The sequence below is a fragment of the Odocoileus virginianus genome, chromosome 5, assembly GCF_023699985.2.
Source record: "Odocoileus virginianus isolate 20LAN1187 ecotype Illinois chromosome 5, Ovbor_1.2, whole genome shotgun sequence".
NCBI classification, from domain to species: Eukaryota; Metazoa; Chordata; class Mammalia; order Artiodactyla; family Cervidae; genus Odocoileus; species Odocoileus virginianus.
Window position 1 is genome coordinate 5,230,255 of NC_069678.1, and position 71,546 is coordinate 5,301,800.

The window sequence follows — 71,546 nt, forward strand, 5'->3', positions numbered from 1 at the left end:
GCAGTAGAGCCAGAATATGAAATAGGCTGATCTATAAACAGTGTGCTCTTCACAACTACTCTAAATATATGCCCATATTCTCTGCTTTAAATAAAATGCTTTGTGTCTTCATTTTCTGGGGCTCTAATAAAGTCTTTTGCAGAACATGTTTTCTAGGTTCTCCTCCACCCCATGAAAGCAAGCTTCCTTCACTAACCTTTTATTCATTGTAAGCACATAATGCATTCAGGCTGAATTGGTAAGCTCAGCACTCTGCTTAGCAGGCTTTGGTTAGGGAATTCAGTTGCAAACTTCCTGCTGCCCACCCAAGTCCTCAGAGCAGAATTCAGCGGTGCAAGACCCCTTGGCTCTGCAGTTGCAATGACATCATGATACAGCCTCCCGGGATCCTGTCTCAGAGGCCTCTCCACCCCCTTGTTCTTGTGAATTCACTTCTCCCTTCTCACTCCAGTTATTGGGACAAAATGTCCTATGCATTCACCTTTACATGGCTCCAGATGTTAGATTTAATTTTAAAGAAATTCTGTGGCAGAAATGTGGTTGTGAGTCAGGGATGCGTACGTGCATGCTCGTGTGTGTGTGAAGCCAGTCTCTCGGCAGCAGCTAAAAATGTGAAGCAGCCAGTCTGTGCCGGGAATTGAGGACACCGTACGCTTGCATTTCTAGGTCTTCTCAAGAGTTACATAACTGCCCCCGAAGCCAGGGGGCAGGAGCAGGGCCAGCCGTGGGAGATGTTTCCAAAGAGGAATGCTGAGGAAGGACTGACCTTGAGAAGATGGGGAGCTGGCCAGGCCATGGAATGTTCCCAGCCTTGGGGCTTAAACAAAAACTGTATTCAGAGGGTGAGGGCTCTGTTGAGAACAAACCCTGTCTGTCTCCCCGCTTTGTCTTGGGGGCTTATCAAGGTGAACCTTTACCCTGTGGGGCACTGGTTATTGAATTTAGAGCCGGGCATAGCTGCCAAAACCGGGCCCTGGTAATCCTCCCAGCCATCTCTAATTAGCAGATTTTGGGGCATCCTGAGGGCCAGGCAGAGGTGAGATAAGAGCTCCAGCCTCATCTGCTCACAGTATCATTGGGGGAGGAGAGTTGTGGGAGGGGCCACAGCTAATCAGTGAAAGCTTATTAAGGGCTCACTCTGTGGTCATCCTTGGGGGAGGGAGGTATCTGATTGGCTCCTTCCCCTTGGGCACCTTGTAGAAGAAACTGTTTGCCACTCTCCCTGCCCACTGTCTTACTTGTGTGCGTGCTAAGTCGCTCAGTTGTGTCCGACTCTGTGATCCCATGGACTACAGCCTGCCCAGCTCCTCTGGAGGATTCTTCAGAATCCTCTCCAGGGGATCTTCCCAACTCAGGGACGGAACCTGCTTCTCTCAAGTCTCTTGCATTCGCAAGCAGGTTCTTTACCACTAGTACCACTTGGGAAGCCCCCTGTCTTACTTGACTAATGCTTATTTTGCCTTCACACCTTAACTTAGAGTACTGAGCCCTAGAGCAGCATTTTTCAAGCTGTAGGTCATGACCCATTAGTCGCTTGTCATGACACCATTCAATTTACTAGGTCATACCCAGCATTAAAAGAAAGGGACCATCCAAGTATATCTGATGTAATAAAGATACCTGTTGTTTCAGTTACCTGTCTGAAATGAATTTATATTGGTGATTGTCATGAAAAAGAAAGAAAGAAAATTGAAAGACTCTGGCTTAGAGGCTATATCTGGTTAAATCTAGTGTGGGCAAGAAGAATATTTCTTATTTCACTTAAGAAGAAATCCAGAAGTGGGGCAAGGCCCCAGGATACAGGCTTCACTTGGATTCAGGCTCCTCTTTGCCACCAGGGACACCAAGCCTTCACGAGGGCTTTATTCTCAGGCTGGTAGCAAGATGGCTACAGAAGCTCCGTGTCCTAGCCAGAGAACACCACAGAAAGGAGAGCCTGGCTCTTGTGACACAATGGGCACAGGTGCTTGTAATGTCGAAAACCGACATGGGACCAATTTCTAGACTGTACAAGAAATTCCTACAAACCAGGAAAAAAGAGAGCAACCCTAAGGGAAAAATGGGCAGAAGATATGAACATGCAATTTATAGAAGAGATAACACTAAAAGCTAAGAAACATGACAAAATACTCAAAATCATTAAAGAATATAATGATTAATTATATTCTAAGTATGTCATTAAAGAAATGTATTCAAGTGAGATTTGTGTGCTTGCATGCCCGGTTGCTTCAGTCGTGTCCGACTCTTTGTGACCCTGTGGACTGAAACCTGCTAGGCTCCTCTGTCCTTGGAATTTTCCAGGTAAGAATACTGGAGTGGGTGGCCATGCCGTCCTCCAGGGGATCTTCCCAACCCAGGGATTGAGTCGGTATCTCCTGCGTCTCCTGCATTGTAGGTGGATTCCTTATCCACTGAGCCAGCTGGGAAGCCTGAGATTTTTATATCCATTATGTTAACAGAAAACTGGGGAATTCCAGTTGCTGACAGGATGTGGGGACACGGGAGCCCACACATGCTGCCTGTAGGCGTGAGGACTACTGTAGCTTTCCTGGAGGGCAGGTCTTGGTCAGATTATGTAAACACAGCATTACACCATGTGACCAGCAATTCTGCTCCCAAGCAAGTTCTCACGAAGGCCACAAGAGACGGGTGAGGATGTTCACTGCAGCTTTACCTGTGCTGGAGGGGAGTTGCCCACAACCCCATGTCCATCACTGAGAGAAGGAAGAGGCCAAATGTGGGTGCACCAGAGGCCCTGACAGCAGTTAGAAGTGATGAAGAATCAGAGGTGCCCATGGCAACATGTGTGTATCTTAAAAACACTGTTTTTTGGGGAAAAAAAAATCTACTTGGTGATTGTGAGGTTTTTAAAAGATCACTTTCTGTTGGAGATACATAGTGAAGTATTAATATTTCTGGGTGAAATGATATGATGTCCAGAATTTGCCTTAAAATACTCCTGAAGGAAAAAGTGAGCATGGAAGGTGGAAGATAGAGGAAACAAAATTGGCAAAATATTGGTAGTTGTCGAAATTGGGTCATGGCTGTGTGGAGCTTTATTATATTATCTCTACTTTTGTGTACCTTAGAGATTTTTCATAATTGAAGTTTAAAGGAACACTCAAAAAACAATACCAGTGTTATGGGAACATGCTGAAATAAAATTACACAGTACCTATAAGGCAGAAGAAAGGAATGGAAGTTGGAGAATAAAAGGAAAAAGAAAATAGAGGAAATATTTAATGTTCCATCAGGAAGGCCCTGAAAACTCAGGATGTCCCAGTGGAGCCTGGGACACTGTAAGGATAGGGCAGGGAGGGGACACGGAATGAATGTTTGCAGGCGAACAGTAGGACCTGTATGGTGCCCACATTGATTGTCTTCAGGAGCCACCTTCCAACCCACCCCTTCTAAGGCTGGGTCAGGCTCCTCCTGTGAGTTTCTGCAGCACGGGAGTTGGGTGACAGGGGCGCGGGAGTGGGGAGAGTCCTATCCTGGCGCCTACTTCAGAACACATTAAGATCCGACTGCACAGTCTTTCTCCCGGACTAGGAGTTACAGGGCGTGGGGCTGTGTGTTGTGGTTTGCACAACAGTGCATTCCCAGCACGTGGCGCAGAGTCTGCCACACCAGGTGCAGTCTGTAAGCTCTGCTTATTAACAACAGTAGCCAAGACTAGTTGAATATTGTCTCATGCTATTCTCACAAACAACCCTGTGAAGTAGGAAATAGTACTTTCCCCATTTGGTCAAGGAAATGGAGGCTCAGAGAGGTTAAGAAATGTGTCAAAAGTCACACAGCTAAAGCTCAGCAGGGCAGGGTCCGGTCAGACCATCTGCCATTGGAACCTCGATCACTCGATCACTGTATCATACTGTCTTGAGGGAGAGGGCAAGGCCACTGGTGTTAGGAGAACTGAACATACCTGCAGCACTTTGAGAGCACCAGCTTGTTATTATTTAGTTGCTCAGTTGATCCCATGGGCTCTAGCCCGCCAGGCTCCTCTGTCCATGGCATTTCCCAGGCAAGAATACTGGAGTGGGTTGCCATTTCCTTCTCCTGGGGACCTCCCTGACCAAGGGATGGAACCTGCAGAGATACTCCTAAACCGAGAGCTAAAGGTGATGGTAAGACTTCAGGAATACAGGTATCGTTAAGAAAGAAAGGGCCTGATCAAGGAGATGGGAAACCAAGGGAGAGAGCTTGTTGAGGACAGTGGCAGGAGGCCAGCATGTGATTGCAACTGACTCCAGCAGCATCTTCTCAGAATTGCTCTGGGGCTGAGATGGTAGGCTGAGCGTGACATTCCTTGGCCTGTCTCTTCCCTTCTAGGTAGTTCTTAATCAGTGCTTCTGAACTGGGGGTGGCTTTGCCCTCCAGGAGACATTTGGCAGTACCTGACTAATGGCATCTAGTGGGAAGAGGCCAGGGATATTGCTAAACAAGCTAGAGTGCACAGGACAGCCCCCCAAACAAGAATGTGTTGACCCCAAATGTTGACAGTGCCAAGGTCGGGAAACTCTGCTCTGACCCTATCACTCACTCAATCTGTAAGAAAGTTTTGACCATTCATCCCCTCTGCTTCCTGCAGCCCCCTGTCTCTCAGCCTCCAGAAGCTCTAAATACAAGGACTTGGCCAAGACAGAGTTTGTCCGGAGAAGTCTGAGGGCTGGCTTGGTCCAGGGAGCCTCACACATTGGTGGGATTTCTTTTGATGCTTCATTACAGCTCAGCAGGGGTGCACCATGCTGCTGTCTCACACTGATACTTGGTCCTAACAATGTGCTGGTTAATGTTTAACAGCTGGCTCTCTGAGAAAACAAGCCATGGTTTGCAGCATTTGACATTTTCCATGGTGTTAATATCCTAGTCTCCTCCAGTGTCAAGCTACTGATGTGAAATCACCTGGCTTGAAAAATTTCCAAAAATGGATCAATGAAATGAGCTGATAGGAGCCAGCTCTCACACACCACTGCTTAGTCCCACCTTCAACTCTTCCCTATTCTCTCTTAAGCTCTGCAAACATTGACCTACCGGACCAGTGGCTTAACAAAATAAAAGCTTATTTCTCACTCATGCTCCAACATGGGTATTCCTGATACAGCAACTTGGGACCCAGGTTCCTGCTGTCTCGTGGCTTCCTGCCTCGAGGACAGTGGCTCTCAAACTTCAGTGTTCAGCAGAACCAGATGCAGAGCTGAAAACATGATTCCCCAGAGTTCTGACTCAGCAGGTCTAGGGTGAGGCTGGAGGATGTGCATTTTCTTACACATTCCCAGGTGATGCTGATGCTGTTGGACACGCACACATACTGAGAACCACCACTCTAGGGCAACACTTCTTCACCTTGGCTGCAAAGAGGAATCAGTAGGAGAACACTGACAACTCCCACTGACTGGGTTCCACTTCCTGTGCTCCTGATTTAACTGGCCTAGGAAGCAGCTTGGCTGTGGAGATCATTAAAGCTCTCGAGCTGATTTTGTTTTGCGACGAAGGATGAGAACCATCGCTTTAGGGCCTCACTATCTCTTCCTATGGCTTCCCAGGTGCCTCAGTGGTAAAGAAATCTGCCTGCCAATACAGGAGATGCAGGTTAGATCCCTGGGTTGGGAAGATCCCCTGGAGGAGGAAATGGCAATCCACTCCAGTATTCAGGCCTGGAGAAACCTGTGGAGCCTGATGGGCTCCAGTCTTGGGGTTCACAGAGTTGAACATGACTGAGCAAATAAGCACACGCACATCTTTTCCTGTGGCTTCCCAGGTGGCCTAGCGGTAAAGAATCTGCCTATCAGTGTAGGAGATGCGGATTTGACCCCTGGTCAGCAAGATCCTATGGAGAAGGAAATGGCAATTCACTCCAGTATTCTTGCCTGGGAAATCCCATGGACAGAGGATCCTGGAAGGCTACAACATCAGTCTCTTCCTGCATTCCACAGGTGGATGTGGAAAGAGACTGAGGGCCTTTTCCGTGGAAGGGTATATGGGCCAGGCCTGCAGGTGACCTGTAGAAGCGTAGCTGCAGCTTACAGGGCAGACTGGGAAGTGTGGTCTCACTGGGAGCTCAGGAGGAAAGCGGGCATCGTTTGCTGAAAAACTCGTGAGTTGCTGCCATAACTTGATGCTGCTTCTGGAACAAGGATACCTGCAGGGATGCCCACAAGTGTGGATTCAGGAGTCTCTGTGAGCCAGTGTGAGGGTGCAGGAGTTCAACTTTAGGGTGAATAAGTCCGGGTAAAAGCTACCAGTGGTAACCTGGGGCGCTTTTATGTCTCTGGAGGAAGGCATCTTGATATAGTTGAAAGATTCAAGGCTGATAGACCTGTGCTCCTTCCTCAACCACCTTTTATGAGCTACTAGTCTCTCCAGCCCTCAGTTTCCCTTTTCTGTAAAGTGGGAACAATATATACCTATTTGCTTCATAGGTAGCCCACCAGGCTCCTCTGTCCATGGGATTTCCCAGGCAAGAATACTGGAGTGGGTTGCCCTTTCCTTCTCCAGGGGAACTTCTCAACCCAGGGGTTGAACCTGTGATTTCTGCAACTGGCAAGCACTGACAGGCAGATTCTTTACTGCTGAGCCACCTGGGAAGCCCCTAGTCTCTCCAAACCTCAGTTCCCCTCCTCTGTAAAATGGGAACAGTATCTACCTATCTGCATCTGCTTCGGAGGATTAAGTGAAATAAACCTAAGGCCCAAAGAGTGCTGAAGGCACATAGTACATGTTCAGGGAATGTTAGTTCTCTTTCCTTTAGAAAACCGTGCCCAGCTGGCACCAGAGATCCTTCCTTAGTTGCTCAGTTGTGTCTGACTCTTTGTGACCCCGTGGACTGTAGCCCACCTAGGTCCTCTGTCCTGGGATTCTCCAGACACCAGAGATAAAGGAACTGAAACAGGTGACCTGCCAAGACTCTGGGCTTCTCCCCGCAGCTCACGCATATGCAATGAAACTCTGGCTGGGAGTAATTTGCTGTCTATTCTTTGGGAGAAAATACCCCACAGAACTCATTAATAGTAAAGGCTGAAACTCGATTTCTGGGACAATTTCTTTGGCAAGATATCCTTGTGTGTCTGTCATTTTGGGAAGAAATTAAAAACTTTCAACTCGTTTTGTGTGTGTTAGTCACCCAGCCATGTCCAACTCTTTTCGACCCCATGGACTGTAGCCTGCCAGGCTCCTCTGTCCATGGAATTCTCTAGGCAGGAACACTGGAATGGGTTGCCATTCCCTTCTCCAGGGGATCTTCCTGACCCAAAGATCGAACCTGGGTCTCCCAAATTGCAGGCAGATTCTTTACCATCTGATTCATCAGGGAAGCCCCTTGCAACTAGTTTTAAAGGGAGCAATTATTTATACTACAAAAAGATTCTTTGAGTTAATGAACAACCTCTTTAAGCAACGTTGCTTTCCTGTGCACAAATTAACTACACCGGGGCAGCCTGGAATACTAGAAGGGAAGGGATCACTGCTTTCTATAGAAGGCAGAGCTGGGAAAGGCAGTGTGAGCTTCTGACCACTGAGAAGCAATCATTAACACAGAACCTGAGAATGTAAGGGACCCGCCATCCTTCCACTCATAGTTCTACAACATTCTGGGAAGCAGATCCACCACTAGCTTCACAGGAGAGGCAGCACCAAGCTGGCTTGCGGTTACAACCACCCGCCTTCACGCTCACTGCCCAGTTACGCAAACTGCAGGTTTAGTCACCCAGCAGCTCCTGAGGGCAAATCCATTTCAGTAACTGTTGAACACCATGTGCTTAACTTCCAAGAAACATTCCATGATCTTACGTTTTAACACCAACTCTAACCTTTGTTTTTCATAGAAACGGCCCTTCTCCAGTTCTTGGACCCAGCACTAGCTTTCGGCCAGGATGCTGACATGTTCCTAGTGCTTGTTAAATATGGGCCAGGGACAAAGTCTTAGGAGTCTGGGCTTCGGGACAGACTCGCCCATCCCTGCCACTCCTAAGCTGTGTGACTTCAGGCAAGTTACTCCACTTCTCTGAGCCTCAGTTTCCTCATTTGTAAACTAGTTGTAGTATAGGCCACTGCCTGGCCCAAGTAGCTACTTCTCTTCTGGGAACACCACGTCTGCTCTCCTAGGTTTGTTTTCAGGGGGTACTTGGAGCCCAGTTACTGTGCAGATGTGCCGGTGGGCGAGTGTGGGAAGTGAGTTTCCCTTTAATGAACCCTGATGAAGAGTCAGGTATTCTTCATGTAATCTCCAGGTGCCTCCGTTTTGCAGACAGAAAGAGGTTTATTTGTTTGTCTTTAACTATTTATTTATTATTTTTGGCTATACTGAGCCATCGTTGCTACGGAGGCTTTTCTCTAGTTATGGTGAGGTGGGACTGACTTCTCTCTTGTTGCGGAGCACAGGCTCTCGGGCGCTCAGCCTTTAGTAGTTGTGGCCCATGGGCTCCGTAGTTGCACCTCCTGGGTTCTAGAGTGCAAGCTCAATAGCTGTGGCACACGGGCTTAGCTGCTCCATGGCACGTGGGATCTTCCTGTCCCAGGGATTGAATGCGTGTCTCCTGCATTGGCAGGCACATTCTTTACTGCTAAGTCACCAGGGAAGCCCAGAAGGAGGTTTAGAGAAAGTCCAGGTCTTCGTCCAGATCTCCTACTTCACAAACTGAGGAAACAGACCTCCCACACCACTGCTGAGACCATTCCTCTCTAGGCACACAAGCTGAGGACAAGGAATAAAAAGGAAACCCAGCACCTGAAACCATCTGAGCCCAGCCAGGAGGCTCTTTGTCGCTCTGCACGCCTGGGTCTGCCTCCAGGAGGACAGAGAGCAGGAGACCCACCAGCTAGGCCTTGCCTTTGCTTTCAGCTATGTGATGTTATGGACAAGTCTCTGCCTCTTTTAATTATAACGTGTCTTGGTATGAGTCACTTTGGTTCCATCTTATTTGAAACTCTCTGGGCTTCTAGCATCTAGAAGATGTGTTTTTTCTTTTTGGTCTGATTGGGTGGGTTCCACTGTCCTGTCTTTGAGTTCATAGATCCTTTTCTTCCTTCATCTTGTCCGCTATTGGACTCTTCTGGTGCTCTCTTGTTGTTTAGCTCAGTTACCGTATTCTTCAGCTCTGTGACTTCTTTTTGGTACTTTCATATATCTCTTACATCTTCTTACTGAAGTTTTCAGTGTTCTTATCCATTTTTCTCCCAATTAGGGTGTTATGATCGTTATTTTCAGTTCTTCAGATAAATCATTTATCTTTATGTACTTAAGGACCTTTTCTGGGATTTTGTCTTGTTCTTTCATTTGGAACATATTCCCCTATTTCATTTTCCTCGACTCTCTTTTGATTTTTATGCATTAGATAAAACTGCCACCTCTCCCAGTCATGAAACAGTGACATTATGTAAGAGATGAACTTTATTGTTCAACCTTGCCCTAGCTCTTGGTTGTCTCTCAAACCTTTGTGATTGTCTTAGCAGTCTATTTTTAGTAGTTAGGGCAATGCCAAAGAACGTTCAAATTACTGTACAGTTGCGCTCATTTCACATGCTAGCAAAGTAATCCTCAAAATCCTTCAAGCTAGGTTTCAGCAGTACATGAACCAAGAACTTCCAGATGTACAAGCTGGATTTAGAAAAGGGAGGGGAGCCAGAGATCAAATACCAACATCTGTTGGATCATAGAGAAAACAAGGGAATTCCAGGAAAAACATCTACTTCTGCTTCATTGACTAAGCTAAAGCCTTTTAGTGTGTGGATCACAACAAACTGTGAAAAATTCTTAAAGAGATGGGAAGACCAGACTACCTTACCTGTCTCCTGAGAAAACCTGAATGCAGGTCAAGAAGTAACCGTTAGAACTGGACATGGAACAACAGACTGGTTCCAAATCGGGAAAGGAGTACACTGAAGCTGTATATTGTCACCCTGCTTATTTAACTTATATGCAGAGTACATCATGCAAAATGCCGGGCTGGATGAATCACATGCTGAAATAAAGGTTGCCAGGAGCAATATCAATAATATCAGATATGCAGATGATACTATTTTAACGGCAGAAGTTAAGAGGAACTAAAGAGCCACTTGATAAGGGTGAAAGAAGAGAGTGAAAAATCTGGCTAAAACTCAGCATTCAACAAAGATCATGGCATCTGGTCCCATCACTTCATGGCCAATAGATGGGGAAAAAGTGGAAACAGTGACAGGCTTTATTTTCTTGAGCTCCAAGATCACTAAAGATGGTGGCTGTAGCCATGAAATTAAAAGACACTTGCTCCTTGAAAGAAAAGCTATGACAAACCTAGACAGTGTATTAAAAAGCAGAGACATCACTTTGTCGACATAAGTCCATATAGTTAAAGCAATGGTTTTTCCAGTAGTCATGTACAGATGTGAGAGTTGGACCATAAAGATGGCTGAGCACTGAAGAATTGATGTTTTTGAACTGTGGTGCCGGAGAAGACCCTTGAGTCTCTTGGATGCAAGGAGATCAGACCAGTCAATCTTAAAGGAAATTTACCCTGAATATTCATCAAAAGGACTGATGCTGAAGCTGAAGCTCCAATCCTTTGGCCACTTGATGCAAAGAGCCGACTCATTTGAAAAAATCCTGATGCTGGGTAAGACCAAAGGTAGAAGAAAAAGGGGACAACAGAGGATAAGGTGGTTGGATGGCATCACTGACTCAATGGATGTGAATCTGAGCAAACTCTGGGAGATGGTGAAGGACAGGGAAGCCTGGCGTGCTGCAGTCCATGGGGTGGCAAAGAATCGGACACAACTGAGCAACTGAACAACCACCACCACCCCATAGTTAAGGGTGTGCCAAGACCTGTCAGTGTCTCGGAGGAAAAGATTTCAGCACCTAGATTCAGACTGCCTGGACCCAGACCCTCAGCAATAGATTTTAAAGTATGCAAATAATAGACAGTCCAATGGGACTGCAAACATAAGTCCTACAGGCCATTAGAGCCAGGTAACGTGAATATGTCCTCTGGGTAGCTGTTGCAAAAAAAAAAAAATGGGGTTGCTAGATGGTGAAAGTTCCTTTTTGGAAACTTTAAGTGCCAGTTGCAGTTACCTGGAATGAGGCAGAAGGAGTGCACAGAGTTGGCTTCCATAATCCCTTGAGTGCACCTTTGGAGGTGCCTAGATGTGTGCCAGACCAGAAGGCTACCCCTCAGCCTAGAGCTTCAGGACAAGAAAGTAGGCCTCTTGCTCAGGAAGACTAGGGGTGTATTTCAATTGCTCTTTGTGTTTTGCCTTGGGGTGGGATGGTCCATCTGTCATAGGCCTGTGGGACTCAGGGATGCAAGCCCTCCTGGCCACTATAGCCAGGCAGTGTCTGCTAGGTGCCAGACTGAAAACCTGGGTCACCAGGCATGTGCAAAAAACTCCCCTTCAGGAGATGCTGATGCTCTCAAGTGCAGAGGGAGAGTACAAAGATAGCGCCCTCATTCCGAGTTCTCTGGAAAGGTTTCCATAGAACCTTAGATGTGTGTCTGATTGGAAACCTCAGGTTTCACCTATGAAGAAAGCCTCTTTCATAGAAAGACCAGGCTCCTTGGAAACCATTGCCTCATGCTGTATGCCTTGGGGGGTGGGGGTTGGCTATTTAAAAACTCTTTCTCCTTTGGTTACAGTTTTGTGACCCTTGAGCATAAAGCCTCGGTGGGCACTAGAGCCGGGTGATCTCAAGATGTCCCTTGAGTGACAGCGACAAAAATCAGGGTGTCAGAAGAGGGTACAAGCTCCTTCCTAGGAGGTCCTGACAAGCTGGGGGCAAGGGGGAGTGCTTGATGGTGTCTGACAGTAGGCTTCATCCCTGGAAAGAACCCTGCAGGCCCTAGATGTATGTTGAATTAGGTGTCTGCCCCCAGACTGATGCTATAAGATACGCAAGTAAGCCTGTTTCATGTAAGGTCTGGGCGCCTTTCAATTGGCTCCCTTTGTGTTGGTCTCTGGGATGAGCCCAAACACGGGAACCCTTTAAGAGCTGTTCCTCCGTTCACTGCAGCCTATGAGTCTTGTGGCCATGAGGTCCATTGGTTTTCAAAGCCAGAAGTCTTGGGGGGGGGGGGGGGGCGGCGTGCCTCTCAGGGGCAGGTCTTAAAGTAGGGGTGCCTTTGCTCCCCAGAGAGAAACTCTGGTTTTAGACACCCCCCTGATTGTGGGTCATCGCACAGTGGGTAAAGTCTTCCAAGTGCTTTGCCTGATGTGGAGGAGTTGCTCAGCTAGTTTTTCAGAAGTTTTCGTTTTTGGAGGAAAATGTTCCGTGTGTGGCTGTAGGTTTGGCACGTCCGTGGGAGGAGGTGAATTCAGGATCTTCCTACATTGTCATCCTGTGCCGGAACCCGCCCTTCTCTTTAAATAGAGTGTTGGCCACTGTGCTAAGTGCCAACTTCTCTTTTTAAGGCGATGAACTGAGCACCAGGGATAAAACAGAAAAGAACAGACCAGCTCCCAGACCTCATGGGGCTTATAGATTCGCAGGCAAAAATAGATGTTAGGTTCATTATTACATAATTGAGTAATACATAGTGAGAACAGTGAGTTCTAGGAAGAAGCAGAGTACTAATCAACTACCTAAAAGGAGATTCTAACCTAATCGGGGAGTGGGAAGAGTTTCTCGTGAGACTATTTGAGGCCCAAATTTGAAAGCTCTGGAACTGAGGCAGGCCTGTCTCAGTGTCTCCCTGTACATCTCCTCTCTATCTTCTTGTGTCACTTGCCATGGTCTCTCAGTTCATTTCTTGCCATCCTAATTCCATCCATGACTCATCTTTAATAATCCCTAATTTCCAGCCTGAGTTTTGAGAGATGGGGAGAGGCCCTAACTCATGGATTTCTGGCAAGCCTGAGCATGAATTTCCTATGGGGACTGTCAGTTCTGATCCAAAAACAGACCCAAGATGAGGGTGAAATGTGAAAAATATGGCTGTTTTAGGCAGCAGGAAAAACATCTGGTAACAAGCACATGTTCATTCATTCAACAAGCACTGATGTGTCAGATGTTAAGGAGGGTGTGACCTGGTTCACTGCTCTAGGGAACTCTAGTTCCCTGGTGAGGGAATAAACCAATAAACAGAGATCTGGGGACTACAGCAAGGTGTGAACAAGGGAAGGGCCACTGAACCTTTCAGAGAGCAAAGGCCTGAAAGGCACCTGGAAAGGTGAGTTGATTAGCCAGGAGCATGCAGGTTGATCCAAGGTTGGAAGGAGGATGCCAAGGGGAACTGCAGACTGACAGAAGCATGTAGAGCCCATTAGGACTGCCCAGGAATCTGGATGGCTGAGCAGAGATGGGTTTATGTGCTAAGGTCAAGGGTGAAGACAGGTCTGGTGAGAGGCAGCCAAGTAGAGCTTGGAAGATGGTGTAGAGCGATAGTTCTCAGATTTAGACAAGCATCAGAATCACCTGTAAGGCTTATAAAACAGACCGCTGTTCTCTTCCCTCTTTCTCCATCAGTTTCTGATTCAATAGCTTGAATTAGCATGCACTTTTCTAACAAGCTCCCAGGTGATGCTGGTCTAGGGATGACCCTTTTTGAGAGCCACTGAATTAGAAAAAGGCAGAAAGTAGAGACCAGCCAGGACATCCAGATGTGAAGGGCGGTGACAGCAGAGAAAAGGATTTACGCAGCAGCCACTGAGCTAATCTCTTTATGTGTAATCTCACATAATCCTTTTAACAACTCTGAAACACCACCCTTATTCTAGAGTAAATGAAGCGCAAAGAGACTAAATTCCATGCCCACGGTCAGTTAGTGACAGGACCACTGGCTCCAGGCTGTACAGACCCAAAGCCGCTGCTCGCAGCCACCACACGGGAACCAGCAGTGGGTGGTGACTGGTGGGGTGGCGGGGCCACGGCAAGATCAGGGGGAGAAGCCTCAGGTGACTTCTAGGGTTCTGAAGTGGCCACAGGCTGACAGATGTCTGCCCAGAGCATGTTCATTGTGAGGGACCTCACTCGGATTCAGGTTTGTCACAAGGGTTAAGACTCCACAGCGCACTGTGCTCTTTCTGAATAGATGTCCAGGATAAAAAATGGATTTATGGGTCTGGGGCTCAGGCTCCCCTGGTGGCTCAGGGGTAAAGAATCTGCCTGTGATGCGGGGTACCTGAGTGCAATCCCTGGGGCGGGAAGAACCCCTGGAGAAGGAAATGGCAACCCACTCCAGTATTCTTGCCTGGAGGATTCCATGGACAGAGGAGCCTGGTGGGCTACAGTCCATGGGGTCACAAAGAGTCGGACATGACTGAGCGACTTACACACAGGAAGAATACAGGTGGGAAAGGGGGTGGGGACCTCCCCGAGGAAATAACAACAGAGGGGGCAGGTGGAGATGAGGGCAGGAAGGTAAGGAGAGGAAGAGGTGATGTCAGAAAGACAAGGCGGCTGGTTTCAGGAGGCGTGCGATGGCGTCACAGATGCTGCAGAGAAGTCCCCAGGGGGGTTGACACTCAGGTCAGTGGCAGCCTCAACCAGAACAATTCTGGTGGGCCAGAGTTAATGGGAGGCAGTGGAAGGAGGCAGGGGGGTGATGGCAGATGAGCCAGTAGAGGGAAGAAGTGATAGGTACTCTCCTTAGAAGCCTGTCCATGAAAGGAAGGAGAGTGAGGGCTAAAGAGATAAGGAACAGTAATGACACCAAAAAATGACTGGCAAGAGCTCAGATATTGACGTGGCCAAAGGGGCATGTCGTCAGAAGTGTCAAGAGGGCATCACCCCAGGGATGTTTGGGAGGCATTGCAGGGCAGCGTGGCTGGGGGTCAGGAGGGCTCAGTTGCAGATTTGTAGGGGCAGACAGTAGCTGACGTCAGTGTTCAGGAGCCGTTTCTGTTTTCTGGAGCAAATTGTAGCTCTTACTGACAGGGCTAAAGTTAGTGGCCAAGTGTTGGGTAGGACGAGGCCTGGGCTGCCTATAGGGGGCTTGGGAAGATCTGGCCCTTTAGGAGGCCTGGCTTTGATGTCAGCTTTGCCCACCCCTGTATCTGAAGTCTCTAGATCAAATATTTGGTTATAAAACTTTTTATGCAAGGGACTGTCAAGCAGAACAAGGGCAGAGAGATTCTGGTGGAAAGAGGGCGGGAGGTTCCGGCCAGTCCTTGTGTTGCTCTGCCCCCTGCCTCCCCATGCTCCTGGAAGTCCAGGCCTGCATAGAACACGAGGAGCCCCGGCCAGAAAGCTGTCCGTGGTCACCTCCAAGTCTAGTCTCAGGCTGCTTCAAATGCCTCTAAGTCAGGGAATACCCATGACCTTTATCAGGGTATACCCATGACCATCAGGGTTATGTTCACCGGTCAGCTGTCCAGGGGTGCCAGGAAACAGATGTATGGGGATTAGAGACAGCAAGACTCTGGAAGTCTCTGCCGGTGTAAGCACGTGGGTAGCCTCATTCCTGCCCTCAAAGCTGTATATTCTCAGGGAGGACACAGTGATCACTTGTCTGCCAGCCCTGAGAGCTCTGTTAGTTCTTAGCTTTATCCTAAGTTTCCCTATGTTGGACTGAACAAGTGGCTCTTGAACAATGACTTGCCCACAGGTATAGAGATGATCCTGGAGAAAGAAGGGGAGAACTGATGTGTTGGTCTAGGAAGGCACAGATCACACTGCCTCCCAGTTTCCCAGTTGAGAGAGGCTGGGGACGATGCCCGGTTGGTACATGCGAGTCACTTATTCCTCTCCCATTGCATAGCTTAGAAGTGAGTAGCACAAGAGGCAGGAGCAATGAATCAAGCTTTTCAGAGAAAAACCACAAACTTGAACCCAGACTATCATCACCTGGCAGATAATGATCACTAGTGCCAGAGGTAAGGGCTCCCCACTTATTGCGTCTGCTTGAAGCAAGGATGGCCTTGAAGTACAGCTAGTAAACAGCACTCAGGATGGATTAAGAGTGATGGGACTTGAAGGGGTCTTTTTACACTAACTTTATGAAAGCAGAAGGTATACTTGAACTTGACCCTGCAGTATACAAATCTTTCCACTTTTTTTCTTAAGTACCTTCTGGCACATAACCACTCTCTGAAATGGAGCTCTTCGATGCTAAATTAGGAACGAGTTGTGTGGAAGGGAAGCACTTGGTGGTGTGCACATGTGTTCCGACCAGCTGTGTACAGGTAGCTTCCTACTTCTTAGATCTTGGTACAGAGACGCTTGAGGCTGGAGTGGTCCTGGCGCTTGGAGACCACAGCTGCGGCTGCGCCCAGGATGAGAAGGGGTGGAGGGCCTTCTCTGAGGGTCTGAAAATCTTTCTCCTGACAGGTATGTTCATCAAGAAACAGATGTGGAGGCAGCAGTGGAGGGTTTCAGCCATACCCCCTGTAGTACAGCCCACGGGGTGAGTTGTCTCCTCAGACTATAAACGCATGGGCAGGAAGTTTCCCTCAACCTGTGGTTCTGAAACTTGAATGTGAATCAGCATCACCTGGAGACTTATTACACAGATTGCTGGTTAGCGTCTTGTTCCACGGCCGTGGTTTCGCTGTGCTAACAAGTCCCCAGGTGACGCAGACGCGGCTGCCAGCCGGGGCGCATGCGCTGGGAAGCCGCGCTCCAGACCAATCTCGCATGGACGTCTGGACCACAGAACTGATGAGGGCGTGAGGCGGACTCCATTATAATAGCCATCTTTATTTGTAAAAATCCAGATATAAAATGTATTCTTTCAGTCTTTCCGAGTTTTCCATTTTACAAAAACAAAAAGGCACATAAAAACCTTCCCCACGGTCGTTTCCACAGACGGATGTTTCTCGGGCAGCCCTCCCCCCACCCCCACCCCCCCATAGAGCTACATGCTTCATTCCGGGACGGCTCGCTTCCCCACATGCTTCGGTGCTTTCCTACCAGGGTGGAATTCCGAATTCCAAGACTGAAGTACACAAAGGGGGTGGGTGGTGGGTGCAGAGTTTGTGGCATGATGCTCCACGGCGTGCAGGAGGGGGTCTAGTAGTAGGTCTCCTTCTCCACCCAACCTGCGGGCAGCAGAGACAGAGGTAAGCGACTGTGAGCCTCAGGAGAAGGTAGTCTATGGGGAGCGGAGGGAGTGGAGGGTCTTTACCCAAATTCAATACGGGACCCTCCCGATTTAATACGGGGCCCTCAACTGTATGTGTTTTTAAGAGTAGTGTTCTAATTGGAAAGATAGTTTAGACTTCTGACCAAGTTTCTACCACATCCTATTCAGGTTGTATTTGGTCAATTCTGAAACCTCAGTTGAGACCTCCATTCTTGAGGATGGGCTGTGACTGGAGTGAGTTAGAGGCTGTGGATGTAGCCAATCAGGCTGATTGTGGAGGAGCCCAGACGCTTCGAAAGAAACAGAGCAAAAGCCAGAACTAGGCACCCCTCCCCAGCCCCAATCCTAACTAAAAATGTCTGCACTTACCGCCAGGGCGTCGCCTGATGATGAGCTTTCGGACTTCGTCATACACGAAGATGAGGAGAGAGTAGGGGAAGGCACAGAACCACCAGGTAGGTCTGGAAGTAGAACCAGGTGACAAGTTATATGTGGACACCACTCAAAGGAAGGAAGAAATTGTACATCAACAAAGGGACAGTGAAACAAATCAGCCCCAAAGGAGAAGCCGAGCACAGTTCTGGGTAACAGCTGAGCATTCACACAGAACTCATGCTAAAAACACCCCAATTCTGCATGCTCAGAGCCTAGAGGCGCAGAAGAAAGCTGATTGCCACCTTCAGCTGGGTTTCCATGAGAACCGGTTGGTACGGTAGGTCAGCTTAGATTTTTTTTGTTGACAATTCCAGAGCCAACAGGATATTTCCTTTCTTCCTTTTCTCAAGTATTTAAGAAACTCAAGTACATTTGTCTCATGTCCTGGCATTTGAAGATAAAAGAACTGCCAGTGTGGGTCATGACTGGTTTAATCATCCCCTGAATCTGGTCTTTGACAGTTGAGTTTAGGAGAGGCAGGAGTGCGTCGAGTCCCGGACCTGGGGAGTAAGCAGCTGAGTCCTAGCAGAGATCCGAGGCCTTTGGGGACCCAGAGGCTGCTGCCACAGTCCCCAGCCTGGAGACAGGCACCCTGGGCAGCCTCTGGAGGAGGTTGACACTGACTCCCAACTTCCCAGGGCAACCACAGGAGGAAGGCTGTCCCAGCGCAGAGCTCCGCCATCCCCCCTCTTCCTGTCTGGTGTGACCTCCACAGCTGCTAAAAGATGACTTCGCTTGACTTGGGGACCTTTGTAACTAAGCCACCTTCCACACTGGGTAGAACCCACTGGGAACAAGTTCTCTCTCAAGTCACAGCAGAAGATGCTCAGAGGCATCAGTCTGTTGTGAGACTTTTCATTTTGGCCTTTTTAGAGAGCTCTGATCCTCTTACCCTCCTCTTCAACAATGGCCCAAGATGATGGAATTCAGCTTGGGCAAGGCTTGCCCCTGTCATGTGCCAACCCTGTGCAGGGGGCTGGGAATACAAAGCCAGAAAAAGACACTGTGGTCCTTGCTTTGAGGATTATAATCTATGGGGTGCACAAGTGACAATGCAAAGGAGGGGTGCAGCTGCACGGGCCCAAGAAGCCGAGGGCACATGGGGACAAGCCCCGAGGGAAGCAACCTGGAAGAACGATCAGGGCTGATGGAGTGGGAAGGGAACAGCCTCCCAAACATCAAGGCAGAGGAGGAGTGCTCAATTCACCTTAAGTAAGCCTGGATGGGTACAAGGCTAGGAAGACCGTCTGGCACAGTAAGGAGACCCTGGATGCCAGTCTACCCTTACACCACCGACAGGAAGACAGGGAGACCCACAAGGTCTGGTTACTTCTGGGATGAGAACAGGGAGAAGTGGTGAGGGCAACAGGCTACTTGAGAGAGAGAGTCCAGATGGGTTTGAACAAGGATGGGGAGACACATTCAGATCAAAAGTCCCACTCTCTGTGGCTTAGCATATTCTAATGAGGCTACAGCTGCCTAACCTGAACCAGTTGACAGATACCACAAACACACTCAATCCTTCAGAACACTCTTGGGAGTTTGCGGCAAATTCTGCATGTGAAAATTCAATCTATCAAAGGTGTTGTCATTCACCATGTTTAAGGCCAGTCGCGTTCTGACCAAAGACAAGTGGTTGGCCTCCTCCAAGTCTCTACCTATGCATGATCTCCTGACACTACCAGTGCTTGACTATAAAGACCTCAGATTTGCGGCTCCACCATCCTCCTCTGGGAGCAGAGCAGCCCCCAGAGATGAGGGGCTTGCGATGTGATGCACATCACTCACTGGGTGAGCAAATCAAGATTTGGACATGTGACCCCAAACTTCACAGCTGAGGATGCCCCCAGCTGGCCTCAAGACAGGCGCTCAGCTCAGTTGGCTGGTGAGCGAGCCCAAGGGTCAGAGCCTGGGTGGCCCTAGCAACGCCACCCTGGTTTGCATCACTGAATCAGCCTTTGTTTCCCAGTCCAGAGGAATTCTTGTACCTATCACCCAACAGCTCTGTAAAAAACAGCTACTAACATGTGCCATGGGAGGAACAAGCCATGCTGGTTATTTCCAACTTTTTGCACCTAAAAGAGGAGGGACTTACTTGAGGGGATACATCCTCAGGGCAACACCCATTCCAGGGCAGTAGGAAAGGAAAGCAGCAAGGGCTGTCTCTTCGAAGAGGCCAAATATTAAGATCTTGTTCCTAAAAACAAGGAGGGGAGAGAAGTTAAAAAACTGCAAATAAAAGTAAATCTTCTAACACTGTTTTTAAATTTTTTTTTAATCTGGACCATTTTTAAAGCCTTTATTAAAGGTTACAATATTGCTTCTGCTTCATGTTTTGGTTTTTTTTGGCCATGAGGCATGTAGCTCCCTGACCAGGGTTCGAACCCACGTCCCCTGAATTGGAAGGTGACATCTTAACCACTGGAGTGCCAGGGGAATCCCTACTATGCTTTACATGGCAGGTTGATGTCTTCATAGGTCTTTATGTATTTGTACTTAGGAACCTGAGGTCAGATGAAAAAACCTACAAAATGACATTTTGCTTCATGAATTAGCTCCCCAAACAAGCTTCTTGAACTTCTGTCAAATGTGTCAGGCGCTGGGCTTTTTATTTAGCACAGGGTTTAGACATCAATCACCAGACCCGTCTTTGAGTTGAGACCCCCCGACTGTGACCTACTCACTTCATCCCCTGCTGGAAGACGGAATTCCTCCTGGTCTTGCAGATGACCAAGTCAGCCCACTGCACCACCACGATACTGACAAAGAAGGCCGTGTGGCAGGTGAACTCCACAATCTTCCTCTGCTCATAGGTCTGAAATGCACAAGGCAGACCGATGAGCCTGGCCCTCGGCCCACGTGTGCAGAGGCCATGAGGCCCTGTCCTCTGGTGCTAGCGGAGCTCTGTCTGGCGTTGGCAGGCGGGCAGCCCTCACTCACCCACTGCTGCCCATAGCTGTCCTCCACGTCGTTGATCCAACGGTCATCCCAGGTCACTCGGATGCCCAGCAGGTGATTTGGGAGGAAGCCATTCTCAGCCATGATCACAAAGTAAGTGAAGAAGCCCCCCAGGGCCTGGATCATACCTGAGAAGTTGAAAAGAGGCCTGGTTGAATGCCAGGGCCTGGTACAAAGCATCTGAGGGCACACTCCTCGCCCACACCTGTTCCACTTTGAGTCACTTTTTAGAGCTTAAAAGAGGGACCTGGCCCTTGCTCTTAAAACACCCACCTCTATTCCTTGGTCATCTGCTTCTATCAGGACATGACCCTTAGGGGTAAAAACCCACATCTCCATTTTTTAATTCCTGAAAAAAAATTATGACTCCTGTCCCATCTCTCAAAACTTTTACACATGGCCTTTTTGCGAACCACTGTGGAAATCATAAATGTGGTGCTTTCTGACCTGATCCTCCACTTCCCCCACTTCCAGGATCCCTCTCTCCAACTATACTGCCCTCAACTCTTCGGGATGGGATTTCATCCTATACCCTGGACCATTTTCCTACTTCAAAATTAGGCCTTTCTAGCCATCAGCCAATTACTTTGTTGTCAGAAATGGTTAAATCAGTCTTTGCCATATTTCCATAAAGTACTTGATTGGTCTCATTTTTACCCAAGTGTTCACAGTGATGCAGTCTAGAAGAATGAGTTGCTGCTGGTAGCTTTATGAAGTTCTGTTAAAGGCATTTTCATTGTCCACCATCTAGACCACCTGTTAGCTGGTTCTGTTCCATGAGTGGAACAGAAATCAAGCACTGGGGGTGGGGAGAGTGGGGGTGCAGAATTGCCATGTGGTGTTGACCAGTCAGCCAAACCTCCAAACTCCATTGGGTGCAGAGTTAAGAGTTTGCTGAGTCTAATCAGTGGTAGTACTATATTTCCCCAGAAAAGCTGCCTTTGAGTTAATACTGCAGCTCTTAGGAGCAGTGCCTGGCATTCAAAAGGCTCCATGAGCAGGGGCATTTCTCTGTTCTAATGCAGATGAGCTAAGTTGCAACTGCCTGGTCTAAAGAACTAAGGTTTCTGGGAAGATGGCAAAAGATGTCTTCTCACATGGAAGGGAATCTAAAAAAACCCCCCAGCCTTACCCTAGATCCTGGTTCATCTTAGATTTGGAAGTTACCCAACTTCTCAAGCCTCAGAAACCCTGTCTGAGGCAGACACCACCCCTACAGATACTTGAAATCTGCTGGCTCACCAATCTGTCCGTAGGCCATGCTGATTAGCCGCTCATTCACGAGTTTGTCTGTCTGGGGGTTTCTGGGCTGTCTCTTCATGATGTCGCTCTCAGCCTGCTCGTAAGCCAGGGAGATGGCAGGGACCTGGAAGGAGGGGCAAGAAGGGATTTTAAGTCATCAGAAACCAGCAAGCTCATGTTGTGACTCTTTTCTTCATTCTCAAATTCTTGCTCACCCTTAAAAAAAATGTTTTTCATAACAAGATATTACAAGTCCCCCTTCTTTTTTAAAAAAAGGGCAAAATGATACAAAAGGGAAGAGTTCTATCGGATAAATAGGTATTGACAGCTGTCTTGAAGAATGATTAACACTGAATCTTTGATGCTGAGGCTGCCAAACACAGGCCAAGAAATTCTCGGGAGTGACATTTCCAAATGCTGGCCACAGGGAACCAGAGAGCATAGCGGTGAGCACTGCGATGTGTGGAAGGGGCGCCAGTCACTCACCATGTCCGTTCCCAAGTCGATGCAGAGGATGGTGACGGTCCCCAGAGGGAGTGGAATGTTTGCAATAATAAATATCAGGAAGGGGGTAATCTCAGGAATGTTACTAGTGAGGGTATAAGCAATGGATTTCTTCAAGTTATCAAAGATCAGACGACCTGTGAAAGCAAGATTGTTTTTAATGGAGAGCTTAATGAAAAGGCCCGGAAATCACACGCAGAAATGGATACTGCTCAGCAGCATTTGGACCAGGTTTCATGCAGCACTCTCACCTTCCTCTACTCCAGTCACAATTGAGGCAAAGTTGTCATCTAGGAGAATCATGTCAGCAGCTTGCTTAGACACATCTGAGCCCGCAATCCCCATGGCAACCCCAATGTCTGCCTTCTTCAAAGCCGGGGAGTCATTGACACCGTCTCCAGTTACAGCCACGATGGCACCCTGCCAGGAGGAGGCGGGATGTGGGTTAGGAATTGCGTGGTTGGGCCTAAGTGAGGTGCAGCCTCCATTCGCCTCTCGTTAGACACTGCTCCTTTCCCACTGAGACTCTAACTAGACTTAGAACTGTCTCAGCCAGGAATGCACACAGCTATTACCAAACAACAGACTCCAGGAGACACCCCACCTTGTTCACAAGGTCTACTTGAAGTCCTGACTCGGGTGAGTGACACTCAGGAAAGCCCCGTTCCCTTATGCACCATCACCCCAGGTGTCTCCCAGGTATGGGATGAACCTCCTGGGCATTCCCATCCCCAGTGTGGACATCAGGACCCTGCACTGCTCTTCTGGTGCTGAGTGCTGAAGCTCTGACTCTCGGCCACAGCGAAGACCAGCACAGTAGAGTGTGTGTCTTGGCTAAAGGACCATGATCCAGTCACCATCCTCTCTACGCCTGGAGCTTCTTACTGGCCCGTGTATACCGAGACAGAGAGGAGCTAGCTGGCTCAGATTTACAGCACTGTTGCCTTGTTTTTTTGTTTTTACTGGAACTGCAATCACTGAGGTCAGTGGCGCCTGAGAGAGCCCGACCCCGGCTGTGTGCCGACCTGTCTCTGGCAGCCTTCCACAATAATGAGCTTCTGCTGCGGAGAGGTCCTGGCGAACACAATCTCCGTGTGGTATTTCAAAATGTCATCCAGCTGCTCGGAAGTCATGTCCTTCAGATCGCTTCCGTGCACCACACAGGCCCGGGCATCCCTACAATCAGGACCAAAAAAAACAACAAAAAAAAATAAAGGCCACCTGTCCGTCCCTTCTTCACCAAGAACAAAAGTTCTCTCACTGTGCAGTAATGTGTTGGTTGCTCAGAGATATCCGGCTCTCTGCAACCCCATGGGCTGTAGCCCACCAAGCTCCTCTGTCCATGAGATTCTCCAGGCAAGAGTATTGGAGTGGGTTGCCATTTCCTCCTCCAGGGGATCTTCCCGACCCAGGGATCAAACCCAGGTCTCTGGCACTGCAGGTGAATTCTTTACAGTCAGCCACCAGGGCAGCATAACACCATAAAACCAGGGGGAACTGTTCCGTTAAGTAAAAGGTATTACCTGTGCAGTGTTTTACAGGTTACAAAGCATACTCATGTATTATCTCATTCAAGATTCACGACCACCATGAGGCAGGCCTGTCCCTCACCTTCCTTACCCCATGTTTACAGGATGAGTTGAAACAACATAACTAAGTTTTAGACAGTGGCAGAGCTGATGAAAGACCAAACCCCAAGTAGGGTTCAGTGGCGGTAACCCTAAGCCTTAACAAAACACTAAAAGAGCAAAACTAATTTGTCTCAAGTTATCTATTTCACTTGATTGCCAAAATTCTCTTTTCTGGCCTGAGTCATTGTGCCTTGCCCATTTAGTTAGTGTGGATCTGAAAATGACAAGGTGCTAGGTGCTGGGCAGTAAGGAGAAGGGGTTAACAGCATGAACTCAGAAGCCCGACTGCTGAGCGCACTGCGTGACTCGGCCTCAGCTTCCCTGCTCTGCAAGCTGGGAGCACCACCTACCTCTGTGGGTCTCTGCAGCAAATGCTTGGAACAGTAAGCACCATCTAAGTGTTGCTTACAATGATTGCTCTTACTGAAAACCCTCTCTGAGGTGTTCAGGGCTGATGCACTGGGATGACCTTGAGGGATGGGATGGGGAGGAAGGTGGGAGGGAGGGTCAGGATGGGGAACACATGTACACCCATGGTTGCTTCATGTGAATGTATGGCAAAAACCACCACAATACTGTAAAGTAATTAGCCTCCAATTAAAATAAATTTTTTAAAAAAAGGAAAAAAAAAGAAAACCCTCCCCGGGAACAAGGCTGCTTTCTGCCACTGAAGGGGCTTCCCTACCCAGAGTAACCCTAGAAGGAAACCAGGTAGAACCAAGCTGAAGATGCCCAGCTACCAGCATCACACATTCAAGGCAGCAATGCTCTGACCTTCCCACCTTACCTGGGGTTCACCTGGCTCACTGGGATGTTGAGGCGGGCAGCAATGTCTTCCACAGTCTCATTACCTTCTGAGATGATGCCCACACCTTTGGCAATGGCTTTGGCAGTGATGGGATGGTCTCCGGTGACCATGATGACCTGTGGCAAAAAAGAGGACAACCGGCTGAATGCAGCTGCCAGGCAAATGACCTTGAGAAGTCTTACAAGTGGGCAAGAATAAATATCAAGGATGACTCAGCTTGCAATATCAAAGGGAAAGAAACACAAATAGAAAACTGATAAACACGCACTAGCCCAAAACACAAACACAGTTCACAGAAGACACCTAGCAAAACCCAGATTTTGTCTTGGCACACAGTCACACAGGATAAACAATTATCTGTTTCTTTTTACACCATCAAACAAAGATACTCAAAGTTACTAAACCCAACAACAACAAGAAAGGATGAAAATCTCATGCTGGTGCGTAAGAGGGCCCACACATTGCTGGTCAGCATCCTGAAACTGGCCCAATTTGGAGGGAAAGCAGTAAGTAGCAAAAATTCAAATCAATTACTGTTCTTTTTGACCCTATGATTACATTAAGGATACAGTCAAAGTGGTAAGAGAAGAGTTTTTACAAAGCTTTCCAGAGCAGTATTACTCATGAGAATGAGAAATTGGAAATAAGCCTAACAGCCGGTAACAAGGCAGACTGTACAAACCACACTGCATCCTCGCACCTGAACTGTCTGCAACTTCAGACAGACCCAGAGTAGTACACCAAACGTTCCCTCCAAAACCAACCAAATGAGAACAAGACAGCCCATTCATTGCATGATGAGTATTAATTTAGAATAAGGCAAATATTTCAAAATGTAAAACCTTACCAAGTCTTCCGTGCTTTTTAATTTGCTTAGTTACATTTCTCTTAAAGGTGTTTTTTTTTTTTAACTTTTCGATTCTTCACCTGCAGCTTACACCAACATTTTAACACCATTTGGCCTTCTCTGGGGGTAATTAAAAAGCTTTGGAGATGAGAAATCGATACTCCAAGTGAGAAACACCAGCGATCACGTGGACCCTGAGAGGCACTAAGTCAGGCGCCCAGAGCTGCTAAGAGGGGATGCCAAGGTGGGGTGGGGGCAGTACCTTGATTCCAGCACTCCGGCATTTGCCCACAGCATCTGGGACAGCAGCCCGTGGCGGGTCAATCATGGAGATGAGCCCCACGAAGCAGAGATTATCAACAGGGAAGTTCACATCATCGGTGTCAAACTGGAAGCCTTCGGGAAACTGCTCATCTGGCAGCATCAAGTGGCAGAAACCTGCAGGAGGGCAGGGAGTCTGTGAGGACTTCCAGTGACAGAGGCAGCTGTAGGACACCAGCTTGTTGTGCCGCAGTTTAGTTTGGAAAGCTTTTTTAAAAATTCTACTTTTCTAACCAAATGAGTTTCACTGAACATTTATGAATGATACAGAGTCCCTGGAAACCACGCAACAGACAGAATCCAGCAGCAAGCCTCAGAGGACAAGGCTCTGCTTAATGTGGAGAAATGGGAGTCTGAGCACCACAGTTTCAGTTCCAAATTGGGAAAGGAGTACATCAAGGCTGTATATTGTCACCCTGCTTATTTAACTTATATTCAGAGTACATCATGAGAAATGCCAGGCTGGATGAAGCACAAACTGGAATTAAGATTGCCGGGAGAAATATCAATAACCTCAGATACACAGATGGCACCACCCTTATGGCAGAAAGTAAAGAGGAACTAAACAGCCTCTTGATGAGTGTAAGAGGAAAGTGAAAAAGCTGGCTTAAAACTCAATATTCAAAAACTAAGATCATGGCATCCGGTCCCATCACTTCATGACAAATAGATGGGAAAACAATGGAAAGAGTGACAGACTTTATTTTCTTGGGCGCCAAAATCACTACAGATGGTGACTGAAGCCATGAAATTAAAAAGACCCTTGCTCCTTGGAAGAAAAGCTATGACAAATCTAGACAGCATATTAAAAAGCAGAGACATTACTGACAAAGGTCCAGATAGTCAAGGCTAAGATTTTTCCATCATGCATGGATGTGAGAGTTGGACTATAAAGAAGGCTGAGTGCCAAAGAATTGATGCTTTTGAACTGTGGTGTTGGAGAAGACTCTTGAGGGTCCCCTGGACAGCGAGGAGATCAAACCAGTCAAACCTAAAGGAAATCAGTCCTGAATATTCATTGGAAGAACTGATGCTGAAGCTGAAGCTCTAATCCTCTGGCCACCTGATGCGAAGAACTGACTCACTGGAAAAGACCCTGATGCTGGGAAAGACTGAAGGTGGGAGAAGGGGACAACAGAGGATGAGATGATTGGATGGCATCACTGACTCGATGGACAGGAGTTTGAGCAAGCTTCAGGAGTTGGTGATGGGCAGGGAAGCCTGGAGTGCTGCAGTCCATGGGGTCTCAGAGTCAGACATGACTGAGCGATTGAACAGAAGTGAACTGAAACTTGCCCCCTCAGTTACTTGGACTTGGCACATCATGTGATTACTTGTCTCTGCTCTCCTCTCTGGGGAAAAAACCAAGGCCATGGCTTTCCTCACTGTTCATCTAACCAAAGTATATACTGTAAGCAGCTGTGTGGGCCATGGAGCCAAGCTTCTTTGAGGATAAATGCAGATCAGACATACACTGCCTAAAGGGTTCATCATCTAGTATTACTGTTGTTAATGTAAGAATCGTGATACTTAAGACATTTCTTTCGATGTTGTGTGGAGGGTAAAACATCCTTTAAAGTGTTATCAGATGCTTTGTGGATTCATAGGAGAGACTGCTTCTACTGTGGGGGTGGTGGAGGTGCAGAAACAGAAAAACAAAACAAAACAAAACAAAACACTTAAGAATGACCTTTCAGTTGAATAGAGACCTAAGACACGTCAAGTTAGGCTGAAGAGCAGGTAAGAAACAAGAGTATGGGACCAGGTAATCAGTTCTAAGTTACCCAACTGAACAGAGGAATTACATCATTAATGATGTAATCCATTTTTTTATCTGTACAAAAGATCACAAATGTCACTTCCCCTATGACAGTGGGTGTCATCTGGAACAGGTGGCATCTGAGGCTCCAAGTTCACCATTCACCTAATCTGTAAGCTGGTGACACAAGTGCCCAGGTAAATTCACAGCCATTCTGTGGCATCTGGGAAGCGGCTTTATTCTAGATGCTCTAGGAATGAATGAATTTTCATTTCATGAAGTTTACAGATCATGGACATAGCAACAAAAGCCAGACAACAACTCTTTCCCTCTCCTATTCTGGGCAAACAGAACTGACCAGCAGAGACCAAAGGTCTAAGTCAGAGTCAGAGGCAAACCAGCAGGATTTTGTCGCCCAGTGTCTTCAGCGCTTATTGTTTTCCAAACAAAGGGGGCAAATAAAGGAAAGTTAACAAGAAGCAGAGGTTAACACGGTAACTTGCGATTGTTTCTCGGACTATCAGCGTACCCAGTACCCGCTCTCCGAGGCCGCCCAGCTCCAGGTAGGCATTCTGAAAGGCGTCCTTCAGCTCCTCGTCCAGGGGCTGCTCCTTGCCATGGATGAGGATGGAGCTGCAGCGATCCAGGATCCTTTCCGGAGCACCTTTCATCACCAGTAGGTGCCGGGGCTCACCTGCATTGGCGTTCTTGTGGATGGACAACTGTGAAGAATGGTAAGGATGCAAACGTTAGACAGCTAGGCCTGACAGCCCAGGGAGGGAGATTTTTTTTTTTTTTTTTTGGCTGCAACATGTGGCTTGTGGGATCTTAGTTCCCTGACTAGGGATTGAACCCAGGCCCTTGGCAGTGAAAGCACATCCTAACCAGTGGAGCACTAGGTAAGTCCCTAGTAACTGTTTTGAAAGATACAAGATCCCCTATTTCTGAATTTAGTGTCTCACACCCTGTAGCACACTTTTGAATGCTACGGAAGAAATGAGCGTGGCAAGGTGCTCCTGCATCTCTGACACATGTTCATGTACACAATTTTCCCAAAGAAAATTCAGAACAGGGACTGGCAGACTCATGAGCACCTGCAGCTCTGCCCAGCCCTCTCCCCCATCCCCACCCACTCCAACCCACAAAGGAGAACTCGAAAGGGCCTGGACAACACGTTAGAAAGAGGGGGCTCCATTTATCCTGTTAAGGGTCAAATAAATTAGAATTTTCTACATGGACAGAGAGTAAGATGTCAAATTCAAGAACTCATAAAGAGTGTGACTAATTCGTTTTTAGAAAGCACTTAAACCTGGAAAATTCCAAAAGGGTGGATGGCTCTTTTTTCCAGCCTATGTCCTTCCTTTCCGTGCCCCCTGGCAATGAGACCCCAGAAACTCAGACCTGGTACTTGTTGGTGGAGTTGAACGGGATCTCGACGATCTTGGCATATCTCTCTCTCATCTCCTTCACAGAACCGCAGCAGACCTCAATGCACTTTAGGAGAGCAGACTCTGATGCATCACCTGCTACAGCCCGCTGTGAACAGATGTCTCCATTAGTCACCCTGAAAGCGCTTCACCCTGTAGCACTTCAGCACTACACCACTGAAACCCAGGAGAAAGCTTGGACTGTCTTTCCATCTGTCAGGAGGAGAGGGGAGGTGGGCAAGGAAGAGCACCATTCTGGGGTGTGACCACCCATCACAGTCCTTATTCTCAAATTCCAAACTCTTCCTGGCCGCCTGCCCTCCTCACCCTACCCAAACTGGTGCAAGGCGTCACTGACCCTTGGGAGAGGCATGACACACTCTTCTGACCCACTCCAGCCTTAAACCTTCCCTGGGCCTGCAGAGAAGTCTCAAAGACAGTATTATTCCCAACCACCTATTTCTAGTTATGAATCAGAAAATACAGAGTGAGAATGGAAATAGTTACAGTCCCCTTCACTGCCCTGCAATTTAAGAAGAAAATGCCCTGGGTTCTCAGGATGGAGGGCAAGTGGTCTATGTCAAGGACTAAGCAGGACTTTACATTCTAAACATAATTTAATTGTGCAGGATTATCTGGGCCTGAATGATGCAAACTGAAAGTTATTATTAGTTCCAACACTAACATCCATCAACTACCATTTTAGTTAAAGCCCACACTTCAGGTAACATTTTGTGTGCCATATACTGTGACACATTTTGACATACTAAAAAATATTTTCGGCTATACCCAACTTTCACACAGAAGAATATTTTACAACTTTGGCGCACCAGACCACAAGTGCAAATGAGCAAATTAATGCTCCCTTATAAATACAGGCGCTCTGTTTAAAAATGTGGCCAGGTTTCATAAGAAGCAGGAAGTAAGTAGGATCACTTTAATAAAGGACAATTATCAAAGCAGAATAGGGCTGTAGGCCTTTTTTTTTGGATAATGTCATTAATATAATATGGCCCCAGACCCCTGAAATAACTTAGAAATAACATCTCATGCTATCTTTCTGGAGCTTTGAAATGAGAAAAGGTGGGATATTTGTGAGTCCCTGTGCTCAAAGCCTAGAAAATTTCTACTTTGAGGTAAGGAAAACGATGAAGCAGACATCTCAAGCTTTATCCCAAGATGAACAACATCCCCAAATCAACATTGATTCAATGCCAAGAATCTCCTTTAAAGAATAAAGGAACCCCATCATCACAACAGAAGTCATCTCAGTTCCATTTGAGCCATATTCTCTTGAACAACACAGTTTCTACCCAGATACACCAGAGGCAGCTTCAGGGAGAGTAAGCCACTCCAAGGGCTCCACCCAGTTCCTCTCGGCCTCAGGGACCTTGTATAGCTCATGACCTTTCTGGGACCAAGTCTTTACTGGGCCACACAGTAATATCTTAGTCATTGCAAATTTCATGCGAATTCCAGGAGGCTGAGCTTAGCTTATTTTTGCATCATTAGTAAGCAAGCTAAGAACAAATAAGATAAGAGAAATAGCTGAGCTATTTTAAGAAATGGCTTAAGGGATTGACTGGAATCTGCTGTATCCTAATATGCAAATACGATTATCGAGTCACAAAAGTAGCCCTCACTGTCCACTAGGTGAGGTGATTAGGATATAAACTCAAGAGGAAGTCAAGCTGGATTTTATGAGTTAGGTGGATTGCCTGCCCCCCCTTCCACTTTAGTCAGTTTTTCCCATACAGTCCCCCTTTACTGATCTTTATTGACCACAGGGTACTGTTAGTACTTGGGGGTCTACAGGCAATACAACTCAGGTTACACACAGCCAAGAGTTACACGCCATTCCAAGTGTCTTACAACAAACGACGACTTTACAACCCCCAAAAGTCACGTGCTTTCTAAGGAGAACACTCAGGAGGTGGCTCCTGTGTGGCATGCGTACAACCTGAAGGCAATCTTAACAGAACTGCTGAGCATACCTTCAGGATAGGCAGGTTATCCTGGTTAGCCTGAAACACGGCCCTGTTACAAAGACCTGCAATTCTGGAGAGAGCAAGCCAGGTGGCCGAAGTCTTGTCAAATGAAACACCTGGTGGAGGCAAAAAGTGACAAGAACAATGTGCTTAGCTTTGTACTGAAGACCCATAAAGATGTGAAATGACACATCTCCTTTCCCCATTAACTAGTCAGGTTTCAGTCATTTTTCCAACCATGCTTGAGCTGACATGCAAAAAACAAAACAAAACCAAACCCCCAAACCAGAAACATCAAAAACCCATTGACGCTCTACCAAACAATACACTGCGAGCAGGGGAAGCTGAGCCGCGGGGGCAGGCCGGCCTTACCGCTCTGATTCTCTGTCGTGTCCGCCTCATGGATTTGGTTGTCGAACCACATGTGGGCCACTGTCATCCGGTTCTGGGTCAGAGTTCCAGTTTTGTCTGAGCAGATGGTGGACGTGGATCCCAAGGTCTCCACAGCCTCCAGGTTCTTCACTAAGCAGTTCTTCCTGGCCATGCGCTTGGCAGTCAGGGTCAGGCACACCTAAAGCATCGGGAACAGATTATTAATGCTTCAAATGGCCAGGCGGCCGCTCTACAGGAACTCTGGCTACCCCTGCCCCCACAGAAATCTTTCTTAAAACTAAATCTCTCTAACCTTCCTCTGAAGTCAGAAACTGAAATAATAACGGCCCATGTGTACAGGGGGCTTCCTCCACCCCCTCCAAAAAGGCTATTAAGCAAAGTGAAAATAGTCAGGATTTACCATACCCCGTTTTTCCCACTCAGCCCTAAGTTCTTCTCCTTTCTGGGCTACACTGTTCTGGATCATGTGATAATTCAAGGGGGGAAAAATGTATGCTTCTGGGTTACTATCTTCCACATAAAAATGTGCTGGGCTCTTCTCACTGTCTAGCCCTACCCAGGTGGTGCTGAAGAAAACCCACATATAACACATGCAAGAAAAAAACAAAAACACCAAGTTGGCAGCCCCCGAGGAGAGGGCAATGGATGAGCCTCCCACGGAGGCAGGCCTTCAGAGCGGGCAAGCATCACCTTCCCCCAGCCTCTTACCGTGACGGTGGCCAGCAGACCCTCCGGCACATTGGCTACAATGATGCCGATGAGGAAGATGACAGCCTCAAGCCAGGTGTACTCAAGGATCAGAGAAAGGATGAAGAAAGACACGCCCAGGAACACAGCCACACCCGTGATGATGTGGATAAAATGTTCAATTTCTGCAGCGATGGGAGTCTGGCCCCCTTCCAGCCCAGAAGCCAGAGTCGCAATCCTGCCCATCACGGTTCGGTCCCCAGTGTACACAACAATGCCACGTGCAGTGCCTTAAAAAAAAAAAAGAGAGTACGGGAAATCGTACCCGATTTTATCGGTGAAGCTGCAGAATTTGCACAGCTACACAGCAGGGTTGAAAAAAAGAGAAGAAACACCATAATTTTAAGGGCCACATCCTTGGTGGTATACGCTGTTTGTTTTAAACTATATGGACTCTGGCAAAGGGATTTCACTCCATTAGCAGGACCACAGCTCCAAACCTTACTTGAGCTTAGTGCTGCCAACACAAGAGGTACCTGTGAGGCAGAGGGAACAGGGAAGACAGCCACGAGGTTTACTGGGTCTTCCTGCCAGCCTGTCAACTGCTTCTGCTGTGTCTGACTGAGGTGGTCAGAAATGGGACCCATGAAACAAAGAAACTGTGGCCGTGGGGATTTTTTTTTTTTGGTGGTTGTCATTAAAACCTAAGATAAATGCCACACCATGCTGAAGAGTGCTTCAAAATGGTCCTACCTTCAACACAGTTGGTTGAAAAAAAGGCAATGTTCCGTGTCTCCAGGGGATTTTCATTGGTGAAATCCGGAGACCTGGTCTGTGGCTCTGACTCTCCCGTGAGTGAGGAGTTATCCACCTGCCCGTGAGAAAAATCAAACGTGTCACGTGAGCAACATGAGCCTCATCTGGGGCTGCGGGACCACTCCACTCCCTCCGCCCCAAGCACGGAGGCTCTGCTTAAACCTACCTTGCAGCCATTCGCAGAAATGATTCTGAGATCAGCAGGAATTCGATCCCCTCCTTTCACTTCCACCAGATCTCCGACGACCACCTCTTCTGCGTTTATGCTCATCTTTTCACCATTTCGAATCACGAGGGCTTGCTTTTGGAAGGGGAGAAGTTTACACCAGTTCATCAGGTAAAAATGGATACCACCGGGAAGGCAGTGGTATTACAAAATTACAATACCGTCTGTAATCTTAACTATCTGCATTACAACCAAGATTTAGCTTTTTATTTATATAAGTTAACAAAAGCTTGCTGAGGTTAACTAAGAAGCAGTCTTCATGCTGCCATTGTGTGGTACGCTCAGAGGGAAGACGCTCACTTTCTGGAGTATAAGAAAAACGGATCTGGTCTTGGGTGGGGGGAAAGGTGTCCCTCTCTCTCTGGTGGAGCCACTGAATACTTGGAAGGCCTTAACCTCACATCGGTGCACACTCTTGGTGCTGTCAAGTTACCAGATGGGGAAGGACAAAAAGCAGCAGGTACCTGAGGAACCATGTTTTTGAAGGACTCCATGATCTTGGAGCTTTTTGCTTCTTGATAGTAGGAGAAACAGCCGGTTATGATGACAACCGCGGACAGCACCACACCAAGATACAGCTGGGACAGAACGAACAAGTTAGGATTGGCACCGCTCTTAGTAAGGAACTGGGAACATTCAGTTAATTTTTGACCGAACAAAAGACACTTAAAGAAAAGAGAGAGAGATCAAGGCTTCAGAAATACAAAACTCATGCCTTCATGCTTCTTCCTAGAGACAATGTCCAAGAAAGTCAGAAATGGAGTCACACCAATACCTGGTCACTAGCTTGGGGACGAGTTTCTCCTGCTTTGTTAAAGGTATTTTCAAAACAACTTGTGACTTGAAGAATGGCTCCCCAACATTTCTGGATGTGTGCAATGTTAAAAACTATGCTCTGCCATTGAGTGGCAACAGGACCTGCATAGGGCCTGAACCGAGCTGCCCATTCATGGCAGCAGCGCGGGGCAGATGCCCAGCTTGGAAGAACATCTAAACACAGAGCAGGAGCCAGAGAACCTCAAGTGAAGAAGGCAGACGGATGGGCCCTGAAGGCAATTGATGCTGATGTTACTTTCCCCAGAGTTTAAAACCATCAAGTAACCAGCAGCCACTGAAAATAAGTAGATGGCAGAGAGCACTTTACACATACCTAACAATCCACACTAGGAACTACATGGGACTCACATTATCATTTTGAGGTTCCTCTTCTGTAGCAGCTTGGATGCCATAGGCCAAGAAGCAAAGAACTGCTCCAATCCACAGTAACATTGAGAACCCCCCAAACAGCTGTCGACAGAACTTGACCCATTCGGGGGTCGTGGGAGGGGGCGTGAGGGCGTTGGGTCCATCTCTGGCTAGGATCTCGGCAGCTCGAGCAGTTGTTAAGCCCTGAGAAACAGAGGAATATAAGTAAGACCAACTGCTCCAGGGCTCACAAGCCAGCAGCTACCTGACAGCTGAGAAGGAAGCAGAGAGAAACTAAAAGTCCCAGGCCAACGCAGAAACTAGAAAATCCTGATGGTCACCCTATGGTTCAGGCAAACAAGGGCCCAAGTGTCCTGAGGAACCTACAACACTCAAGATTCAAATTCTTTTAAAACTGATCCATGGACAGGTTGGAATCTGATATGCTCTCTTTCGAGTTTTACAGAAGGAATTCATGCCAAACTGCATTTACCAAAAAGATATCCACCTTAACTAATTGATTCCATTTTGTAAATTAAGAGCTTAAGAGTTTCCTGTGTATTGAATCTGTCAAGGAAGTGGAAAAAGAAAAAAACACTATTAATATCAGAGGAGGAAAGAAAAATCTGTCAGAATCCATCCTGTTACTGGGTTAACTGCTAAGTTTCAGTACAGAACTTTATTCCTTGGATGGCAATTAAAACACCTGGGCTGGTGGGGAAGGGGTCACACTTGTGTAATATCTGAGCTAATAACCCCAGGACACCCATCAGTTGAGAAGTGTTCACTGAGGGTGTTCTCTGGGGGTCCAGTGATTAAGATGTGGGCTTTCACTGCCAAGGGCCCGGGTCTGATCCCTGGTTAGCGAACTAAGATCTTATGAGCCACTTGGGGTGGCCAAAAAATTAATAAATAAACTTAAAAAAAAAAAAGTATTCACTGGAAGAAAAGCCCACTGTACTGAGGCCCTGCTGTTCCAGGATGCAGTGACAGCAGACAAGAGACACACGGCTCCCACGATGAGGGGAAAACGTGGTCACTTCCACAAGACATAAAACGCATGTTTGCCTGAAGCATGTACATATACTTTATTCTCAAGTTATTTTTAATATTGGAATTAACAAGGGAATACGGGGAAAGGGACAAGAACACCTAAGGGGTCCACACGGACTTATTTCAGGACCTTCCTCTGCCTCAAGTTCACAACTCGCTCCCTGGACAGAATGACCACCACCAACACCAGCCATCTGAGTTGTCTCTGCGTATCAGGCACTGAATCCAGTACTTCTAGTTAACTGTAACTCTCACCACAGCCTTTACCCAGCCCTTTTATTAACCCCATTGTACAAGACAACAGCCCCACAGTGTGAGAAAGTGACCTAGGTTGCGGAGAACACACGTCACAGGAACCTAGTGTAAACTTCAGTGAGATAACCCACGTGAGCTGCTCAGAGAACAACTGCCTGCTGGGTCTTAGCACCAGGCCTCCTCTCAGAGCGTAAGGCCCCAGACTGCTCAGGGCTTGCTGGTAATTTACTGAAACAACAGCTCCATCGTAGCTGGCACTCAAGTCATTCCTTGGACTTACTAGTGACTGTCCAGAAAATAACAAACTCCCCCCTGCCCCGATTGTTTACTTCGATGTTTTTTGTGGCAAAGTTAATATCAAAATCCACTAGATAACAAGGACATACAATACATATTTTACTGAAGTTTCTTTGAACTGTGTAAAAAAAAGTTCCCAATAAATGATAGAATAAACCAAGGTTCTGACCTACTACCATGAGCTAGCTGATAAAAAATACAAAAATCTGAATTCAACTAGTTGAAATTTTCAACTCAATTTAACAATGCCAAAGAATCAACGGAACATCTGTGACCACACAGCATGACCTCGGATCTATTCAGTTTCAAATACCGGAGCTCCTACTTGTTGGTTGTCACCTGCTACAAGATGGGGAGAATAATGACAATTTTCAAAAAGTTTCAGAGGAAACAATAGTAAAACAGCATATAAGAGCCCAAGCTCTGTGCATGTCACATAGCAAACATGATATGGATGGTAGCTATCAATATTTTGGAGTTGCCAAGGTGAGGCCTGTGATACCAGGGGAAAATGTGATGGGAAAGATCAGAATTCTATGTAACAAATAAAAATTAGAACATACTCGGTTCAAGTCTGTTCCATATTTGCGATGAAGTTCATCAAGGCTAAGTTTATGATCATCCTAAGGGAAAACAAAAGGAAAAGAATTAAACATTTTATCACTAAAAAAAGAATTAAAAAAGCATCAGCATCATCCCTCACTATCATTAGGCTCAGAACACAAGTTTGTATATATACTCTCACCATTGCCAACGGCTTGGTGACCACACAGCTCCTACTGAGTGGTCTTCACTAGGGAATGGCTCAAGTGGTATGACCGGGGCCTTCACAGCCTGACCAGGCAGATTCTAGACAGGCTGCATCCATGGAGGCCTCCACAGCCTGAAGAGGTGGAAGTTCCCTACATTCAGTATGATTCAGAAACACAGAAGTAAAGGCCCATGATATCAACCGCTCCTCTGTGGACCTTTGGTTACAACAGCGTGTTGAATAACTTGTCCAACCTGCTGACAGCTTTCACAATGAAAATTTTCCATACCAACCTCTACAATTCAGTAACATTTGCAGGACTGCTATATATAATCTCTTTGTTTTGAAAATGAAGCAAATCTGACTGAAGAATGGCTGGGGGGAGGGGCACCACACACTCAAAGGATGTAAGATACAATTCATACTTAAGAAGAGAAAGCACCCTTCCTGCTGGTACTTACCATAGAAACTTCTTTCTTCAGCTCGTCCATATCCCTCTCTTTCTTAGCCTTTTTCTTGTCGCCATGCTCTGAAACGGCTGCCGGTTCATATTTATCACGTCCAACCTATAGAGGAAGGAGGGAAAGGTGTGATTGTGAATTAGGAACAGCATCTCAAAATTAAAGGTTTATTTTCAGCAATTTGAGGCGAGCATCTTGAAGAGTCATTGGGCTAATATCCATGGAAATATATGTGCTGATGATGCATACTCAACAACAGTCCAGTATTATCCAGAATACTGCCATCTCTAGCTCAAGACAGGCCATCTGTACCCTAGGTCACTAAGACCAGTGCCCTGGGTCTTGTCAAGACTCAGAATGGCCCTACCAGTTGCTTCCATCTGGGGTGGGGGGCAGGGGAGAGGCTGTGCTGTCAACACTTCCACACCATGGCCCTTCATCTTCCCCACTGAAAGACGAAACTATCTTCACATCACTAACTTACAGTATAATACACTAAACTTAAGCACTTGTACTCTGAATCAGACATCAAATCCTGGGCTCCACCACCTAACAGCTGTGTCTCCTTGGGCAAATCACTGATTCTGAAATTGCACCATTCTCTTTCCTAGCATGGAGATAATGATGCCCATTCCCTTAGATGTTTGAGAGGACTAAATGATATACACCTAAATGTTAATGACTTTATTATCATGTTTAATTCTTATCTTTGCAAAGAAGTCATTCCATACCAACTTTAATAATAATACCTTTAGGGCTTGCCTAAGAGTCCTAATTTTTTTTACCTTATTTAAAAAAAGAAGTCAGCCCAAGAGTCCTTCAAATGCTTTAAGTGAAAAACAAAAAAGGGAGTTCCCACCCCAATCTGCAGCCTGAGAATAAAGCCCCCAGATGAAAAGTCCCTGGAAATGTTTTGACAGAGGCAGGATATAGGAGAAGCATGTGCATTATCACACAATTCACAGGATCCACCTACGCCTCTTGAAAACTGGAACAATTTTTAAAGAAAACGTTGATTCCATAGTTTAAATTTAGATTGTTCCACTCCCCCACCTCCTGTTGAAAATGCTTGCGCTCAGCTACACAAAGCCGGAACCTAGTGCTCCTAAGGGTGGTCCCCAGAGCAGAAGACCCCTCACTCCAGAGGCCCCCATCCCACAAACTGTTTGCAACCACCACCATTTCCTAAGAAGGGCAAAGAAAGGCGATCTTGGCAATTTTCTTACAATGGGTGCTCTGTGGTGCAATTTCTATTCACTCATGGCTCTCCCTTATTCATTTCTAATTTTCAGGAGTACACCAGCTACTAAAGCAGTAAGTAGAAACACTGTCTAGATTAAAACTACACTGTGTTAAAAATAAAAAAAATCAAAACATACAGATACCTTACAGCGGATATGGTTGTAAATAAATACAATAATCACTTGAATTTGAAAATACCCTCTTAAGACTCTAAAGAGATCATAACTTCAAGTTCGTGCTGCCAAGACATAAGGACATGTACAGTATTCACATTGCTCAACTTGTGTGGTTACATTTACAGTGTTCCCTGCAGATTAATTTTTTCAGTGTCCTTTAGCTTCTGTATCTTATCTGTTAAGAATGAAGCAGAGCTAAAGATAGTCAACATTCTCGACATTCTCTCCACTATGGAGCAACCACACTGGTGAGAGGCTGTCTGGTAGAGCCCTGTTGCCAGAGTTAAAATGGAAAATCATCACACACCCTGGGAGCAAACAGACAACACAAACCAAAAAAATGGCTGCCCCCTCCGCCCTCCTCACCACGGACCACTGGATTTCCTTGATACATTTAATGAAGATGCGCACACACACTGAAACTATATTAAACACACTGCCTAGGGAGCTCGAAAGACTCACGTGGTCACTTTGTATTGATTTTTAAAATCCGGTCCACAAATTCTCTAAGCAAAGTTGAGTATCATTAAAAGATATTGAATTTAAATATATGAAAATCAGAGTTAAAATCCCTCTGCCTCACCATCTGTAGGCTTTGATTATTTTCTGGCTTTCAACATTTTACACTCTGAAAGAGGGGGAGAGAGTTATCAGATCAGCTAAGACTTGGATATGTTCCAAAGTTCTATCCCCAATTACAAAAACAGACCCCTTGCCTGAAGCTTCACAGTTCTCAATGCTTAAGGTAGCTGGAAATAGAGGCTCCCTAATAACCCTCCCCTTTCTCCATCAATTCATGGCATACTAAGGGTGGGGAAAGTTTAAAACAGATTTGTGAAAGAGACAGGGGAAGTACTAACAAGAGATATTTCTTTTCCTTCAAGATTTTAATTGCTTCGCTAGGCACTGTTTGTCCAGAAGACCAGGCTGCTTATGCAATTCAGTTCTTCCCTACAAGTAAAACAATAATACTAGCTCATCTTGATGAGAACCAAACATTACTCCAGTCCCTACTAATCTCAATGACTACTTTCAAAGCATGAAAAAAAAAATCTGTGTGTGTGGAAGGGTGGAATGCAGGGTGGAACAGGGAACAACTTAAATTGGGTAGATAACATTTTATTATTTCTTTGAGAAGCATTTGGGAAAAACAAAGGTCATGGAAAGGGGAATGATAACATGGCCTCCCCAATCTACTCCCATGACCTTCCCCCTCCTCCAGGTACACGAGTCACTTTTTCAATTAGGAAATGCCCAGAGGCCTGGCAGGGACCACGCTCCCTGGGCAGCACCGTTCGGCACCACTGTGCTGTCCCCATAGGACAGGTACAACGGAGGCTCAAGGTTACTATTACACCCTCCCCAAAAGGGCCACTTGTGAACTCCCCCCCCCACCATTCTAATTTAGGAAGTGGAAGGTCACAACAAGGACAGGGGCGTGCCCAATGTGACACAGTCTAAAATCAAGTGTCATTACTTCACCCTGTGCTTCCAGGGGATTTCATTTTCTCAAAGGTTCACTATTGAGTTCTGCCACCATTTGATCTGGGTAGAGAAAAAGGGTGCTCAGGATGTGGGGAAAGAAAATTCCTAACAGGAGGAGCCAAGGCTGAAACTTGGAGTAAGGTTCACTTATTTAGTATTTAAATTGTTTCAAATTATTTAGAGGTTTCATTTTCACTTCTCAATAGATTATGTATTTCTCAGAAGCTTCTTCATCTGAATTAGCTCATCTAGTTCTGAATGGTTACTGAGTGTCATCTTGATTAGCCAACTACCTTCACAACAAAATGCGATGACAAGCCCTGGATTTTTGGCAAGAGCTTCATTCGTTTCAGTGACTTCTCCTAATAGAAGAGAACAGAGTTCACGTGCAGCTTTCCCCACAGCCCCAAGCACCAAATTCCTTTTGTTTGTTCAATTCTGTCCCAACTGCAGGCAGACAACAGTAAACAACATCTTCCAAAGCTTCCTGTGCAAAGTTGCCGATTCCTGCTGCTCTAACACCATTTTCTGTTGTCATCTACTCATGTTTGTGAATTTACGCACAGAGCAGAACGGGGCTGATATGCAGCACAGAGGAGGTGCCCACCCTCAGCACTCCAGCCCCCAGGGCTGAGGCCCCAACCTTCACTTCTTTAAAAGCACAGACTGAATCCTTACAATGGGCATGCCCTCTTGGGGCTGGCAAGGCGCCTTCCTCCTCTTCAGTAATTGACAATTTACAGGGAGGAGTGGGAAGCAGATATGACAGGTACAGAGAATTATCCCTGTGAAGGTGAAAGTCACTCAGTCGTGACCGACTCTGTGATCCCATGGACTACACAGTCCATAGAATTCTCCAGGCCACCATACTGGAGTGGGTTGCCACTTACTTCTCCAGGGGATCTTCCTGACCCAGGGATTGGAGTGGGATCTCCTGCATTGCAGGCAGATTCTCTATCAGCTGAGCCACAAAGGAAGCCAAGAACTATCCCTAAATTTTTTTTTTGCAGGTGCCTTTTTTCCCCCCAATTATTTTTATTAGTTGGAGGCTAATTACTTTACAATATTGTAGTGGCTTTGGCCATACATTGACATGAATCAGCCATGGATTTACATGTGTTCCCCATCCTGAATCCCCTCCCACCTCCGTCCCCATCCCATCCCTCTGGGTCATCCCAGTGCACCAGCCCCGAGCACTTGTCTCATGCATCCAACCTGGACTGGCAATCTGTTTCACACTTGATAATATACATGTTACCCCTAAATTTTTAAAAGGCACACAAAGAAGGTACAATGAGTTTAGGAGAGAAGCTTCTATCCCAGAGGTGGGGTCACTGGAGGTCTACATAAGCTCAAGTTGCCCCGAGGCCCTCAGATCCATCTCTACCAGCCCTCAGAAGGGCAGGCCTTGGAGACGTTCTCAGTTGAGCTGAGTGAACATTTGACCACAGTTCCAACCCTATCAGCACAATCCTCTGTGCCCAACAGGGAGGTCAGAGGCCTTCAGACTTCAGCAGTTGCTATTGATGAAGTCTGGGGGATACTTGGGAGCAGAGACATCTATACCCTTGGATTAGGACTACGGATGGCGCTTTTAAGTCAGCCCCAGGTCGTTCTAGCTCTGCCATGCGCCAGCAAGACAATCCTGAACAGTCAGCCTCAGCTTCCTCCTTGCCTAAAATGAAAATAACACTTGGGGGTAACTACTAAAAACTCTAGATGGCATTCCAATAGTCTGATGAATCAAGTGGCCACCGTCAAATCCCAAAACAAAACACCTAAAACCAGCACTGTTTGTAAAACTGACAAAGCAAGCTTTGGACTATCAACAGGGGCCAGAAGAAGGGTAAAAGTAACTGCCCCAAATGCAGCCCAGTTAAAAGCTGGCCAAGAGGGCTGTAGAAACGGCACCTCTGATTCCAGTTAGGCAGGGAAGTCAAAGGGATGATGTCTCTTTGATCCTGCTGGTTGCCTACGAGTACTGCCTAGAGTGGACTACATCTTTCTTTTATATATAAAGGGGCGGGGGGCGGGGCAGGTATCTTCCCGATGTATTATTATATCATTATCAAACATAACAGTGTATGTGAAGGTACTCTGCATAGCACTGCATGAAAGTTATTATAACTTGGTTTTAATTAACATATATCATTTGCATTCCTCATTGACTATGAAAAGTCATAACCTTAAAAAAAGAAACCTCATTTTGGGCATTTTTTAATTTTATCCATCAAATGAAACAAAGAAAAGAGAACATATTACCACACCAAGTTCATTACAGCTCTGATCACTCCCAAATAACTAAGTAGTTTATGTACAAAGAATTTTCTCTTGCCAGGGATCTGAGGCTGGAGATGGGAGAGAGCAGGCACTACTGTGATTCTACAGCTGCTCTGCAGCTCAAAGCAGCATTTAGGGCAGTGAGGAACCACCCTACCTCCATATTCCTTCGCTCCCTCACCTAAACCGCGGTGGAGCTGGGGAATGCCAAGCAGCCAGGCCATAGCAGTGGGTCTCTTTGTGAACTTAGCTCAGTCCCTCCAAACTTGGGCTGCAGTCCATCAGCCAGCAGAGTGCAAAGCAAACAGCTCCAGCTCTAGCTGGTGGGCTGAACAAGGCTTAACCTTCCTTCCCAATCTACCTGCATGTGAAATTTAAGGAGCCCGACAGCCCACCCTACCTGCATTAGTTAGTATACATTCATCATCATTCAAAAGAAAAAAAACCTAAAGCATCTAAACAATCAATATACTTTAGATTCACTACCTCTTTAAAAATGTGTTTTCAGTTGGTAAAAAAAAAAATAAACCTGGTTTTAAAAATGGGGTGTTACTTTCTACCTCTACACTAGGTAGCTGGGTTGTGAAGAGTTAAAATATTCTGCCTATTCCCCCCACTTGCTGCCCTCCTCACCCCTTTCTCATCTTGTCAGACCACTCTGGCTAGTGTCACTCAAACGAAGTTGTTGGTTTGAGAGAGACCATGGATTAACAACTGGCACAAGCATTAAAGCAGACTGAATTACTTTCCTAAGTCCTGATCACTCCTCTCAATTGGTAGCCCGAAGCCTAGGGTGGGAAGTAATATAGCTGTAGGGCTGAAAAGAACAAAGGCAGTGATAACCCAGAGAAATGCCCCGAGTTGAAACAAAACCAATATGGCACCATAGAAGCATCATATGGAGGATAAAGAAAAACACAAGAGGATAACACCCCAAGGGGCATGAGGCGCTGCCCTCATCATGCTGACAAACGGCAAAGATAAACTAAGTCCCCGATCCACGAAACCTGAACACCGAAAACAATGCAGGTCCCAAAGACCAAAGCACAAGCATCAAGGATCCACTTTTCAGATCACCAACAGAAAAAAAATCTAATAGCTGTTACTAAATAGGGTTTGAATAAAACCAGATACAGAACTAATTAACATTCAGATATATCACTGTAAAGTCACAATGGAACTAAGGAATGAGGTCTACTGGCCAAAATTCCCTTGGCTCAGGGTCCATATGAAACCAGAAACACTGCAGGGTGGGTTGGGGGGTGGAGTGGGGTGCTTCCATTCTGACAGAATCTGCTGTCTCAAACATCAGTCAAAGAAATGAAGAACTTCTTGTGGATTCCTGATGACAGATTTAAGCACAACTAAGGAGGTGACTCATAGGCAGAGGAACAGTCTCTCTTCGACTCCAGCCAAAGAACACACTTCCTCTCACACACACACTCGATTCATAGCAACGTGAGAAAAGTTCAAGCCTGATTTGGTTACGTCTCCTTTTCCAAAAATACATAAACGAAGATGAGTTTAAGAAAATAGTTAGTGGATTTTAAAAGTCTCTGTCCTTCACATTATCACTTACTGGACATGTAATTTCAGCGGAATCCAGAATTGGACAGCTCTGGCAGGGATGGGGAAACACTCTGCCCAATGTTGTGCTGGCCAAAAGCAGCCACTCTGATTACTGTGAGGCCATCTGATCTGACACTCGTGTTTCTTCTTCTGGCCTGCTGGCTGGCAGAGGGCCCTGGGCAGCTAGGAGGAGGCACCACAGCACAAATGTTCGTCCTCCCACCCCTCACAGAGGGCTGAAAAGCCCATTTTATTTCAAATGACCTTGACCAAGACTCTAAAAATGTAAAGCCTTTTACTTGGAAAGTGAAAGTAGATGAGAACTTAAAAAGCCACCATCCCAGCCGAGCCCACGGAACACTTTCACTCGGCTTCCCTGGGGAGGGTAATTCATGATATTTTCCATTCTTTCCAACCCTCAGTATTTTTTTTTTCCCCAGGTGAAAGAAAAACTGTTTTCTAGTTTTGAAAAGGCTTAAGACGAACTGGTGAACAGCACAAACCCATACTTGATACATGTTTGATCTCTCAATGCCAAAAGCCCAACAATAATCAACAAAGCCACTCTCACTTGCCCTGCACTCTAAACGCAACAGAGGTGATGGCACTTGGGTGAGTACTCTAGCTAAGGGTGAGATGAGAAACTGACGCTTTGGGGCTTTAAAAACCTTTTTTTTGTTGTTTTAAATAAACTAGTTTTTACTTTTCCACACAAACTCCTTTCAAGAAAATTATCTTTAAAGCCCCTGTCATTCTTAAATTTGGATATACTATGTGAAAGAATACAGCCTGAAGGAACAGAAAGTCACAAATCTATTCATTTGTTGCTAAAATAGCCAGGAAACAATGCTCTAAAAGGGTTCTGGTGTGGAGAATGGATCTTTGTAATGTTGAATCCACTTTTTTCTTTTTAAAATGCAATTTAAGAATAACACTTGGGCAGCGGGTGGGGGCTGGATATTTTAAGTTTTACTCTTCACCTGCCTAAACATCTTACTAGGTTTTTAAAAAATTCCTCCCCCTCCTTTTGGGGGAGGGGGTGCTTGTCAGGCTCTCAATCTTCTCAGATTTATGATGCAGACCTTCCCCTTTCCTACCCTCCCACCCAAAGGTGAGTCACCAGTGTTACAAACTTACTGGCAGAGAAAACTACAAATTAACCAAGGGTAAGTTACCCAAAGAGAACACACTCTCAGAGCAGCAGCGGGGGTGGGGGTGGGGGGCGGGAGCAGGGGTGGCGGAGGTGGCAGGAGAAAAAAAAAAAAATCACACTCATGGACACTGAGCACTTGACAGGCAAAGGGTGTGATGCAACTCCCAAACTTCTTCTCTGTCCCCAGGGCCAGTCACCAGTTCCTCCCGTAACCACTCCACTTGCTCTTAACCATGCCACTTGCTTGGGCTGGGCCCAGGCAACTTTCCATTCTGAGAACTCTGTCTTATGATGTTTTCAATCCAAAGTACTGACTTCACAGCAGCCATAGGAGATTCAGTCGCTTTCAAGCTGAGCTCCAAAAGGGCTGCTGATAGTGTTACCCTGCAACCAGGATTTCTGCTGACATGTGTATACCTTGTGTAACCTCCACCTGCACCTTTTCCCCAGCTCCTCTTTACATCCCTACCCAGAAGCTGTAAGCTGTGGTTTCTTTCCTAGGTAACTAAGTCAATGTTCTAACAATGGAGAACTGCGGTGAAAGGCCTGGTGACATCCTTCCTCCCCACCCTGGTCTTCTGTAAACTTGAGAAAAAAGAAAGTTTCTTGCATATCTTTGGTTTGCTAAAGAATTGTGGGTGGTAGGCCGAGCTGCAGATTTAAGCCAAGTCACTGGCAAAAGCAGCCAGTATGAAAAAAAAAAAAAAAAAAAAGGACAAAATCCTATTTCATCCAGGAATGATTCAGCAGGAGCTGGTTCTTTCATTTCATTCCCCAAAGCTTAGGAGAGATCGATTTTTTAAGGAGAACTAAAATCACCTGAAATACAGTCAAAACCTGGGCCCCCAACAGTAGTGGGAAGAGGAGGGGAAGAAATGAACAATGACCTTAAAAATTAGCTGCCAGCACAGGCTTCCTGGTTAACCAATTATCAGCAGGGCTTTAGTCACCACTCCACCCACATTTTAATCCCCATGTGGAAAAATCCCAACATTTCAGCATAAAATATCCTTCTGAACATTTGGACTATCAGAGTAAGTCACTAGGGACAAAAGCAGTTGTTTTATCCCAGGAGAATTACCACCACCACCACCACCACCACCAGAACACACACACACACACACACAGATACCCTCCCTAATGATCACTTCATCAGAGTACTCAAAATACTAATGACAACCCAGCAGATAAGCAGCGTATCTGCCTGTGTTAACCAGTTACATACAATTCCAACTTTGGGTCTGCTAGCCACTAGACATTAGAATCCATAAGACATCGAGGTTGAACCTCCACAGCCCAGGTACACTGTTATCTTTACCACTACTGTGCAAATAAATGTGTGGTTACCCAAGGGACATACAGGTCTATGGACATAATTTACTCAAACATCTTTCACTAATCCAACATAACAAACATCCCAGTTTCATCTGAAAAATAACTTTATATATATAGAGTTCTGCATGTAAGTCACTGTTAAAGAGTGAGTGAGTGAGTATTTAGGCTTGGACACTACGGGCTGCTCACGAATCAGGGACCTCTGGTGTGCCACGAACCAACCATTTGACCTTGAGCAAATCCCTTCACCTTCCTAGGCCAAGCTCGGGTACATATCTACGGGGCTCTACACTCCTGCAATCAGTAATGTGTGGCTCAAGAAATCAACCATTTTTCTGAGGAAGAAGAGACCAAGAAATGAGCTTTTAACAGCCTGTTTACTGGAAAGACCTAGGGTTTGATGGTGTGTGCAAGCACAGGCCACTAACCCAGTCTGCACCCCGGTTCTCTTCAGCTACTTGACCTGAGGCAGCGGCCCTCCACATTTTGTGCTTTTAAAAGATTCAAGTTGTGCATTCCCACTTCTCCTTCCTTTCTCCACCAGGTCCAAACCTTTCAATGACCTCCTTCAAAATCCATTTAGACTCCCTAAAGCAAGAACCCTCCCTCTTCCTCCATCACTCATTCCACTCGGAGGAGCCGACCCTTCACAGTCCTACTAAGCGCCGGACAGCGTGCAAACCCTGGACACAATGGAGGGGATTCTCTCCTACCAGTATTCTCACGACCTGGTCATTTTATCCCATCAATTGATACTTCTGATCGTCATTTTGTATAAACTTTTCTCGACTGGACTTTGGCCTCGGGCCTATAGATTAACTGTCTGAGTTACAAAAATGCAGGAACCAGCCGTCGTTCTGGTATTCCCACAGTGCTCGCCTCTCCTGCCCGGGGAGGAGGAGATTCGTTCCTTCTAGAATCTCTCTTCCGTGCGTAGACACTCCTAACCTGTACTGTCCTCACTTCCCTTCCTTTTTTCGTATTTATACTACCCGGAGACACTGGTGGATCAGGCTGTGCTCCTTCCAGGCTCACTCTTCCAAAAAAAAAAAAAAAGAAAAATCAACATTCACCCTCCCCACCATCAAGATGACCACTCCTGTTGCTCAGGCTGCCCCGAGTGCATCCCGTGTTTATGGAAAGTGGCCCATCAAAGCTCTCAAAAGTATACCTTCAAGGCCATCCTAGAGCGAAGGCACACCCTTTCTGGCACCAGCCCGCCCGACCGGCTCCACACTAAAGGGAAGCCAATTTTTTTCCCCCCAGTTCCCCCTCTGCGGGCAACTGGATAGACCCTGGAGCCTCCAGAAGAAGCCTAGGGACCCCAAGGCCGGCCCCGCATCCCAAGCCCCCCAGGGCCCGGGCCGGAGCCGCGGCGGGAACCGCAGCCCGGGAAGGGGCCGGGCAGAGCGCCCACAGGGGAAGGGGAGGAGCACGTCTTTCCTCCCGGCGAGAAGGGCGGAGGGAGAAAGGAAGGCGAGAGACGGAAGGTGAGGGCGGGCGGAAGGAGGGAGGAAAGGAGCGGGTTGGGGATGCCGCCGGCGGCCCGCTCCTGTCCAGGGCCGCCCGGCCGCCGTGCTCCCTCCTCCTCCTCCCGGGCCGGCGGCTCCCGAGCGCCGCCTCCAGGAGCCCGGGAGCGCTCGGTCTCGGGGGCCCGCAGACCCTCTCTAGGGTCTGCGCACCGCCCGGCGCTGCCGCGCTCCAGCCCCTCGGCGCTCCCTTCCCACGTCCGCCCCTTATTACCGCACTCCCTCCATTTCCAAAGTGCGTCGCCTTTTAAGCCTCGCCGCTCTGCCAACCCATTCCGCGCCCCGCCGCTTCCTCCTCCGCCTCCCGCGGCTGCGGTCGCCCTCCAGACTTCCTCCCCTTCCTCCGCCTCCCGGCCAGGGCTCCTCGCGCCCCTCCCCTGGCTCGCCCGAAACTCACCCCCTTCCCCATAGCGGCGATGGTCTGCGCCCCGCGCCGGGTCCTTCCGTTCAGAAAATGAGAGAAAGAAGAAAGCGGCTCCCGGCCGAGCAAGCGCGGCCGGGGGAGCGAAGAGGAAGGAGCTAGGGCTGCCGCGAGGCGGGAAGGAGGGAAGACGGCAGGCGGCTCGGGCCGATGCCTTCTGCCGCCGCCGCCGCCGGGGCTGCTACTGCTGCTGCTGCCACGTGTCCTCCTCCTCCCGCCGCTGTTCTGAGCCCCAGACCCCGCCGCAGCTCAAGCCTGCGCCTCCTCCACACTTCCTAAAATATGCAACCTGCATCTAGCTCCGCCCACTCACGTCACCGTTACCGGAGCAACCTGATACCGTCCACGGGCCCTGGCTCCGCCTCCCGCCCCAACCCCACCCCCAGGCCGGGGCCGTGCCGGCTGCGACCGGCCAGGGCTCCAGGCAGCAGGGCGCCGGGGCCTGGGGCTCGCGTGCGCACGTCCCGGGAGGCCGAGACCGCGCCTCCGCGGGGCGCCCTGGCTGGCTGGGCTGCGGGGGTTCGGCGGCCGTGCGGCTCCCGCGTCCCTCCTCCTCCTCCCTCCGCCCTGCGTGACCAGCCCACTTTGGAGAGCGCGCAAGGTCCGCAGTGGGTGCGGGGATGTCTGTGAAACTGGGCTCCCGAATCTCCGCGGACCCGGGACAGAATCGTCGCGCGGAGGGGCCTTTCTGGGCATCAGGGAGCTTCTCTGGGACTAAAGGAAACACCAGGTTGAGGTGGGGAGTCCGGAGAGACTGTAGCCAGCGCTTGCAGAAGGGAATGCGCGTCCCTGCAGACCCCAGGCCCCGCGCCTACCTGCGGATGGCCTTCCCGGCCAGGCTCTGGGGCCAGCCTCTCGGTGCTCTCACGAATGCCTCCTATGGTCTTGGGATCCCTGTTATCTATATCCCACAGGGCCTGGGTTGGCGTTGACAGAGGTCCCAAGCACCCTCCGCCTCCTTTGCTTCAACACCCCCAAATGATAATCCAGAGCGCCTGCAATTAATTCATTCATGTTGTTCTGTGAATATAAACTGTCTTGTTTTGGGGATTCACTTTGGCAGGGGAGGAACACCTGAAACCTAAGGAAATGCATATCTTTGGCAAAAGACTCCGCGGAGGGTAAGATGTCTGAGGGCCTGTCTCCTGGCCTCCCACTGGCACAGCAGGGCCGCTCTCAGCTCAGCCTTTGGTTCTCTGAGGGATCTGGGCCTGGAGTGTGGTGAGGAGCCCAGAAACCCCCCGGAGGGCCCTGGCCTGGCTGCGCTGTGTGGCTTGCCTCCCATTACAGCTTCTGCAGAGGCTGCAATGGCTGAAGGTTTCCTGCAGTTAAAAAGCAAGGTATTATTAACAATGTTTTCAGGAAGTCAGGCATGCTCTGGGAAAGCACAAGGTTTGCAGGAGAGAGTCACTCCGTGTCTCTGGGAATTCTGACAACAAACAGGGAAAACATTAACTTCCTAAGCAAGTTAAAATTGGCCCTGTTAATTTCAACTATTAATTTAACGTGAAAAAATAAAGAGGTGAAGCCTTGAAAGAAACTGGGAAGAAGGGAAGGAAGAAAGAAAATCGAAGGGGGAAAAAACTAGCAACTGTGTTAGCAGTTAGGCCATTAGAGTAAGTCTTGTTCTTTTTAGAAGAAACCGTTTCTTTCCTCTTGCCCAAGAATGCATTGTTCAGGACTGGTGCCTCCTCCAGCGACCTTCAGGCTTGGTTAAATCAGCGCAGGCCCTGAAGAGCAGAGGAATTGTAAATTCAAATTCATGCCTGCTGGGGAAAGAACCCCCAAATCCAGAACAGAGGTCCCAATGCTGCTAATTCAACAGAAGGAATTTATGAAGTGTTATCAGGGCTCTGCCTCCAAAGGTCTACAGAATGCTTTATTTTCATGCAATATATCCCCCATTACTGCTAACCTGTAGGAGGATTTTGCTTACTAAAGATCTCTCAGCTTGCTTGAGATTAATTATCCCTTGGGCCCTGCTCTGAGCGGAAAAAGCACAGCAAGAACAAAATGTAGAAAGCAAAAGTCTAAACAATGTAGGTTTCTCCTGCTGGTGGATCACCTTTTTCACCCTAACTAAAATTATCACTTTTAAAATTTTCATTTAACAACATAACACTGAAAGATCAGGCATTTATTTCCCTTGGCCTTTTCAGCTGTTTATTTGGCAACTGAAGATTGCTGAAGGTCCTTTCAAGAGGACCTCAAAGTTCTAGCTATATTCCAGACTGGGGAAAAGGCATAAAAGGAAGAAGTATTAAAATCTGAAATTTACTTTTGCCTCCACATAGTACTTTTACATATAAAATCCTCCATGGGATTCTCACAAGTCTGGAAGGCAAAGGGCGTTAGCTGCATTTTACAGAGTGGGAGACGGGAGGTTTGAGGATTTTCTCAAAACAAGGCCACTCAGCTAGTGATGGTGGAGCCTGGTCTCAAAATCGCAAGATGGGAACCGTCTTCCTGCTTGTAAAATTTGGTCTCTGAGCATGGCACCAGGGAATTTTTGGTAGAAGGATACTAATTGCTTTCAATGGTGCTGTCCTCACAAATACAGAGGGTTTCCATGGGCCTCTCCTCTTTTATAACCAAGAAGACCCCAGCGAGAACCTCTTTTGCCTATTTCTACTCTTCATCAGTCTACCGGGTGCATCATCATGAGGCTGAGAACATTTTATAAAAATGTTTGCTATAGATCAACAAACACTCCCTTACCCCCGTTTTCACCCACCTATTCTCACTTCTCAAGGTGTATCCCATTCCATTTTCAAGTCATTTGATAATCCAATTTTTAATTTCAGTCCTGTTGAAAGACATAATTTGACAAAAACATTTCAGAATATCAGACAAGTTATGTTGTTGCTACTGTTCCTCTAATGTTGATGTGTCTATGAGTGCTCAGCCAAGTGTTATATGGTCCAGGCACTTCTGGGCAGTTCTCAGGAGTGTTTTTAGGGATAAAGTTTATCATTAGGTATTGAGGACAAAAGAGGTGAAGGGAAAAAAAATATGGTAAGGAAGCTAGAGCTGAAAACTTTTTATGGGAAAGAGTGATGAAAAGAATCCCTGCTGGATTGTACAATGGAGCCCTGAGCATGCCTATAAAATTAAGACAAAGAGACATTGTGGACAGAACTGAGGTGCAGAAGTCACAGATGCCTTGGGATGTGGGTGACCAAAGGGGGAAATACCATTTTGGGGGGGACAGGCCTCTTTCCCCTCTTGGGAGAGCTTTCTGAATGGAACCTTGGAAAGCAAACATTCCCCTCATTTTATGTGAAGAAACTGAGGCTCAGGGAGTGATTGGAACTGGACAGTCCCTGAATGTTGGAGAACTATTGGGCATCTTTTCAAACTCCCAGAGCAGTGCTGAGGATAAAGAAACTTCCAGAAGAGAATGTGGGGACAAATTCCGTCTCTCTATTCTATCTACCTCATATACTATCAGTTCTTGTTAAGCTCCTAGCTTGGGAAACAATTAAACTGGTGGAACCAGAGACTCAGCATTTATAGCCCCCAAGGCTGCCAAATGTGGATGGCTTCGAGGAGGATTTGACACAACCGCGGAGTGTTGGCCCAGTCATTGTGAATAGTCAGCAGACGTCTGAAAAACATGATGCAAGTCAGTATTTTGAGCCAAGAGTGCTAGCACTTTGAGTAAGTACTTGCTGAAATGAATAAACATGCCATTGCAATTAAGGGCTTTAGAAAAAGAGTTGGAACCTACAATAAAGTTAGCATTTTCCATTGGAAGCAAACGCTTGGGAGATCAATGAGCTCGGAAACTGGAAAGATAGAAGTCTCTTTGGTCCAGCTTGCACTAGAGGTATCATGGAAACAATCTTAGGCATGCATCCTTATTTTTTACCATTTCCTTGGTACTCCAGGAAGCCACTTAGCTGCCACTGTTACCATATTTACTGCATTAAAGCCATTTCTCACCATTTCAAAGTTTCTCCTAGCCAGTATCCCACCACTGCAGATCTGCTTGTCCCCATCTAGCAGCAGACATATTACCCATTGCTTTAAAAGCACAGTTCTAGGAACTTCCCTGGTAGTCCAGTGGCTAAGTCTCCATGCTTCTAATGCAGGGGGCCTGGGTTTGATCCCTGGTTAGGGAACTAGATCCCATATACCTCAACTAAAGATCCCGCAAGCCACAACTAAGACATGGCACAGCCAAATAAATAAATAGATAATTTTTGTTGTTGTTGTTAAAGCACAGTTCTAGGCAGAACACTGACCATCAGAAATCTGTCAGCCAAAGAATTCTGACCCCTGAAACTTTCCCTCCCTGATTCCATTTTCCACTCACCTCTTTTCCCTATAAAAACTCTTTAGTATGCTTGCAAACATATTTCCTTCTGTTAATGATTTTTGAAGCCCTCAGGTTTTGCCTCTGGAAATTTAGAAGTCAACTTTACTTGGTACCTGTCCTGGAGGCTGTTATCAGTCATACAGAATCAAGTTCTCAGGTTTTTCCTCAGCATTCCTTTATTACAAACACTTTATAATAAAGTGTTTGTTGCGCAGTCATGTCCAACTCTTTGCAACCCCATGGACTGTAGCCCACCAGGCTCCTCTGTCCATGGAATCCTCCAGGCAAGAGTTCTGGAGTGGGTGCCATTCCCTTCTCTAGGGGATCTTCCTGACCTAGGGATTAAACCCCAGTCTCCTGCATTGCAGGCAGATTCTTTACCATCTGAGGCACCTGGGAAGCCCTCCTTTATTACAACTGCCACTTAAACAATGTGCTCTTATTAATAGCAGTCTTTGTAAAGAAAACAACGATAAAGGACTCTTTAGTTGTCCCCCACAAGTGTTTTACACTGTGTTCTCAAATTCAGAGTCAGGCTCGGTCTTCTTTTCTAGCACTTTCCAACACACTGCTACTCCCCTCACCCCAGGGATTATTATTGTGATAATAGTATCAAAACATTATTAAATATTACAATATCCTGGCATGTAAAAATGCATATTTTCTTCTCTACAAATCAACCACCATGGGGCATTGCAAACAAAAATTAAATGGCAACAAACAAAGGGTCTGGAACTAAAAGTATTCTACTGCCAGAGTCCTATCTGCACCCAGGCAGCAGAGACATGGCTTCAAGCAGGCTTACAGGCCACCACGGGCAAGCTGGAGGCAGAGAAGAGGAAGCAGGAGAAACCTGTCATGGAACCCCACCTTGTTCTCAGGGGAATACAGCCATGAGCACTGAGGAAATGAGTGCTGCCATTGGGGTGGATAGATCTGCTATTCTTGGCCTTTAAAGCTTCCATGGAAAAACAATTGAGAAAGTTCTGTGAAGGCTGGTTCCACTGAGAACAGCACTCTTCCTTAGATCCCTTTGCACTAAAATGGGGTTTCAGGGACTTTGCAGATTTTCCCTTCACTGAAGTGAGAAATCACCATAATAGGAGAGAATACAGAATCATCAAAAAGTGGTTTGGTCCATTTACAAAAGTCTGGGAGTTTTTGAAGAAAGTATCCCCAAAGTAGGTCAGGTACAAAAATAGTAACCAGCTCAATTCATTTTTAACAGCTTAGGTTTTACTCTGGAGGCTGCCATGTGGTTGATGGGTAACCTCTACATGTGGACTCTTACTGATAAGCCCCCTAGAGAAGTTCTCTCTCTTTCATCCCTTCTCCCACCCCTACCTCTGGCACTCTCCATTGTTTAACAGAAGTAAGAGCTAGCTCATGCCAAAACAAACAAACAAATAAACAAAAATTAAAAATTAAAAACCCAACCAAACAAATCCCAAAACCCAAAATAGCCATTACTGGGGATCTACTCTGAGCCTAACATCACACTTGATGCTGGCATATGACGACAACTAAGACACATTTTCTACCCTCAAATAGTTCACCATCTGGCATAAAGTAAGACATGCAAAGAGATATTAGTAACACAGTGAGAGGTGCTGTATCTATGTAGCATATCATGGGGACATGAAGGAAGAAGTGGTCAGTTCTGCCTGTGGAGCTGTAAGGGCTTCCCTGGCTGGATCTTGAAAGATAGATGGGAGTTCATGAAGTGAAGCCTCTTGTGGGTGCGTGTGTGTGTGTGTGTGTGTGTGTGTGTGTGTGTGTGTGTACATGCATGCATGCACACGTGTGTGCTTGTGTACTGTGGGGTGCTTGTAAGCAAAAGCAGCCAATTGAGTAAGACCCTTGGCACCTAATTAAACTTAATCTGTTGGGGAGGACTGGCCAGGAGTTTAAAATCACTAGAGCATAGAATTGTGTGTGTGTGACAGAGAGGAAGAAAGCAGTAGGAGATAAGCCTGGAGAGGTGAGCAGGGTCGATCGAGGACTTGGATACCATTCTAAGAGCTTGGACTTTATCCTGTAGGTCATAGGGAGACACTGCAGGGTTTTAAGCAGGGAGGTGTCATGATCAGATTTGTGCTTTGGAAAGATTTCTGTGGTAGTATTTGCTTGCTCCTTGGAAGAAAAGCTATGAGAAAGCTAGACAGCATATTAAAAAACACAGACATCATTTTGCTGACAAAGGTCCATAAAACAACCATAGTCAAAGCTATGGTTTTTCCAGTAGTCATGTACAGATGTGAGAGTTGGACCACAAAGAAGCCTGAGTGCTGAAGAACAGATGCTTTTAAATTGTGGTCCTAGAGAAGACTCTTGAGAGTCCCTTGGACAGCAAGGAGATCAAACCAGTCAATCCTAAAGGAAATCATACCTGAATATTCATTGTAAGGACTGATGTTGAAGCTGAAGCTCCAGTACCTTGGCTACCTCATGTGAAGAGCTGACTCATTGGAAAAGACCCTGATGCTGGGAAAGATTGAGGGCAGGAGGAGAAGTGGACGACAGAGGATGAGATGTTTGGATGGCATCACCAACTCAATGGACATGAGTCTGAGCAAACTCCAAGAGATAGTGAAAGACAGGGAAGCCTGGCATGCTGCAGTCCATGGGGTCATAAAGAGTCAGACACAACTTAGGAACTGAACAACTAGAGCCGTGGGATAAGCTTTCATAATCAGTGCATTTACCAAAGCTCTTCTGGTCATATTATTGGATTCAGAATCTCAGGATATCCATGTTTAGCTCTTGAGATGGCATGTTAATCTTTTTCTTCCTTTTTTGTGTATTTACGTGCATGTCTTGTTCCCCCGTCATGATCCTGATTATCTACTCCTTCCCCCAAACAGAGGCTTTCAAGTTGCTGGATATGGTGGAAAATTGGGATTTGGACAGAATTTTAGCCATCTGTTGGGATACAAATCCCTGACCTTAAAAGGTGGCTCAATTTGAGTCTTCCTTCCTCAAATGTAACTTTTGAGCCTATTTTATCTGTAACCATACCACCAGGGCTGCTGCTGTGAGAATCAATTGACATGATACTCTTAGGGAAATATCACCTGTCACATTGTAACTGTTCAAACAGTGTAAGGAATGATCTTGTTGATTTCAAATTCCTACTCAGCCTGCAAGAAACAAGTTTCAAAGAAGGATGAAGACATCCACAAAAATTTGTCTAGAGAGGGGAGTAAGAACAGAACCTGCTTTATGCTGGTTTTCCTCTTGCCCCAGCAACCTCCTGAATCCAACAGCGGGCCTGTCTGGGTACATGAAGCCAGCTTGTAGCAGAAACCACAGTACAGAATGCAGGAGCTAGGTGAGAAAGGGTTGGGTAACACTCCACCTGTCTGAACTGGTCTAGTTATCACCAAACTGCAGGTGAGGACTAGGGAAATAAACCCTGCAGTGAAACACTGCAGCACTGGCCCCGCTGAGAAATGGTCACCTTCAGAATAAGAAGCTTGACTATCCATGTTCTGGACTGCAGGGGCTGATACAGGGTAACCTGTCTGGTTGGGGGAGGGTGGGCGGGGGCGGTCCGAGCGTGTGGGCAGAGGACTGGGAAGGGGGAGAGAGAAAGCACTGTGTCCAAGTGTAACTTAAAACCATTACAGGTTTTTCTTTTTTTTCCCCCTTTTTACAGCCTCCCTCCCCCTTCACACACAGAAAGAAAGAGAGGAAGACAAAGAGAGGAAGGAAGATACCACCTGCTAATGCAGTCTCTAATTGGCAAGCCAGAGTTCTTTCTCTTCCTAAGAATGACCCAAGAGAATGCTGGGTTTCAGGACCATCACTCCCATTGCTGGTAAACGTCTGCCAGGCAGGGTGCTGCAGGCTAGAGCTGCAGGGAGCTTAGGGTAGGGGAGTAAGGGGGTCGGGAGAGGGGGTGTGGGGGGTGGCAGGGGCAAGAATCCACTGCCTTGTCACACCTTTAAACTCATCAACCAGAAGTGCTCAAACTCAATGTTTTCTCTTCCCCCTTTGGTTTTTTTCATAATGGGAAAAAAAAAAAAGGCGATGTTAAAGTTTTGAATTAAGAAACAGCTGCCACCTGGGTAATTGAATTCTGCTTAAAGCAGGCCACCTGGTTTTCAGCAGCAGCTCCTGGCAGGTATGGAGTGCCAGCCGAGGTCTTGCATTGACTTCTAAATGCAGGCTCGCAGTCCGTGCACCGTGCAGAAACCTTCCTTTCTGAGTAGCCAAAGTGGTGTTCTATCAGGTTACCTCAAGACATGGTCGATTTCTCAGACTGCAGACATTTAGAATTAAAGCAGTTGTGTTGGTCCCAGCCATTCCTGGTCACATGCTACCTTAAAAAAAAAAAAACCAGAACACAAAAACTGAAAAGCTGGTTTTCTTTGGCTCCCTGTTTGGACATCCATGTCATAGAAATATGTGTGAGTGAAATCACCTTGCTTTCTTAGAGGTTTCGGGAGGCTGAGTGTCTCCAGCTCCTTGGATGGTGGAAAGCGGGGTGGGCAGCCTGGGAGGAATATCAGGTGTCTATGGGCTGGATGCCATGCTCTGCCTTTCTTAGCCGGCTTCTCAGTTGTCACCCCTGCGCCTCAAAGGGAGGCACCATCAAGCAGCATGAATGGGGTTGCAGTCCTGTTTCCTGACCTGAGACGCCCACACACCAGGAACAGTCAGTACCTTTTATGCAACTCGTAACCCCGCCTCCTGTTTACATGCAGAGCAGAGCTGGTGTCAAGCAAGAGGGTTGGCTAGGACAGAGATATAAAAAGAAACAGAATGCTGGGAACTTGGGTGGTCTTGAGCAAGTCCTACACTTTTCTTCAAGCCTGTTTTCTGAATCTGAAATGTGTATAACAGAACTGAGTACAATTAGGAGCCGTGTTCAGGCAACATGGGATACTAGAGTTGGGGGTAGAGCTCTGCGCTGGACAGAAATCTTGCTCACAGGCAGTTATGTTTTACAAGGGACACTGAGCTTATGGAATGAGACTTCTACACCACAGATAACCTGGTCTGCTCTCCTCCTTTACAGAGGAATCAAGTCTGCATGTGCTTTTCCTAGTATGACCGACCACCTGCTTAATGTCAAAATGAGACCCCAGTCACTTATCTTTCCAGCACGCTATGCTGTTTGCTTTGCTTTAGGACCACTTGAAAACATCTACGCAAGGACAGAGCTGTTTTGCTTCCAAACCAAAAACTGAGGGTTATCCAAAACATGTAATTTAAAGAGCCAGCTTTTTGAAAATAGAATTTTCCATGATGCACTGGGTACTCACATAGGTTCATCTTAAAAATCTTGTCCTCTTTTTACATGAAGGGAGCTATATCTGATTGCACACACACACAAAGATACACACACATAGACAAAACACATACTATTATTTTGAGTTTGAGAGAATTCAAGGAAGACTTGGATGGTGTCAGTGTAAAATTTGATTAAAATCTATTGCAGGGGTCCCAGGCTTTGGACAAGGCTCCTTCACTTCTTTCCTGGGAAGCCCGTTCTCTGTTCAGGGACCGTCTCCCGGACCTGGCATCACCCCTGTATGGGGTTTCCTCAAGCTGCTAGGTGACGATGTGCAGCTTCAGTCCATGGCCAGCTTGGCTCCAACATCCTCAAATTTCTCTTCCTTCTGCCAGCTGATGGAGGATCATTTGAAAAAGAGCACAGAGGGCAGGAGCATGCGGGCCGGGACTGGAAGCAGAGCTGGGGCAAGGCTTGGGCGGATAACAGGGGCCAGGGGAGGGGGGAGTCTGAGGCAGTTGGAGTAGCCTCCAGTTGCCTGGTCCAACTCCCAGCAGGCTCTCTTCTGCTCTCTCGGCCTGGCTCAGATCTCGTTTCTTAATCCAATAAAGGGGCACTTGCCTAAATTTGAAAAGGTGCCATAAAATTATTTTATCCACCATATCCTGTCCAGAAGCAGTTAAGTTCCAATTTCCTCTTCAAAACTAATTTCTGTCTGATACGGCTCTTTCAGTATTGATCTACAATCAGTAATATATTATAGCCTCTGAAGCATTACTGTCTCATTACTCTCCTCTTTCTTGCCAAATGGACAGTGTCTCAAATCTCCTCTTTACTTCGCCCACTCTTGTTTCTCTCTCTGCTGCCACAACATCCATCTATCCACAGCCATGCCTTAACACAGAGCAGCCTCTCCTGGCTCCTCTGAAAATTCTAATCAGAAAAACTCCATCTGCCCGAATCTGGATCATGTTTAATGTACAGAAAAGCAGATCCCCACACTTTGGAATAGTGGTGGTGGGCGGTGTAGTACTGATTCTAGATCCTTCTGCTGGGGGGCTGGGAGGACCCATAAGCCCCAGTGCCCTTGAGGTAAGAGCTTCTGGGTTAGTGGCAAAGTTCCTACCTTTTTCAACACCGGGATCAGAGATTTCTTTGGTAACCTCATTTTCCTTTTTAAGGCTGCCCCTCTTACCATAAATCATACCCCACTGGTAATAAAATGTTGCCTTCTGGGGGGAGAACTACATTATGCTTTTCTCTAGGTGTTGCCTACAGCCTCTAAAAACATTAAGAAAACAAGTCTGGTGAAATATTGAACTTTTTCACCCTAAAGTTGGGAATGAGTGATTGTTACCCATTACCACCACTTCTACCACCATTAACAGAAGTCCTGAGACCAGCTGCTCAGCCCATGCCTCTAGCAACTGCCGCCTCCTTCCTACAACTCAGCTGTGGTCCACACCCTTCTGTTTCTCCATCACTAGTGGACTGCATGTTTCTATGGCAGCCAGACCTCCAAAGAAGTCTGAATCTCCATTCCCTTTCAGGGGATTCATTTAAGTTTCCATGCATCTGGGCTTCCCCTGTGGTCCAGTGGTTAAGAATCAGCCTGCCAATGCAGAGGACTCAAGCTCAATCTCTGGTCCAGGATGACACGAGGTGACTGAACCTGTGCACAACTGCTGAGCCCATGTGCCACAACTACTGAAGCGTATGCACCCTAGAGCGTATGCTCTTCAACAAAAGAAGCCACTGCAATGAGCAGTCCACACACCACAGCTAGAGAGTGAGCCACTACTTTCCGCAGCTAGAGAAAGCTTGCACACAGCAACAGAGACACAGCCCAGCCAAAAATAAACAAATAAATAAAAAATAAAAAGTTTCCAAGTATCTTCACACTTTCTATTCCTCTGCCCCAGAGGTCATAGATCCTTTCTACAGTGGCTCCTTCTGTACCCCCTAGAGGCATATCCAAGATTCTGAATGTTCACCTTTTTACTAGTTGTAAAAAATTTTTTATATTAGAATTTTTCCATTCAAAGTCTGGTCTGGTTTTTATCTCTCCATTGAACCCTGACTGATACCAGACCGAAATAAATGCAAGAATAAATAATGTTCATGGACTGGGAAGACTCATTATTGCAAAGAAGTCATTCTCTCTAAACTGAGCTATAGATTTAAGAAAACAGGCCTCTCCTAAGTGGCATTAGATAACTATAAAATATCCAAAAATAGTTGATTGTTGCTGCAGTATGTTTCTGGAAACCATGTGGAAAATTCTAAATCTAATTTTACCCATGGGATCTGTGTTTTAATTGGATGTTGCTTTTTTAAAGTATTTTTATTTAATTTTATTTTTTTATTAGCCACACAGTGTGCCTGAGGGATCTTAGTTCTCCAACCAGGGATCAAACCCATGCCCCCTGCAATGGAAACAGAGTCTCAACAACTGGACCACCAAGAAAGTCCTGGATGTTGCATTCTTGACCAAAGACTTGGCCTCAGATAAATCAGAGATGCTAAATATGTCATAGAAGCAAAGATTCAGATGTTAAATTAGTTGCTTTCAACCCTGGCTGAGCATTAGAATTAACAAACAAAATTAAAAAAAATAAGCAAATCAGTGCCTGGGTCTCAATGGTAACAAGTTAAAGCCAAATATATATAGACATTTAAAAAAAAAGAAATGTATTTATGGCTGTACTGGGTCTTCATTATTGGGCTTTCTCTAGTTGTGGGTGCAGGCTTCTCATTGCAGTGGCTTCACTTGCTGCATAGCATGGGCCCCAGGGCTTGGGCTTCAGTAGCTGCAGCACTCAGGCTCTAGAGTATGTGGGGCTTCATTCCTTACGGTGAGTGGGCTCAGTAGTTGTGGCTCATAGGCTTAGTTGCCCCTTGGCATGTGGAATCTTCCCTGACCAGGGATAGAACCTGTTTCCCCTGCATTGGCAGGTGGATTCTTAACCACTGGACCACCAGGTAAGTCCAAAGCCAAGTCTTCATAGGTGAGCTCAGGTAATTATTATTATTTTTTAATCAAGAGCTATGACAAAAAGAAAGAAACAGCTGTCATTTGGGACTTAAAAAACAATTAAAAGAATCAAGAACCACTTGAAAAGCAAATCATAAGATTTATTGCTTCTCCAAGTGGAAATTTAGAGATCCCACAGGGGTGAATGAGTCATCTCACATGGTAATAAGACAATGCATATTGCATCTACTGTCTGAATGTGAACTAGTGCCCTCAAGGTACAATGTCCTAAGGCAGATGGTTGATGAGTTAATGAGTATTATATCTCTGTATGAGGAATTTGCCTTGGAGCCTCTGGAAAAGAATTTTTGCAGTACCTGTTCTTAAGAGGTGTTCAAGGTAAAAAGAGCACAATGATTCTAAAATTAGACAAGTAATTTAAAACATGGAATAGTGGCCTTTGCTGATGATAGCATTTGTATCTAAGGTGATTGCAACCAGAAGATCCAGTTATTTGGAAATTGTGGTAATCCAGAGATACATTTAAGGATTTTTCCCTTCCCTTGGCAAAAGGCTGGTGATGGCTGTGACGCAGGGAGGTGGAACCTTGCCTTGGCCTCAGGGTCTCCTCCAGGTGCAGTGAGGAAGCTGGTCCCTGAGAGAACAGCCACCAAGAGGCTTCAAGGAGAGACCAGCCCTGGAGCTTATACAACTCCAAGAGATTGGCTTCTCTTTTAGATTCCAATTCTCTGTCATGAGTTATGAGATTAGAAGCAGGCACTTCATGACACCTCAAAGTTTATCCATTTTAAAATAGAAGTTATATCTATTCCCTATCTACCTCTAAAGATACTTTAGAGACAAATTAAATTCTATTGAAAAGCTATCTGAGCATTTTAATATTTTTTCTGATTATGAGAGTGACATTTATTGTGTAATTTATGGAAATTACAGAGAGATAGTTCTATAATCAAGAAAATAAAACTCAACCATAGTATCACTTATAACCTCACAATCATTTTAAACAAAACACAAATGAAGAACATTCTCTGTATGCAGTTTTCTATCCTTTTTTTTTATAGATTTCATAATGAACATTGCCGTTTTATCTTAAAGTTTCCTTAAAAAATACTATTTAATGGCTATATAATATTCCATTTTATGGCATGATGTGTTTATTCATGGTGAAATATACAATATGACTATTTTTAAAATATAAGGAAAAGTTAATAATCCAAGAAATTTTGGTTACTATTATTTATAACAGTATATTTCAAGATTTAAAAAATGTACATGGAGAAGGAAATGGCAACTCACTCTTATATTCTTGCCTGGGAAATCCCATGGACAGAGGAGCCTGGCAGGCTACAGTCCATGGAGTCGCAAAGAGTAGGACACGACTGAGCAACTAATACTTTCACTTTAAAAAATATACAGATACCAATTGGAAACAATCTCAGAATCATGGAAAACAAGATTTAAAAAATACAATCGAGAACAATTTTATTTTTAAAGGTCATCTCACTCACAAAGGACACAGAGAACATGCAATAATTGCCTCTAACTACATTTCCATTGACTTCTGAGTGGTAATTTTATCTTTAATACCCCCTACTCGTTTGACTTAAGGTTTCAGTGTTATCATTTCGTTTAAAAAAAAAATGTGATTTAATTAGAAATCTGCCACCTTTTCAGTCCTATCCTCTTCATTCTTTCTCTTGAAAAATAAAGTGAGAGGGGTAGGAGCAAATGAAAAACAGAACAACTGATTATTATTTTATATTAACTCTCCTCCCTCCCCAATGTTACCCACCATATGCAATGAATAAAGAAGCTGGAAAAGCCCAAGAGAATAAGGAAATATTCAAAGTTTCTTTTAAGAACTTTGTAACTTGTTGCATTTCTCATTTATTCAAGACCATTGCCATGGGCTCTATATTTCAGATTACTTAGTTTATCTGAAAGATAAACTCAGGAATGTGTGGATTCACTGGAACTAAGGGGTTAAGTCAGGGCAGCCCCAACCACTGTGTTCATCCTTCTTAACACTGGAATTCCAGGCAGATCAATTCAAAGTGCTCCTTGAGATAGCACTTAAGTGAGTAGTTGCTTATTACAGCAAGTTCCATCTAGCAACTCCACTTCCGCCACAAAGGTCAGCTGATGCCCAAGTGTGATTTGAGGAAACAAGAAGGATCTGTTGCTCCTTTTCTGATAGATCTGGGCTCCCTTCATTCACTCAAAAAGTGTTCATTGAGAGTCCACTCTGCGCATAGCACTGGTCTAAGCACACAAACGAGATAGACCAAGTCCCGGCTGTTGTGCGGTTTCTAGCCTAATGGAAAAGATGAACAATAGGAAAGCAAAAGAGGGATTCCTATTCGTTTCAGCTCTGCTTTAAACACATGTAACATCACCTTGGTAGCTCAGGCAGTAAAGAATCTGCCTACAATGCAAGAGACCCCAGTTCAATTTCTGGGTTGGGAAGATTCCCCTGGAGAAGGGCTAGGCTACCCACCCCAGTATTCATCGGTTTCTCTGGAGGCTCAGATGGTAAAGAATCTGCCTGAAATGTGAGAGACCTGGGTTCGATCCCTGGGTTGGGAAGATTCTCTGGAGGAGGGCATGGCAACCCACTCCAATATTCTTACTTGGAGAATCCCCATGGACCGGGGAGCCTGGAGGGCTACAGTCCATGGGGTCACAAAGAACTGGACATGACTGCGTGACTAAACACAGCACACACAGCACAACTACACGTATTTGGGATTCTGCTCAAGCTATCTCTTTGCAGAAGAGTATCTCATCACCCACAGCAGCTTCCTCCTAGACTCCAAAGACCAGATGTTCAGAGTTAATGTTTCCTGGACTGCTTTTGAAATCCCAGGGCCAGTGGTGGTCTTCATGGCATGGGAGGTTCTCCTTTTAGCCACAGATTTTAAAAGCTTTGATGAAAGCATTTGGTTTCTGGAGATATGATTATAAATTGTCTTTGATGTCCTTGTCTGGCATAAATGTGGTAGGAATTTTTAATCATTGGTAAAGTTTTTAGAGTTTGTAATTCTTTCCTGTCATGGCTCTTCTTTCAGTTACAGCTGATTTAAGTATTTTTGCCTTTAGATTCAAAAAATAGGTATTGTCTCTACATATTCTATGCAAGCTACATCTATTTCCTCTTTGAATTTTTGTAATAACTTCATTACTTGTGTGCTAGGAATGAAAAGGAAGAGACTCAGAGGGATTAGGGACTAGTTCAAAGTCAGAGAGAGAGGAAGGACTACAGTGAAGCTTTTGGATTCCAATCTCACAGTGTGCCCCTGAGACTGAAAATGTATCCTTCTGTCTATATGCATATACATTCAGTTTAGTTCAGTCGCTCAGTCGTGTCTGACTCTCTGCCACCCCATGAATCGAAGCACACCAGGCCTCCCTGTCCATCACCAACTCCCAGAGTTTACTCAAACTCATGTCCATCACGTCGGTGATGCCATCCAGCCATCTCATCCTCTGTCATCCCCTTCTCCTCCTGCCCCCAATCCCTCCCAGCATCAGGGTCTTTTCCAGTGAGTCAACTCTTCACATGAGGTGGCCAAAGTATTGGAGTTTCAGCTTCAGCATCAGTCCTTCCAATGAACACCCAGGACTGATCTCCTTTAGGATGAACTGGTTGGATCTCCTTGCAGTCCAAGGGACTCTCAAGAGTCTTCTCCAACACCACAGTTCAAAAGCATCGATTCTTCGGCACTCAGCTTTCTTCCCAGTCCAACTCTCCCATCCATACATGACCACTGGAAAAACCATAGCCTTGACTAGATGGACCTTTGTTGGCAAAGTAATGTCTCTGCTTTTTCATATGCTATCTAGGTTGGTCATAACTTTCCTTCCAAGGAATAAGCGTCTTTTAATTTCATGGCTGCAATCACCATCTGCAGTGATTTTGGAGCCCCCAAAAATAAAGTCTGACACTGTTTCCACTGTTTCCCCATCTATTTCCCATGAAGTGATGGGACCAGATGCCATGATCTTAGTTTTCTGAATGTTGAGCTTTAAGCCAACTTTTTCACTCTTCTCTTTCACTTTCATCAAGAGGCCTTTTAGTTCCTCTTCACTTTCTGTCATAAGGGTGGTGTCATCTGCATATGTGAGGTTATTAATATTTCTCCCGGCAATCTTGATTCCAGCTTGTGCTTCTTCCAGCCCAGAATTTCTCATGATGTACTCTGCATATAAGTTAAATAAGCAGGGTGACAATATACAGCCTTGACATACTCCTTTTCCTATTTGAACCAGTCTGTTTTTCCATGTCCAATTCTAACTGTTACTTACTGACCTGGATAGCACTGAGCTAAATCTTGAGGAAAGTAATGTGAAATATAATGAGCAAGTAGCCATCTCAATGACAATTATGATCTCACTGGGGCCACGAGTTACCAATGAAGCAGTAGGTTGAAAGTGAAAGTGCCTGTTGCTCAGTCGTGTCTGACTCTTTGCGACCCCATGGACTGTAGACTTCCAGGCTGTTCTGTCCATGGGATTTCCTAGGCAAGACTACTGGAGTGGATTGCCATTCCCTTCTCCAGCAGATCTTCCCAAACCAGGGATTGAACCCAGGTCTCTGGCATTGCAGGCAGATTTTTAAACATCTGAGCCACCCCTCAGCTATTGGCTGTATCTCCTCAAATAAAACTTTGAAGAGACCACAGGAGTATAAATAGAAAATACAATATTAATTTATAAAATTATATCTATGATACAATCTATAAAAGCAAAAAGAGTATTCCGTATTACCCTAAAGAATTTAAAGGACCTAATTGGAAAAAAATTGAGCTGTATTAAAGGTCCAAGTGTTTTGGAGGCAACCTGAGGGTCTATCATGAAGAATACAGGTAAGTACACTTTGTAGGTGCATTTGATAGAATAGTGTACAACAGACAGGAGTGTTATACTGGATTGCCATGTAACACATGGATATATCACAAAAATATGTTGGAAGATTAAAGTGAGAACTAAAATAAGATTTATAGCACAATATGGGGACTTCCCCAGTAGTCCAGTGGCTAAGGCTTCACCTTCCAATGCAGGGGGTATGGGTTTGATTCCTGGTCCAGGAGGTAAGATCCCACATGCCTCACAGCCAAAAAGCCAAAATATAAAACAGAAGCAATATTATAAAATTTCAATAAAGACTTTAGGAATAGTCCACATTCTTTTTTTCTTTAAAAAAAGATTCATAGTATGCTATTACTTATGTAATGTAAAGATATAAACATATAAACAGCATTTTATGGATACACATTAATCTAAACATACATATGCAGGTTGGACTGGAAGGGCATACACTAAATGCACCAGAGTGGATACTGGAGAAGGGAAGGAGATAGAACTGAAGAAGAGCATGAAACACAGAAAATAAAGCAAAAATAATCCATGGAGGATAAACTTTGGACTGAGGAGAACGAGGAGTTCAGTTCTGCATAGGAAGTGCAGAGAAGTCAAAGATTAGAGTGGTTTGGGAAGACCCAAAAGACTTTTCCAAAAAAGGTGGGATGTGAATGAATCATGGGTAAAGTAATTAGTGCATAAAGTGACAATGAATTACAGTGTTTCAAAAAAAAAAAAAATTCTCTCTAGGAGTGAAATCAGAAAGACTTAAAATATGATAGAATACCCTATATATGAAATGCTTGCATGTCAGTGACATTGTATATCTTTCTTTTTTCATCAATCTTATTTTTAAAAACATAAATTCATTAAAAGTGGCTGTTACTATGAAGCAAAGGTGAACGTCAGTGCTTACTCTTAATAGCTTTTCATATATTAGAGATATTTGCCTGTATTGATTATAAAAAACAAAAATGTAGACTTTTATTAATCTCCTATATTAGTTTTATTTGGGGGGTACTTATTTTTTTAAACAAATTTCATGCACTGTAACTGAGTCTTTGTATTGCTTATGGAAGGTTCTGAAAAGATAAAAATGTAATGATTTTTTAAATCCTCCTTTTAGATATTTTTACATAAAAAATGAAGTTGCCAGGTAGGTAAAGTAAGATGACAGACTTAAGATAAATTATTTTTACAGATGGCAACATTGGCTCTACCGTGACAAGGTAAAATTCAATAGTGATAAATGTTAGCTCTAGCATTTAAACTCAATAAAATCAATTACTCAAATAGAGAGCGGGAAAGATCTAGCTCTACAGTGATCAATGAGAATAGGATCTGGGGTATTTCATTAACCGCAGGCTTTCTCTAAGGCTATGATATGATGTGTCTTCTACACAAGTTACCCAACATTTTGCCTACGTTAGTCAAAGTGCAGCTGGTAAGCCGTAGGCATCAACACTTATTGTACTTTATGCTGGTCAGATATTATCTGGATGATTATGTCCAGTGCTAGATACCAAAATCTTTTTAAAGATTTGTTTTGCTGTAAAGATAATACATACTGAAAAAAAGATTTACAAATATCCAATAATCACATGAGAAGACTCCATATCATTAGTCATTAAGAAATGCAAATCAAAGTAATGATGAAATACTACTTCAAACTATTAGAATGGGTATAATAAAAATGATGGACAATTACAAGTGTTGCTAAGAATGCAGAGAAAATTAAACACTTATAAATTGCTGGTGAAAGTGTAAAAAGGTATACTTGCTTTGAGAAAACATTTTGACAGTTTCTTAAAATAGACTTATACAACTCAGCAATTTGACTTTTAAGTATTTATCCAAGAGAAATAAAAATATCTGTTCACACAAAAAATCGTTTACAAAGATACACATAGCAACAATACTAAAAACATGGAAACAAGCTAATGTCCATCAACTGATGAATGGACTTTTTTTTTTTATAAAAAGGCAACTATGTGAGATGATGAATGTATTAATTAACCTGTGACCATCATTTTGTAAACTATATATGTATATTAAATCATCATATTGTACACCTTAAATATATGTTATTTGCCAAGTATACCTCATTAAGTCTGAAATATTAATTTAAAGAACTTGTGAACAGATAAATAGTGCAGTATCTACCCACACAATGAAGTACTATTTGGAAATAAAAACAAAAGTAAAGTACCAGTACTACATGCTACATACATAAATGAACCTCAAAAACATGTTCAGTGAAAGAAGATACATACAAAATACTACATACTGTATGATTTCACTTACATGAGAAGTCCAAAAATGAAAATACGTAAAGACAGAAAGTAGATTGGTGTTTGCACAGAGTGGGAGGGGGAAATTGGGAGTTGCTATAAATGGGCTCAAGATTTCTTTTTAGGATGATGGAAATGTTCTAAAGTTAGATTGTGATAGTTTACAAGTCTGTCAATAGGCTAAAATGCATTGAAGTATATACTTGAAATGAGTGAACTTTATGGTATATAATTACATCTCAGTAAGTTCACTGAAAAAGACAAAAAACATACAAACTCTAGGAACATAAAACATAAGAAAATAAAATAAAAAACAATAAGAAATAAAACATAAACAAAAAATCTCCCAAATTCCATCATCTAGAATAACCATGATCAATGCTTGGGGAATATCATTCTAAACATCTATGCACATTAACAACTGGAGGAAGAGAGTGTTAGGCAATGGGATAAAAATAATTTTGCACATGGAACCATAAGATTTTTTGGTTAAATTTAAATAGGATATTGTTTGAATTTAATGGAATTAGTGCAAGTCAGAAATAAAAAGATAGAAAAAAAGGGCAATGAATATGCCTGGTGTCCCATAAGAGGAATCCTGAGTCACTAATAACAATATGAGGAGATAAATGTTCAACCTGACCAGCAATCAGAGAAGAATCAGATATATAGAGCATCACTGAGGTGCTGTGTCATATCATCAGACTGGCAAAAACTCTAAAGTCTGACAGTACAAAATGCTGATAAGCATGGTTTGAAACAAATTTAACAGATTTCTAAAGAGCACACCATCCAACAAAACACAGAATACATATTCTTCCCAGGTGCACATGGAATATTTTCCATGATAACCGTATGCTAAGCCATAAGACAAGCCACAATAAATTTAGAAGGACTGACATTATTCTATCCACAATAGAATGAAATTAGAAAGCAGTAAACAGTAAATATGTGGAAATTAAACAACAAACTTCTAAATAAACACTAGGTCAAAGGTGGTGAGGGAGGTGGGACGGTCGAGATGAGGGGGGACACATGTATACCCATGGCCGATTCATGTTGATGTATGGCAAAACCATCACAATATTGTAAAATAATTTTCCTCCACTTAAAATAAATTATTTTTTTTAAAAAAAGAAGTTACCAAGGAATTTGAAAATGCTTTGAGGTGAATGAAAATAAAAACACAACATACCAAAACTTAGGGATGCAACTACAGTAGTATTTAGAGGGAAATTAATAAATGTAAAAAAGAAGATCTCAAATCAGTACCCTATGTTGCTGCTGTTGTTGTTCAGTTGCTAAGTTGTGTCCGACTCTTTGCGACCTCAGAGACTGTAGCCCTCCAGGCTTCTCTGTCCATGGGATTTCCCAGGCAAGAACACTGGAGTGGGCTGCTATTTCCCTCTCCAGGGGATCTTCTGGATCCAGGAATCAAACCCATGTTTCCTGCATTGGCAGGCGAATTTCTTACCACTGAGCCACAAGGGAAGTTCTGTCTTTTCACCTTAGAAACTAGAAAAAGAAGAGAAACCTAAACCCAAAGGAAACAGAAGGGGGGAAAAAAAAAAAAAAGGAAACAGAGAAAAGAAATAAAGAGATAGAGTGGAAAATAATAAAATAGAAACATATTACAAAAGTAAAACCAAAAACATTTTTTTTAAAGAGCAAGAAAATTAGGAAACTTTAGTTAGACTGTTCAAGCAGGGAAAAGAGAGAAGACTTAAATTACTAAGATGAAAATGAAACGAAAGAGGGAAAATCATTACCAACCTTACAGAAATATAAAGGATTAGAAAGAAGTACAATGAACAACTGTATGTCAAATAGTTAGATAATCTAAATGAGATGCACAAATTTTCAGAAAGACACAAATAACCAAAACTATCTCATAAAGAATTAGAAAAGCTGGATAGAACTATAGCAAGAGATTGAATTAGTTCAAAAATAAAACAAAACACAACAAAAATACCCTACAACACAACACAACTAAAAAACCCCAACAAGAACTTAAAGGAAAACGCTGGCCTAAATTAGCTTCAACGGCAAATTACACCAAGGGTTTAAAGAATACTTAGCGTGAATCATTTATACAGTCTTTCCAAAAGTAGAGGAGAAAGAAACACTTTCAACTCATTCTATAAGGGTCAGTATTTCACTGATATGGAAACCAAAGACAATACGAGAAAGAAAGAAAAAGAAAGAAAAGAAGGGAGGAAATAGCAGATCAGTACATCTTATAAATATAAAAGTAAAAGTAATCAATAAAATATTAGCAAACCAAATCCAACAACTTAAAAAGGATCATTTCCAAGTGGGATCTGTCCCAGGAATGTAAGCTTGATTTAACACATGAAAACAAATTAATTCATAGACTACATGAATAAAATAAAGGACATAAGCTATATGATCATCTCAATAGATGCTGAAAAAGCATTTGACATAATCCAACGCATGTCATGGCAAAAACGGAATAGAAGTAGTATTTAGTATTTCAACTTGAAAAAGATATCTATGCAACACTCATAGCTAACATTATAAAGTGAAGTCTCGTCTCTCAGTCATATCAGACTCTTTGCAACCTCATGGACTGTAGCCCACCAGGCTCCTCAGTCCATGGTATTTTCCAGGCATGAATACTGGAGTGGGTTGCTGTTTCCTTCTCCAGGGGATCTTCCTGACCCAGGGATCGAACCCGGGTCTCCTGCATTGTAGGCAGACACTTTACCATCTGAGCTACCAGGGGAGCCCAGCTAACATTATGCTTAATGGCAAAAAATGAAAACTTTCTCTAAGATCAAGAGCAAGACAAGGATGTTTATTCTTATCACTTCTCTTCAACATGAAGTTTTAAGCAAGGGTAGTTAGACAAGAAAAGGAAATAAGTATTCAGATTGGAAGGAAGAAATAATACTCTATTTACCAATGTTGTAATAGTGTATATAGAAAACCCAAGGAACCCACAAAAATACTATAGAACTAATAAATGATATTGCAGGTATAACTCTGATATATATACATATACAAATTGTATGTCTATATTGAATTGTATTTCTATACAGTAACAATGATCAATGTAAAAAATAAAATTAAGAAAATAATTCCACTTATTATAGCATCAAGAAGGATAAAATACTTAGGAGTAAATTTAACGAAAGGGGTATAAATTTAAATAGAAAGACATCCTGGGTTCATTGATTGGAAGACTTTTTACTTTTAAGATGGAAATACTCCCAAAATTGATCTACGGTTTCATCACAGTCCTAAGATCTCAGATGCCTTTGTGGTTTTTTTGTTTTGCTTTGATTTTCATTTTTGAAGATATCAACAGGGCATCCCTGGTGGTTCAGTGGTAAAGAATTCACCTGCCAATACAAGAGACACAGATTCTATCCCTGGTCTGGAAGATCCCACATGCGGTGGAGCAAATAAGCCTGTGTGCCGCAATTACTGAGACTGTGCTTTAGAGCTTGGGAGCCACAACCACTGAAGCCCCAAGCCCTAGAGCCCATGCTCCGCAGCAAGAGATGCCACTGCGACGAGAGGCCCGCCAACCAGAGAGCAGCCCTCACTTACTGCAACTAGAGAAAAGCCTGCACAGCCACAAAGACC

The 71,546-nt window shown here is 45.2% G+C and overlaps 1 protein-coding gene and 1 long non-coding RNA gene across 4 annotated transcripts; one reads left to right on the top strand and one right to left on the bottom strand.

The window, feature by feature from the left end:
- Positions 1-16,589: 16,589 nt before the first annotated feature.
- On the bottom strand, positions 16,590-48,504 carry ATP1A1 (ATPase Na+/K+ transporting subunit alpha 1). 2 transcript variants are annotated; one of them, XM_020892330.2, is made up of 23 exons: positions 48,205-48,504; positions 37,039-37,143; positions 36,390-36,449; positions 34,222-34,425; positions 33,501-33,614; positions 32,977-33,111; positions 32,748-32,865; positions 32,016-32,284; positions 31,287-31,485; positions 30,921-31,030; positions 28,901-29,035; positions 28,029-28,221; positions 25,682-25,857; positions 24,552-24,688; positions 23,159-23,309; positions 22,385-22,553; positions 22,116-22,270; positions 21,630-21,753; positions 20,370-20,515; positions 20,114-20,244; positions 19,525-19,626; positions 17,364-17,455; positions 16,590-16,950 (listed from the first exon to the last, which is right to left on the bottom strand). In XM_020892330.2, exons 1-23 carry the CDS (start codon positions 48,214-48,216, stop codon positions 16,922-16,924), a joined length of 3,066 nt encoding a protein of 1,021 aa, XP_020747989.1. In that variant the 5' UTR covers positions 48,217-48,504; the 3' UTR covers positions 16,590-16,921. The 2 variants fall into 2 exon arrangements, with proteins under 2 accessions (XP_020747989.1, XP_070323346.1); XM_070467245.1 differs by lacking the exon at positions 48,205-48,504 and adding an exon at positions 48,022-48,091.
- LOC139035121 (uncharacterized) lies at positions 47,715-59,651 on the top strand. 2 transcript variants are annotated; one of them, XR_011487634.1, is made up of 3 exons: positions 47,715-47,768; positions 56,208-56,369; positions 57,996-59,651. It is a non-coding gene; the product is annotated as an uncharacterized lncRNA (long non-coding RNA). The 2 variants fall into 2 exon arrangements; XR_011487635.1 differs by lacking the exon at positions 57,996-59,651 and adding an exon at positions 56,603-56,868.
- Positions 59,652-71,546: the final 11,895 nt, after the last annotated feature.

Bases quoted from the DNA above. Each gene is read 5' to 3' on its own strand.
- ATP1A1 (XM_020892330.2), bottom strand. The intron at 31,486-32,015 runs GTAAGAGGCTGG...CCGATGCTTTAG, and splicing joins GTCTGCTGGCCACCGTCACG to GTGTGCCTGACCCTGACTGC. The intron at 22,271-22,384 runs GTGAGAGTGCTG...TTGCTTTCACAG, and splicing joins TGTGACTGGAGTAGAGGAAG to GTCGTCTGATCTTTGATAAC.